The sequence below is a fragment of the Phyllostomus hastatus genome, unplaced genomic scaffold (assembly GCF_019186645.2).
Source record: "Phyllostomus hastatus isolate PE091 unplaced genomic scaffold, TTU_PhHast_1.1 phas_scaffold_78, whole genome shotgun sequence".
NCBI lineage: Eukaryota > Metazoa > Chordata > Mammalia > Chiroptera > Phyllostomidae > Phyllostomus > Phyllostomus hastatus.
Window position 1 is genome coordinate 29,267,844 of NW_025334041.1, and position 72,089 is coordinate 29,339,932.

The 72,089-nt window shown below is 40.3% G+C and overlaps 1 protein-coding gene across 1 annotated transcript; it reads right to left on the minus strand.

Moving 5' to 3' along the window:
- Positions 1 to 1,703: 1,703 nt before the first annotated feature.
- COL1A2 (collagen type I alpha 2 chain) lies at positions 1,704 to 37,458 on the minus strand. Its single transcript, XM_045827533.1, has 52 exons — positions 37,059 to 37,458; positions 34,571 to 34,581; positions 33,967 to 33,981; positions 33,293 to 33,328; positions 32,032 to 32,124; positions 30,435 to 30,488; positions 27,343 to 27,387; positions 27,203 to 27,256; positions 27,058 to 27,111; positions 26,689 to 26,742; positions 26,226 to 26,279; positions 25,651 to 25,704; positions 23,949 to 23,993; positions 23,594 to 23,647; positions 23,447 to 23,491; positions 23,051 to 23,104; positions 22,458 to 22,556; positions 22,294 to 22,338; positions 22,050 to 22,148; positions 21,556 to 21,609; positions 21,248 to 21,355; positions 20,822 to 20,875; positions 20,623 to 20,721; positions 19,639 to 19,692; positions 19,081 to 19,179; positions 18,647 to 18,700; positions 18,145 to 18,198; positions 17,940 to 17,993; positions 17,619 to 17,672; positions 16,623 to 16,667; positions 15,319 to 15,417; positions 14,000 to 14,107; positions 13,288 to 13,341; positions 12,304 to 12,357; positions 11,546 to 11,599; positions 11,396 to 11,449; positions 11,191 to 11,298; positions 10,750 to 10,803; positions 9,829 to 9,882; positions 8,703 to 8,864; positions 7,869 to 7,976; positions 7,100 to 7,207; positions 6,659 to 6,712; positions 6,464 to 6,571; positions 6,269 to 6,322; positions 5,775 to 5,882; positions 5,248 to 5,301; positions 5,025 to 5,132; positions 4,430 to 4,688; positions 3,803 to 3,987; positions 2,908 to 3,150; positions 1,704 to 2,160 (listed from the first exon to the last, which is right to left on the minus strand). Exons 1-52 carry the CDS (start codon positions 37,126 to 37,128, stop codon positions 2,014 to 2,016), a joined length of 4,101 nt encoding a protein of 1,366 aa, XP_045683489.1. The 5' UTR covers positions 37,129 to 37,458; the 3' UTR covers positions 1,704 to 2,013.
- Between the last annotated feature and the right edge of the window lie 34,631 nt (positions 37,459 to 72,089).

Below are 72,089 nucleotides of genomic sequence, written 5' to 3' on the forward strand. Positions count from 1 at the left end.
TTATTATGGTCTTCTAGCGCAGTGTTTAATGTTTAATCCTGAGATTTCTAACTGGTTATCATGTAAGTTCACCTTGGCTATTGTCAATGACTAATATATGGGGAGTTACTAGTACTCTGATCTCAGAGGCTTAATTTTCTTTATATTGTTTGGTCAGGTATATTGATTCAGTCTTACCAGACATAGAGTATGACAGCTATAAGATTGTGGAAATTACCTTAACCAAAGGTTTTCCAATTACTGCACATCAGAATTTTGCAAGGTGCTCTTAGAACACCGATTCCTTGCAGGACTGACTTTGGCGGATGAGGACTGAGGTTCTGCATTTTACTCAACATCACAGTATTTGGTTCAGGTAGCAGAAGTACCATCATTTGAAGTTATAATTTGGTTTGTAGACCTTGCTAACTTCTTAGAGTTAATGTTAGATTTCCATCATGTTCAGTCTTTTGCCTTTAAAACTAATTGAATCTTGAGATGACTTATAACAGGAGGCAAATATTACAATCACAATTATGTTCTGCAACAGGAAATAAGCTCTAAATGAATCTTAACATTTTGCTTGACACATCACTATATTTAAGTGTATTGAAGATGTCACGGAAAGGTACAGGGAAGGAAAAGGAAATTGATTTGGCAGGTAGGTGTTCATGGTACTATTCCCCACAACTGTCTATGCTGATTGACAGCACACACATTACCTCTTTACAGGCATTGCACTCATTTGCATCAGATTTAAGTGTATGGCATTTTTACTGAATATTTGAAACTGTTTTAGTTAATAGGATTAATTGTGCATAGACCAAGTTTCAGCCACTGTTTCAAAGTGCTTAATGGAGAATAAACTAAAAGATTCTATGGCTCTCTGCTTGGAACTTCGGTCAACAATGCCATGTTGCTTAGGAATTATGCATTTTGAGTCAGAGAAGGCATCTCCCCCATGTTATAGATACAGAAACTGAAACTCAGAAAGGCAGCATGCTCAAGGTCAGTCGAAAGGAACAGACCCAGCATTGGCACTCCGGTCTCCTGGGTCCTTGTTCTCTGTTCTTTCTACCAGACCAAGTTTCCCATTTTGCACAGTCTCTCTAATGGGAAACACTTGGCCTAATGGCTGGTAGAGATGGTATAATCTATATTCATACTGCAAAGGGCATCAAAACAAGGAATTTTACTCAATATTTTCTTTTGGAAAACCAAACATGCTTTATTTCATTTTTTCACAATTTATTTAAACATCTCACATATACAAAATAGGTACAATTTAATTTTCCTGCTTGTCTGAGAAACAAGGCTTCTTTGGAACCATGGGAGAGGATGAAAATGAGACTGGCAGAGAACAAATGCTGAATTTAAAGAAGACGGCAATGTTGGGCAAAGGATCTGCATACTTTATTCAGGGATAAGATGTAAAATACTGATGCAAAATCAAATGAAAAAAAAACAATACAACTCAATACAGAGGAGGATCTCTCTTCAAATTCTTCTAGCACCATCAACATTCTTCAAGTATCTGAAATACTATTAATTAGCACCTTTGTATTTTGAACAAAACAAAATAAGTACCTCAGCTCATCTCTGTCTGGTTCAGCACCTAATGGAATGGGTCACACTCACAGGAAAGTGTTTTGAGGTAGTTTAAACCATTGGAAGTTTGGGTTTTAAACTTCCCTCTGTGGAAGATATTCAAAAGCCACAAGTGGTGCAAATGTTCATGGTTTTTATTTTTCAATTTTTATTTTGGTTTTCTTACAGAGGTTGACATTTTCCACAACAGGTGTAAGAGTGTTGGAAAAAATTCCAAATCTTTTGGGGAGGGGAAAAGGGAGAGGGAATTAATTAAACCGTATTGCACAATGCTCTGATCACCCTTCTCTTTTGCCCAAAATTTAAGCAAGTAGATGTGCAGAAGAAATGGAAGGATTCAGCTTTTAGTTAAAAAGAAGAAAAAGAAATGGCAAAGAGAGAAAGTTTTTTTTAGATTTCCTTTCTTTTAATTTAGGTTGAGTTCATTTATTTGAAACAGACCGGGCCAATGTCCAAACTGAATTCTTGGTCAGCGCCACCGATGTCCAAAATTGCAATATCAAGGAAAGGCAGGCGAGATGGCTTGTTTGTTTTGTACTCAATGATTGTCTTTCCCCATTCATTTGTCTTTTTCTGTTTAAAAAAGAGAAGAAGAAATATACATAAAGCATCACTATTTTGGAATCTAACATCATCTGAACCTTAGATATTGTAAGAACTGCTCTTTGGCTTATGTCATTCTAAAGACATGTGTCCTGGATCCGCAAGTTCATTTTTGAAAGCGCAGCATCAAGGGTATCTTTAGGGGGAGAGGCTTCCTACCAGTATCATTAAAAAGAACATTGCAATACATGTTCCAAGTGATTTATAGCTATATTATCATTTTCAGAATGTGTACATATGTGTGTCTGATGGGGAGGGGGAGAGTTGGAGGGTATGCTGGATTGCTACCAGTGCGTTGAAATTTTCCTTCCATTTATAGCATGTGGTAGAGAAAGCATGAAGAAAAATTAAAGGTAGCCCATACTAATAAGTAAAATAAAATACATGTAATCACAAACTACAGCTTGGGTCCTTTTAACCTCAAGTAATTTTAAGTTATGGCCACCTATTACCATTTAAGAAGAGAAATGAAACTAATATAAAAGAAAAAGGGCTGTTAAACGAAAAACAACTAATATATGGACAGTATACATTTCAGTATTTTAGAAGGCAAGATCTGATAAGAATACTCTGAATTTACTCTCTGAATTTAAATAAATCCATTCATGAAACAAGATTGGATAAGTTAGGTCACTCATTTATCTGTTCATTAACTGGTCTAAACTAGGACATGCCACCCCCAAGTAAGTGCTATTTCCATATTTCACCATTACTTACAGAGCAGCCGTCTACAAGAACACTGTAAGTGAACCTGCTGTTGCCCTCGGAAACAAGTTCAACATCATTGGAACCTTGCAGGATGACAGACTTTTTCAGGTTGCCAGTTTCATCATCCATGTATGCAATGCTGTTCTTGCAGTGGTAGGTGATGTTTTGAGATGCATGGTTGGCCAGCAGGCGCATGAAGGCAAGCTGGGTAGCCATTTCCTTTGTAGTTACTCCTTCAACATTATATTCAAACTACAGAGAATAAGATAGGCATTGCAGTTAAGTGGAGAAGAACTCAGATACTGAGTCAAATGAAAAGAAAAAATCTGGTATAGGGCAAAATGATGGAGTCAGATCTGAACCTTAAGAAGAGGGCACTTTTAAAAGAAACAAAATTCACTTGTCTTTGAAGTATTAGTTACCTAGAAGGGACATAGGAATGACCAGGCTGAGGCAAGGTCATCTCAAAAAGATACCTTTTCCAGGTAAGCCTTTTTGTGTGTGTTTCTTATTTAGAATAAGAGAGCAAGGAGATAGAAATTTGGACCTATTTCTTTTCTTGTAATTCCCACCAGTAGGCATTCAATAAAGTTGGTGAGAAGGTTGACTAAAAATTTAGAAAAGCTCATGTTCTGAAAATACATATGTGTGGCAATACTCCTTCATACTGATGACATTAGTCAGCTTCTCCAGTGATTATCAGTTAAGTCAAATTTGAATAATAACTTTGAGTTATATGGATATGTCCAATCAACCCATCTTTAAAGTATAATCTAGTATAGAACCAGAACCCATTAAAAGAGCAGGTTCTTTTAATAAGCCTATTTTGGTAAAGGATTAAAAACCCAACAATCCTAACAAAATATTGCCTATTAAAAGAGGGAATGTTTGTAGGATTCCTCACCTGGGTACCACCATTGATAGTTTCTCCCAACCAGACATGCTTCTTGGTCTTGGAACTTCTGTACCAGTTCTTGGCTGGGATGTTTTCAGGTTGAGCCCGGATGCAGGTTTCACCAGTAGAGAAATCACAGTATACTTTGATAGCATCCATAGTGCATCCTTGGTTAGGGTCAATCCAGTAGTAACCTTTTATGAAAACAAGATCCCAACCATAAAAACCTCTCATTGGGTAGACTGTAAGTTCTAATAATTCCTAGTCAATGATTTTGATTCTTGTAAGTATCATTTTTGATTGTAGTGTTGTATTATCTACCCCACATTTAACAGGCAGAAGGAGAGGATTACACGGAATTTTAAAGATTACACAATTCCTCCTTCCCTCTTCTCCATGAAAAATCAAATCAGAGTATATATTAACATGAAAAGGGAAATATATATATGCATATACATATTAAGAGAAGTTTGAAAATGGATGATGGCTGAGAGAAAAAAATGCTTCATTAATTGTGTATGCTTCACATAGTGAAGATTTTACCCAAATACTTTTCACTCCAATTGTCAGGGGGAACTGATTTTGAAAAGCCCAACTTATGAGACAGGTCAGACCAGCCTGGACATCTTGACCTACCACTGCTCCACTCTGGGTGGCTGAGTCTCAAGTCACGGCATGTGCGAGCTGGGTTCTTCCTAGAGCCTTCAGGAGTAAGAAGGGTCTCAATCTGGTTGTTGAGAGATTTCAGAGTAGCATCAACTTCATAATCCTTGGGTCTGAGAGAAGGTGGTGAACGAGGCTGGTCAGCTCGGTAGAAGTCTCCATCAAAACCGAAGTCATAACCACCACCACTTATGCCGGGAGGCCCAGGGGGGCCAGGGGGACCAGGAGGGCCCTGCAAAGGTGAAAGTGAGAAAGAGGAAGCTTTGTATTTGGTGACACTGGGAGACATCAGTGACAGCAGGTCTTCAGATGGGCATCACACAAAAGCATGTTTTAATAAGTAAAAAAGGATCAAGCTTCTATAAATAAAAAGCTTGCTCCCAGGCATACTTGCAGGGATGGGCTTAAGCAACTCATTATATAGAGAGAAGCCATGTTTACATATTGTAGAAAGCATGAGGAAGCGGGGGACCACTTTAATGCATTGGCATGATTCTCTTGGTTTAGTCTGAAGAAAACATTCCTTAGGTCAGTGATGCTCTTTATTCATTCCCCAAATAATACTTACAGCAGGGCCTTGGCTACCCTGAGAGCCACGAAGGCCAGCAGGTCCAACTGTTCCAGGATGTCCGCTGCGACCATCTTTGCCGGGAGGGCCACTAGGACCAGCAGGGCCCTAGGGAAGAAGGACTGTGTGAACCAGAGAAAGTCTCATAAGGGAGCAGAGGCTGGGGGCTCACCGCCTGCTATAGGCTCTATCTCAGAGACAAGCATCTCTGGGGCCCACCTACCCTAGGGCCAGCAGGACCCACGGGGCCAGAAGCACCTTGGTCGCCATGATGACCCTTCAAAGAGAAAACAGGAAAATCACATTTTCAGAACATGTGTCAAAAAGTAGATTTTTAAAAATTGAATGGAAAACTTTATTTTCAATAACTCTGGATTGAGAAAATTGGAACTGTAAAATGGGGCTCTTTTGTCCCATTATGTCTATTATATTCAATTATGTTTTTTCCTGCAAGCTACTTCAGCAATGCAGTATTAGTCATTCCTCTAATTATATTTATTTTAAATGGGGTTGAAGGACATTGTTACCAGGAGATTTTAATATATGTATATTTTTTATCTCCCTTAACCCTCACCTTTTCTTGTTGAGATGAAATAGCATTATCTCCAAGAAATGAAGTTAGTCAGAAAATGGGAAATGAATAAGATACAGGACATTGTAGAACAATAGCAGTGAAAATCTGAGGAAGATCATTTTGAGCTGAAGGCCTTTAAGATTTGCATATATGCTGGGTGTCCACATTTTACTTACAGCAAGACCAGGAAGACCTTGCAATCCATTATGTCCCTTTAAGCCAGGAAGACCTCTGGGACCCTTATCACCAGGCTCTCCCTTATCACCTCGAGTGCCTTGTGGGCCCTGCAAAGAAAGAGAAGGACATATAGGATGTTTACCTTTTTAGACAAGTGATATTCTCTTTTCAACAAATATTGTGTAACCTGTTTACAAAGGTAACCCAAGACATGCAAAGGTCTAAAAGTCACGTGCAGGCTACTCTCCTCTTGATCTGCTTTAGCTGAGCTGTCTGTAATGTTGGCTAGATCTTCTTGATTATATGATACAAACAGGCAGAAGAGATTTGACATAGAGGAGATTTAAAAGCTATTTTTAGCAGTTCTCAATGTGGACTAAATTTTTAAAAATATATCTATGTAGTCTAGCCTATGTAATATTTATTTTTCTTAATGGGCAGTGTAGACTACTCCTAAATGTTAATTTGTAAAAAAAAATCATCATATACATACACTAGGACCTCTTGGACCAACAGGACCGGTGGGACCCACAGAACCAGCAGGACCCTGTGTATTGGAAGAGAAGAACATAAGTGATCAGCACAGCCAATCTCTTCCTCGCAGGTGCCCACAAGTTCTCAAGTGTGGGAAGTCAGAAGTGAAGCCTATAGGGATGACAACATTAAGGGACTTGTATTTATGACTTACAGGTTCACCACGGTTTCCATGTTTGCCAGTGGGACCCACGGGGCCATGAGGACCAGGAGCACCCACAGCGCCAACGGGACCAGCGTTGCCAGGGTAACCACGCTCTCCCTACCAAAGGCAAAATGAAGTTTAGCATTAATCTGGCCTGTAGTTTAGTCACTTTTAAATTAGAGGAAGATGAAGAGGTATACCAACCTTGTGTCCAGGTTGACCATCGCGGCCTGGGGGACCATCATTCCCAGGGTTCCCCTGTGAAGACACCATGCCGGTAAAGACACTGTGAGGCTCCGTAGCCCACAGCCCCCATAGTTCAGCTGCTCTGCCTTCATCACTCCCAGAGCTCAATAATGAATCCCCTTTCAGACTGTTAAAAATAGGAACTTGCCAACCTAGATAATTTTAGAGGTGTTTTTAATATTTTGGCCAACTTTGGGGTATGCTTTTAAAGACCTATCCCCCATTCCAAGTTAATTTCTTCTTATTTTTAATACTAGGTGTGGTTAGGATTTGTAGATATTATAGAGAAACAGATACCACCTTTAGAAACTTGGAATAAGTGAACCTCAACTCAGGGTATAAAGTTGCCCACAATGAACTATCACCAGGTGGGTTTTACAGACCAAGTGTTGGACTCACATCACGACCGGCTTCACCAGGGGCACCATTGACTCCGGGATTACCCACACCACCAGAAGGACCGCGGGCCCCGGGTGGACCTGAAATGCCGAGGGGACCAGGTTCACCCTAAAAAGACAGAGAAGACAGAACAAATTGCTGTCATTGGACAGAGTGCCAATCTTACCTTCCCAGAAAAAACCAAGTCAGGAGTTTTTGGTTTGAAGAAAAAATGAAATTGAATAGGCCACAAAACGGTTAAGTACTGTCATTGGTGTCATCCCCACCCTCCCCTTACACACTTAGGGTGGTCAGCTTTACACAGTTTTGGAATGTTCTCTGTATCAGGTGAGCCTAGTTTTATCCGATAGCCCAAGGAAATAAATTCCTAAAGTTGAGAGAGTTTTTGGAGCTGAGATGGTTTCAGGTTGCTGTCACATATGAGGTTTAATGGAATGATTCAGAACCTGCAGAGTTTCATTCTTCCTACAGGATAAATGATGCCAGCATTTCATATTGTAGAAGAGTAAATGCAATTAGAGCTTTATCATTCTTAAGCATGCAAAAGGACAAAAATCATTCTGCATAATGTTAACTGTGCCTGTTGCGTGTGTCTAAGTAAGGTGCCATTAAAGCTTCTCAAATAAGTGACATGTGATCTGTACAAAGACAATGCCATGAATAAAAAAATCTTAAGTGGAGTTATTCAGTGATCAATCTGTCACATTTGAAATGGCAGCTTTCTAAATTCTTTATTGTGTTAAAGAGAAGAATGGTGTCAGACACTCACCACTGCTCCAGAAGCACCTGGTAGACCACGTTCGCCTCGAGAGCCTGGGAGACCCAGGATACCAGGAGCACCAAGAATACCCTGAGGACCTGGGGTGCCAGGAGGTCCCTGAACAAGATGAAAAATACTGAGTGTTACTGGTAAAGACCATGGGTGATAACACAGGTTGGCTTGAGGATTGTGAAAATGAGCCGTGCTCAGTTTAAACAGAAGCCCTCCTATTGGCAGGTCATATCTTTGGGTGTCTTTTCTCTGGTGATGGCGGTGAATTTCCATCTTGGCGTGTATATGTGTGTGCCTAGTTCCCTCTTGAGACCAATGGAGCAACATTTAAAAATATGTGGTTGAAATGAATGAAGCCATCTGGGATTATGGAATAGAATTTATACAGAATCTATGCCAGGAAGCAAATTTTGACTGTGGTGTCTAACTGAACCAGGCCTAACAAAGGCACGTTTCAGAGTAGCAATAATACTGGACAACGGAGGTGTAAAGAACTGGTAGCTCACTGAGATCAGTTAATGTATAGTGGGATGACCACTGCCACGTGATTCTGTTCACATCCCCATACCAGCAAGGTGCTCTCAACTGCTTAAAGGGCTGTTTTGGTAAAATGGTGAGTTTTCTCACTTATTGCCATGCCCATCTAGTGCCTTAGAAGCATCTGCTGAAGCTATGACACCCCAATCCGTTAGACAGATTTCCTGGCTCAACTGAGCTCTGCTTGAGAGCCTGTAGCACTGGTCAACAAACACACACTCTTTAATGATTTATGCAAGGGCTTGCCTTTCACTCAACACAAGGTATTAAGAAAGAGGAGTTAAGATCACTTACAGCAGCACCAGTCTCTCCAGAAGGACCCTTTTCACCAGTAAATCCAGGGGGGCCACCTGCACCTGTTTCTCCAGTTCGGCCAACTGGACCTTGGTCACCACGAGGCCCACGAATTCCTTCTTTACCAGCAGCACCAGTGGGACCAGGAGGGCCAGTGATACCCTGTGGGCAAATGTACAAGGTCACTCAATTTCTGTTCATCATCATGGGTCTGGAAGAGAGCAGCTGAGGTTCTTGATGTTAAGATGCAGGGTGAAGCAACAAAATAGTATCCCTGCCATGTGGGGGAAAGGTTTAGACTTTTTAATATTCTTTCTTATAGAAAGAAGCAACTCGCATCTTCCTTCTCCTGCGGCTGTAACAGTGAACAGAGGCAGAAGCTGAGGCAAATGTCTGTGAGGGAAGCACAGTTGTAGCACCAGCAGCCTGGCTGATGGGAACTGTGTGAAGTTTCGAAAGTTCGCTGTAAATGAACGGGACTTCGGAGGACTCCAGCCATTTTTTTCTGAAGAAAACCGATACTGGCATTTTGTTCATAAATGAGGAATCACATATGCTCTCAACTAGCTTTAATTAAATGCCTACAGGGAATGAAGGTTTTTCTGTTATGAACCTATAAAAGGATTCCAAGAAATCAACATCTTCACTATTCCCCCCCCCCCCCCCCGAAACCTTAACCGGAAGACTTAAGCCTTGGTAATTAATTAAATTCTCTTGAGTCCTGACAGAAGAGCCTGAATCTGAATTAAATTAGAGGCCAAACCACCTTTAAATTCAGGAACAATTATACCTTAACTATGAAGGCAGAATGTTGGCCATAAAGGGTAATTAGATAAAGAACTCCCTGATATGTGAGTAAAACTGTTCTGTTTTTTTTTTTTAATTTTTAACAAAAAACCCCCATGCCCCTAAAAGAAGACTTGTGTTCATATGAATAAAATCCTCCTAAACCATTATTATAAAATATAACTGTGAAGATTTTGCTTTAATGGCTCAGAAAAACTGATTTCAGACAGGGAAGGTAGTAGCTAAACCTCTGTAGCATATTTTTACGGAGTTTCTCACCGTCCCCCGGCAGAGGCCAGGCGAGAGCACGTGGAGACTCCCTGGGAAGTGATTTACTTACGGCGGGTCCAGGAGGGCCAGTGCGTCCAGCAGCACCAGGGAAACCAGTCATGCCCTGAGGACCAAGGAGATTAAAATTGCATATTAAAAGTCTACAATCAACACCAACTTCAGAGATTTCAGTAAAAATGGAAATTTCTCCTCTGACAAATCTCTAAAACACATGACAAGGGATGGACGAAGGGGGAGGCGGTGGCAGTGTCACATGGAGTGTTATTTCATCAGGACCCCAAGACCCTCCATCTCTTCCATCTTCCTCACTGGCGTGCCCCCAGTTGCATTAAAGTTCTGAGGATCCTTTTCAAAATGTTAACATATCTGATGATTGTAAGAGCAAGAAGTTGAGACAGTATGCCACATTGCCTGTCAATGGTCACACATTGATGTGTATATATTAATAACAATCTTAACCATTTGGCCGAGTGCTTGGGGAATGGACACTGAATAAGTAATTTTGTTTACAGAGTAAGATACTACAAAAGACTGAGTATTAATTGTTGTCTGGTGAAAGAAGGAAGGTGTCAATGGAGGTCGTTCTTGGGGAGCTCTGGGTCTCTGGGGAGGGGGTGGGCTAGCACTGGGTGCCAAGGGAAAGGACCTGGTCAGGAAAAGGAAGGGAGGCATCAACTGGGAGATAAAGGGTATCAAACATGTTTTATCCATTTCACAACTCAACTACCAGGGCTTAATATTGGTCATTACTTCAAGTGAGGTGGTAGCAATATACAGGACACTGGGATTAAGTTCACATCCCATGAACGTGACCTTAACTTCAATATCAGAATTTCTCTGAATGAGCTGACTCAAATCTCAAGCATCTCCTTATTTTAGTCCGAATGTACCAAAAAATCCCAAACTTTCAAGTTGTCCCTATTGGATTTTGAAGAAATAAAAGTTATTAGAGCCCATTTTAAATACTCACAGGGGGGCCACCATCACCTCGACCTCCAGCAGGACCAGGGGCACCATTTGGACCCTACATGGAAACAGACAAACAAAAAGATAGGGTTAAATCACAAAACAATTCTTACAAATGTCATTCTTTTCTTCAAAGGGATCATTCCCACATCTACTAGAAGCAAATCCAGGAATTAAAAATAATTATCTGCATCAAATAAAATAATCTAAATGTTCTTGCCTCAATATTACCACCCTATGGGATTATTGAAAAAGTAAGATAATACAATGAGATTTTTACAAGTTATAAAGCTAGTATGCAAACGTTAATTCTTATTTTTAGAATCATCTTCTATCTGGCATATTCCCTGGTGTGTACAGTAGGCACTTGATTGATGTATGTGGAATTAGAATATTTCAGGGGCAGCTACACAGCCCATATTGACCACCAGGGAATCCAACTTACAGATGGTCCAGCAGCTCCAGCGGGGCCTGTGGGGCCGACAGGACCGTTTTCACCTTTGGGCCCTCTGGTTCCTCTCTCTCCTTTAGCACCAGGTTGACCAGCAGCGCCCTGTTGGAAAGGAACAGTTTTATCATTCAGGTATTCCAACTCACTCACTTGCCAACTTGGGATCTTTTCAGATTAACCTTCATTATATGATACTTACAGCAGGGCCAGCAAATCCATTGGGACCGGCGGGACCAACCTCTCCACGTTCACCCTAGGTGGGAGGAGGGATTTAAAAATGTCTTAACAATCTTAGGTTCATCAATTCTACAAGTTATGAGTATCCAAAATGACCCAGGTTTCTACTTACAGGGCTACCACGAGGACCGGCAGGACCAGCAGGACCAGCAGCGCCAGCCTCTCCCTGTGATGGGACAGAAGAGGAATTAGTTAATGTGCCTCCCACAAGTGCTCACGGAGATGGAAGGAGAGTAGCAGTGGTACAGCTGTTCCCCCTCAGAGCCTGCAGTTGCATCGGGAGAGATAACTAATGTATCCCTCTCTCACAGAGTAAAATGAAGTGGATTCTTACTCTGCTTAATGTTTGTATTCGTTTGGGGGGTTGGAGTGGATTCGGTCATACACTTGCAAAAACCCTACCGATCAGTGTCTACAATACTAGGAGGGGGACTTCATAATTTTTAGATCAACACAGGGCCGATCCATTTGCTGCAGTCTGCGCAATACAATAAATAAGGTTTGTTTTCAGAGTTTGATATGAAATGAGCACACTATGTATTTTATTGATTTTTAAAAAACAATTGAAGGCTTTGAGAAGGCTCAGTGCATTAGAATATTTTTAATGGGCACAGAGTGAGACTTTAAAACAAATCCTAGCAATTAAATATAGATTGCATAGCTGGCCTATCCATAGGAAAGGAAAGAAAACTTTAAACATAGTGTTTGTTTCTGGCTGTCCCATCACAACATGTAAGTTTTTAAATAAGTGGGTTTAAAACCAAGCTGTAAAAAAGAATTACTGGGACTTTGGAGACTAAGGCAGGCAGGGAATTTTAGATATTACTATTGGCTCAGAGAGTTGCAGCTTAGTGGAAAATGCATGCTTACCCGGTCACCAGTGGCTCCAGAAGGACCGGGGGCACCCACAGCACCAGGAGCACCCTAGTACCAAAAAGGAAACAAGTCTTAGTAATAGCATTCCCATACCATCAAAAGTGACCCTTGCTCTTCCCTCTCGTTGTGCTTAAACAGTGACTGAGCACTTTCACTGCACACTCTGGGGGCATATCACCAAAGCCTTTGATGCATTTCAGTTCTAATCACCAAGACTATGAGAAGCCACTCTCAGGAGGAGAGTACTGCAGTGGTAAAGGTTATGGAAGAGTGTAAGGCATGGGCAGATTAGGAATTGGGGAAATCTGAACTCTCTGCTGTTGTTGAATCCCCTGGAGAGCAGTGGGTAGCCTTGTTTGGAACTGTTAGCACTGTGTGATTCAGAGAAAGGACTATTATGGACATGCCACAGCGAGTTACCAGCTCTGAGAGAGAGCAAAGAAGGGACCAAGGTAGCTTATGGCCTGGAAGAGCCGGGATGCCGACACTGTGGGTGTGGTTGTTACCCCTCTCTGGGATTATCTTTGGTAGCTCCATGGTACTGACAGCTAATCTTTGGCGCTGCTCTTTGAGCGATAACTTTTTAAGACAAACATGTAAATAAACAAGATCTTGTTAGGGATTCTGGCTTCTTAAGATGTATTTTTCCCCCCTAAAGCACTATAATAACTTCAGAAATCCTGTAAAGTTCCATTAACCCCAGAGTTTTGGGGTTGTAGTTTTTACTTGGCGCAGTTAACAATGAAGAAGATAGAAAATTCAGGCTATGATTTTTAAAGGAGAAAGTCCTGTTGAATTTTTCTTCTGGAACATGTAAAATATCATTAATCATAGATCCAGGAAGGCATCAATACTCTTTTACTAGACTTGAATCCTTTTGTCAGTTCTATTTTGGAAAGCTTCCCCACTGAGTGAGAGGTCAAGAGGTAGAAAAGAGATAATCTAAGTACAAACAGACACAAACAAAAGTTTACTCACACGAGCACCGTCTCTGCCTGCGCTCCCAATTTCACCTCTGAGGCCAGTTTCACCCTGAAAATAAGAAGCAGGAGCAACTTTTTGTTTTCTGACCAAAGTTTTTAGTCGGAAGTGTTTTCACAGAACATGCTACAATACTTCAGTCATTTAAAGTCTTCAGTAACGCCTTGATTCTCTACCATTCTACAGGATGTTGAATGAGGAATTTCAAAAAAAGAAAAAATAATCGAGGACTTTTCTAGATTATCATTAGATATCCTTTTTATGTAATTTTTATAACCCCACTGAAGCATAATCAAGCAAAGTCCAAATGCATGTGGAGAGCATTTTAAGGCAATGCCACAATGGCTCTGGTGCCCAATCACTCCTGTGGCATAACTAATGCGGCAGCACGGTTGACAGCTGTTCAATATAGCTTCTTGCCATTAATTAGGGCAGGATGAGGCATTATTGTTAGTGGCATTAAAATGAGCCTCATGTATTACTCAACACCATCTGTTTGTGTGAAATTCCATGGTAGCAAGGAATTTTGCCAGATCAGTGAGTTTAGAAATGCACGGGTGCTCGGTGGCAGAGGGGGACGCACAGACATAGGTTTCAGAGCGCTACCAAACCACCGGCCAAGGATTGTAAAAACTGGACAGCCCCGTGCAGTCTTCTTGCCAGAGTTCCTCAGCAACATGCATTAAAGTTCAACACGGAAAGGGGATACCTTTTCTCCTTTGCCCCCAGGCATGCCAGCAGCGCCCCTCTCTCCAGGGAGTCCACCAGGACCAGGTGCACCAGCGGTGCCCGGAGCACCGACGGCACCAGGTTCACCCTTGGATCAAACACATGTGAAATCAGTTATTTCAGTGGCAAGAGAAGAAAATGAGAATGCAAACTCTTGAAGGATTCCAATGTATTAGACATTTATTAGAACATTTCTTAGAAAACATTTCTTAGAAAGCATCATTGCCTCCTCAGGGACACAAGGAGGACTCTGAAAGGAGAGAGAAGGTCACAGAGGAAGGCGCTGTTAAGACACGGTGACTGAGAGAAGAAGGTAGTGAGAGTGGCGCTGGGATTTTTCTGTCACCTGCTCCTCATCCTCTTAAAGGAGGCAGGCAGGGGAAGGGAAGGGACAGGATAATGGAAGGCAGACAGGGAAAAATACTTGCCCACCAATTTTTGAGAATGTCCCTTAGCCCAGGCAGGAAATATGGAAAGAGACCTTAGGAACTGAGGAGATGTTGACATTTTAATCTCCTTAAGAGTGGGCACTATAGCTTCCATTTTTAACAGAAAGCTTTACAGTTCCACAGACTTGAAGCCTGTTGACTAGCTTCTGAGATGAAACTCTCTGAAGTACTACCTCACAGAACCAAGTTTACTTCCTGTTTTCTACTCTCTTTCTTAGCTGGTGTTTATTTTTTTTCCAAAGTCCTTTCACATACCAAACTAGATTTTGCAGTAAATCTTTACATTTTTTCCCTTAGAGGTAAGAATCAAAAGTGATATCAGTTACTTTCTCTTCATTGTGGTTGAAGTGATCTGTTTTTCGGAAATGTATCATTTCACGTATTTTAAAATTTGAACCAGATTCTATTTTGAAACACAAATTTTCAGGTTTATGTTTTTGAGGTGAGTATACTGTCCAATTAATTTTCATCATTATAAATTCTCATTAAAATTTAGACTACTTTTTGAAATTTCACTTTATGAGCAGGATAGTGAGAAGGTAAGAGTTGGTTCTCTAAAAATAGTGTCTAAATGTATCTGATTTTTCTAGATTAAAACAGAAGCATAAACAGTGTGATGAAAAAAGAGTGAAAACCCATAGTAATTCATTTGTGTGCGTAGACCACTGGGATTCCGTGTTTTAGAATAATTCAGGTCCCCTGGAATTGGGTTGTCAGACACTGAGATGGACATCATCATAGGACTGGAAATAAGTAAGTACTCTGAAAGAACAGTTAGTTTACTTCTTAAAGGATCTACTTATTCTGGAGAATAGTGGGCCAAACCAGCAACATGTAACACAAAATTTACCTTGTTTCCCTCAGGCCCTGGGGGTCCAGAAGCACCTCGGCTTCCAATAGGACCGGTGGGACCGACAGCACCACTTTCACCTGGAGGACCGCGCTCTCCCTGTGAAAGGGATCAGAAGAGGAGTTGCATTGTTTGTGCTTTTCAGAGACACTATTTTACATACCAGAGTTCATACTTGCTCAGCTTTTGCATCCTGCTTCTGCCACTGATAAGCAAATTAGAACGATTGTTCTCTAATTTCTCCACTAGTAAAATGAAGGGATGGGATTACATAATCTTGAAAGTCTCATTCAGCTCTAACATTCTGTGACTACAACTCCAAAACTTGTTGCTCCTAGAGTATAGCATTCAACCTTTGGAATTAATTTCCTTTTTCTGTTTGTTCCCTTTTTTTTTTTCCTTCCTGGTGATGGATCCATAGGCAAAAAGAGATGCCAGGTACGCATAGTATTCAAAGGGAAATATTGTGTCATTTTAGGTGAATAACAATGGGGGGTGTAAAGAAGATTACATATTATCATATCTATGCTCCCTTTTTGCAATTGCATGCAATAAGGTGTGGCAGTTACAGTATTTAACAGAGGAGACACACATATGTACATGCATATGTATTTGTGTATATATCTATCTATTTAAATATCTCTCAGTTTGCATGTAAATATCATTATGAAATAATATTCCATGGTCCAGAATATTTAACAGATAAGTCCACACTGCAATTGTTTCAAAGCCCCTTATTCTAACTTGGTCCTATGCTACTTTGGTTCTATGATATTAAATTTGTTTGGGCATCCTACATATGCAGCAACTAGTCATATAACAGGTCACTTTAGGGGCAAGCTAATCATTCCAGATATTCTAATGATCACAGACAAACTAAATGCACTTGTTTATTCCTTTATTTGTAAGAGTAAACTCATGATTTCAGCTTTAGACTTTGAACATCAGTGCACACTGCAAAAATTGACTTTAAATCTTAGTAAGATATTACTTTCCCTTGGCTAAGTGTGAGCCACTGTCATAAATACATCATGTTTGTCTATATAAATTACTGAATATAATACATATATTAGTTCATTTATATTTCTTATAACTGTGTGTTTTTTCAGTAGGAAATATGATCAATCAAATTTAAAAAATCTATTGTCAATTTCCAAATCCAATGCTGTCTACAGATTATGTTTGACGACAGAAGAGTGTCCAGAACTTGTTGCAAGGCCATCAGTATTTTGCAGGAGAAAACAGTACTTGTTTTAAAGAAGCACACCCAGATGTTTATGAAAGGTTTGTCATGTAATACTTACTCTCGGGCCAGCAGGTCCAGGGAGACCAAATTCACCAGGGAGACCCTAGTGAAACCGGAAAATAAATAAAGCATGAGATTTATGTATGTTCTCTAAATCTACTTATGAATATGATATTTAAACATGTCTTAAAAGAGTAGAATAAAACCAGATAGACTCTACCGACATGAGTATGTAAGTACATGGGCTGTTAGAAAAAGTGAAACTCTCGCTGATCAAAGCTTTATTTATCCTAGAACTTGGTATCCGGAAATTTAAGTTTCTCATTATTTAGTTCATTGCTTTTAAAAAAGTGACCAAACAGACTCTCTGCTTTGGTAACATGATACATAATGATGAACAGTATCAGATATTGCCTACTTTTAGCTATATAACAGACTGTTTTTCTTAATTGAAATGACCGTATTATACACATTACCTAGTTAAATTGCATACCCAAGTGTATCTCCTTTATTATTGGCCAGCTGTCTCCTTAATGTGCCCCACTGTTGACAGAGGAGACCAGGCCACATAATGTAGCTGAATTGAGAAACATCCATCACAATCACAGAGAAAATGACTCAGAGCTCATGCTCTGACTGTGGATCACAGCATCATGTGCGAATGCCAAGAAAAACATTAAATGTGATTTTTCAGGGTCTACTTTGATGAAAAATCAATGCATTTACCTTTTCACTACAGAGAAGGACATAATTTATATTTTAACATTACCAAGAGCAACACAAAAAATAAGGCTATTAAGTGGAATGTTCATTGATTCATTTTATTTCCGTAGTGTGATGTTTCACTCAACCCTTAAAACAAAGTAATTTGATCAAAATTGGGTAACTTGGCTCATTCTCTTTATCAGTATTGACATATGCAGAACACTATCATTAACGTATGAAATATGAAGCTTCCTTTTGCATATTGCATATTATAATTATCCTGCAGTAGGGTACTAAACAGGGGGAAAGTCCCAAGTTTAAGTGAATTTACTCTAGCTTGTTTACTCACCCTTTCTCCTGGCTTGCCAAGCTCACCAGCTGTACCTGCAGGGCCAGGCAGTCCCTAGAGGAAAGAAATACCACTCTCAATCTCATGGCTATCTTCAGGGGATGTGCTGATAATTAGGTTTCGGGGGAAACTATCTAATATCAATACGGTCACTAACTATTGTGTGTTATTAAAGCATTACACAAAAGTTGGCCTTGAAAAAATGCAGCTTCTTCGAGTTGGTTCTGAAATCACGTGGTTTATGTTGGTGAAGAGCAGTGTGGAGATCTATGCTGGGGGGTCTGACCCAAGGCAGTGTTCTGCAGGCCTTAGATGACTTACCTGGAAGCCTGGAGGACCAGCTGGGCCTTGATCACCTTTTCCACCTTGGACACCCTGAAGTGATAGGAAAGACAGCATGAATAACGGTATGTGCCACCATGACTATCTAGTGACATCGCTTTTGGACTGGAAAAAGAAGATGGTTATTTTGCAGGACTAGATTTATTTTAGGGAAGAAAAGAACAAGAGTGGGGGAAATACTCACTTGTGGTCCAGGAGGCCCCTGAGCACCATTGTTTCCATCAGGACCTGGAGCGCCCTAAAATGTTTAACAGAAGAGCTCAGCGTTACCCTGGAGCTGGGCACTTTAGGATGCCTCAAAGCTTCCTGCATCACTTGCTCAAAATAAAGCTTGTCATTTGGGCATGAACTAAACTCACTGCAGGTCCCCTGCCAAGGCCCAAATACCAGCTACTAACTTTTGATGTGGTTCATGGGAAGTCCACAGATGGAGGGCAATTAATGACGGCCAGGGAATGCATTAAATAAAATCTGAGTGCATCATCTTTTAGACTTAATATATTCTGTTTTGTTATAGCTCACTTCCTTCTGAGTGTGGTTTGAAAAGAAAAACATTCTTTTTAATGGTAACTTCAGCCTAGGGGCTGTCACCTTGGAAAGAAAGTGACGGCTTCCTAGGGAGTACTATGTGACGGTTTCCTGGGTGAATACTATGTGGGTAGATCCGCTCGGAAGTTAGCACCTACCCGAGCACCGGGAAGACCAGCGTGTCCTCTTTCGCCAACTTTGCCAGGTTCACCCTATAATAAATATTAAAAAAATTATACATTTACTGTCAAATTAATCATGATAATTTTGAAATGTTAGTTTCTCGCTTTTTTTTTTCAGATGCTTAGGGTGTGAATTTTGCTATCTAACGTAGGAGCCATCATTCTGCAGCTCCAAATACAACAAGGTGCAGCTGTGTCTGCAAAGCGTGACTCAGGAGATGGGTTTTCGGCAGCGTATAGTGCTACACCAGAGTTCAGCTTTTAATTTGGTCAGTGGCCTGCAATTTTCCCATGTTGGGAGGAACCCCTCTGAAGTGGGGCAAACTGAGACAAGGGAGAAATATTAGAGTTTTGGTGAAATGTGGCCAAAACAAAAATGCCAAGGGAGAAGAGATTGTGGTGATTCTTACACTGGGGCCTTTGGGTCCAGGGAACCCAATGTTGCCAGGCTCTCCTCGTGCTCCAGCTGGGCCGATGGGTCCGGGCCTGCCGTCGATGCCAGGGAGGCCCTGAAACCAGAGTTTATTTAAATGTTACTCAGCATCAACAGGGTCTCATTACCTCAAGCTTGTGATGCTGCTATGGGATGAAGCAATCGATTTCTGAATGAATAGAACTTCCTGTATAAAGTGTCGATGAATTATGAATCCCTTTTCCTTTGCTAAATAGGAAGCCAGTACACACACAGCTAGTCAATTTCATATATACACAGTTCCCTCTCTCTTCTCTTTTCGAACCCTTGTCACCTGCTTCAATTTTCTCTGCCATGTTTTTCTTTTTCCTTTTCCCCTTTCAGCACTGCATTCATTTGGATTCAGTAATTATAATCCATTACTCTGTGTTCCCAGATGATGTATGTGGCTGATATTTATTTCTGACGTGTTCATGTATAAACAAGCCACAGAACAGACTTGATGAGAGTACAATGAGTGTCCTTGAAAATATAATGGCAAATGAACAACACTTACCACGGGACCTTCTTTACCAGCTGGGCCAACACTTCCAGGGGCACCAGGAAAACCCTATGAAGCAAATGGAGATGTTTTCATATTGACAATTTTATGCACACACTCCAATTAGTATGTGCATGAGGCTCCAATTAATTGTAATCTCACAAAAGCACTTCCCCCCACTTTTTGTTTGTTGTCTAGGGTAAATCATTAGGAGTATTAGCCACTAGCTGGGAAATATGTAAAGAGCCCTGAATTCATTTTCTCTCTATTTATTTGTGCCTTTCCTTTTACTGAATTTTAGTACAACTGATCTGTTTGTAGATCTCTCAAGAAATTGTTAAGAACATATTATATGGGCAAATTATATCGTGTTATTTGCCCATACTAGGAAAACAAACACTTTTAGTAAGCCATTTTCAAGATGAATTTTTATTGCTGTACTTGGTGTCTTTATTACTTGTTTATGGAATAATTACAGTTGATATTTATCCATATGAGATAATGGAGGCAAAAAATTACTCTATTGCTATGGATTAGCGTGTCTACAGATCTAAAGGTCATTTCTTCACAGCAAGTGTGATGCTGAATACATTATAGCACTTTGTGATTGCTGGAAGAATGATTTCACTATGAATCACATAAAATGATAATGTATAGTCCTAATACGTTTCATGAACACCTTATATAAAACTCACAAATTGAGATAAAAGATTCATGCTGATAGAAGAACCAACCTAATTTGGATATATTAAAATAAATCTATTCTTCCCCAAACCTTATAGCCATTGTATCAAGTAATAAATAGGAAATTTTTAAACTAACCAAATTTGTAAAAATATTTAGTAGGCTTTGATGAAGTTAAATTTAAAAAAGGCAACCATCAGCAAGCCTACTAATGAATTTACTTTTGTTTTTTTTATTGTCTCCTGCAAATATTCATCTCTTTAAAAAAGGAAATAATGCCATGTGTGATTTGCTTGGAATCAATGTGACACTTACTCGGGGTCCCATGAGGCCAGGCTCTCCAGGGCGACCAGAATCTCCATTGGGACCTCGGGCACCAGCAGGACCAGATGGACCACGACTACCAGCAGGGCCCTATTAAAAAGAAGGGGGAGGGGCAGGGCTAAAGTGAATAACACACCTACCACCAGAAGCTTCAAGTTCTTTCCCAGGAAACGAGTAATAGACTACCTACCATGACACCAGCTCTGCCATCCGCTCCAGGAAGACCACGACTACCGGGATTACCCTGTAAGAAAGTACATGAAACAGAAGAGAATTGGAGAAAATCCTTTAATAAGGTAGGACTTATTAAAACATGGCATGATGCTAAAAAGCTAGATTCCCTTAAGGAGGGGATATGAACACAAACCATGTCAAAACCTTTACCCAAACCCCAAAGGAATGCATGGAGGAAGCATTTTGCAAAAGTAGGTCAACATTGTTTCCAGACCAATTTTATAACATACCAAAATGAGGGTCACTGATTTAATAAAGCATATGGAAAGCAGATGCTTCCTTCGTCTGGAAAATGCACTCAATAATTCTGACCAATTCCCAATGAAAGGATGTCATCATCTGCCTCTGGTGTGTTTGGGTGTCAAGAGCATTTGGAACCTACTCTCAGCCCAGCAGGTCCTGGGGGGCCAGCGGGACCAGCTTCGCCATTGGTGCCTCTCTTTCCTTCTTCACCACTGGGACCAGGAGGACCTTGGGCCCCAGCAGAGCCCTGTTTAATGAAAAAACAAACAAACAAAACACAGAGGAGGGGGGAATAGAAAAAAAAACAAAGGAGGGGGAATAGGAAAAATAATTTTTATGTTATATCCAGGTAGGGAAAAAGTGGTAACTTTTTAAAAAAGTCCAAGTATGACTTTTTGTTTTGAAAAAGTAATAATTTCATAAAATTGTGATCATAGAACTACTTACGGGCTCACCCTTGTTACCACTGTCTCCTTTGGAACCAGGGGGACCGGGCTCACCCTAGGGTGGAATACAAGACAGTGATCAAAAGACAAGCATTTGTCACAACCCTCTTGCAGATAGATGCTTTGGAATGCTTTTGAATTAAGGTAAAGAGAAACTCAGGTTCTCTAAGAAATGTGTCCGGTTCATATTTAAATGGCTCACAGGAGAATATAGTTGGAAGGGCAAGACTGCTCACATAGAAATGTGGTTCGCTGACCTTTAGGTAGCAATCTGGGAGAGCAGGGGAGGCGTGTCTGTGTGTGTTTGTGAGAGAGAGAGAGAGAGAGGGAGACACTGAGCACACATGCATATGTACTTAGAAAAGAAATACAAACTAAAGATTCTAAGGCAGAGAATATAAGAATCATAACACTATAAGAGGAAGTTCAGATGGTGGTGAGATGATGGTAGAGATACTATTTCAGGAGGATGAAAGCTGCAGCCCGACCACTTACAACGAGTCCTCTAGCACCAGTAGCACCAACGGCACCAGGAGGGCCAGGAAGACCACGGGGTCCGGGGAGGCCAGGAGCCCCAGCAACACCGGGCAGGCCCTGTGAAGGAAAATGCAGAGTGGTCAATCACGAGGCCACTGACAGGAGAGGCAGCTCTCACTAAAATGCCTTGGAAACCACAGCAGTGAACCTCTGCCATCCTCCCCTCCCTCCCCTCCTCCGCCCACCCCTACCAAATACTCACAGCAGCACCCTTAGCACCGGTCAGGCCATTGGCTCCAGGGTTACCCTACAAGAAAAGGGAAGGGAGAAAGACATCAGTTAATAGGAATATTTCTCTTCTGTTTTGACCCCACCTTCACCCTTTTTTCCTTCCACTCAGTGAAGTTAATGACAACGGCTACTTACAGGAGGTCCAACGGGGCCAGAAAGACCTGGGAGACCCACTTCACCACGGGGACCCGCAGGACCAGAAGGACCAGGGTTACCGACAGGTCCAATTTCACCCTAAAAGAGAGAATGACACTGGGGCATTAGCCAGCAAAAACTGAAACAGCATGTCTCTATTTTTAGGACACCAATTTTATGAATTTTCTTCAGAATTGCAATCGTTTTCCTTATCTGGTCTGGTACCACAAAATTTGGGGTTGGGTTCTTATTTTCCTGGCCTGGGTCTGCCATCCTGGCTACCACTGTTGCCTTCACCTACCTCTGTCTCCTCATGGTGGAGACTCTGGATCTCTGCTAGTCAATCCCGACTGGTTGGGAGGGTATCTCAGAGGGCCCCATGGAATCCCTTTCCTTGTTGCTATCTCTGTCTATGCTCATAGTGCTCAAGGGCAGAGAGATGATGTACTTCCAAGTTGGAGTGAGAAAACTGGTCATTCCACATCTTGTCAAGGTATTTGTTCTGGAATTATCTATCTGCAAGCACAGCGTCTATCTTGCTCATCACAATAAAGAGTTTATTGAGGTAATGATAGTGGTCACCCGGTTTTTACCTTGGGGCCAGGAGCACCTGGGAAGCCTGGAGGGCCAGCAGACCCAAGGGGACCCTGAAATCAAAGCAGAGGGTGGTAAGAAATTTCCTTTCAGTAAATTAGCAGCACAACAACAGAATATGGAAGAGTTTAGAGAGGCTCAACCTTATTTAATATTGGCAAAGAAAAAACTGACAGCTAGTCTGCTGTCATTGGTATCTTAGCAAAAAAGACATTGAAGGTATCCAAGGTCGAGTAGATTTTGCTTTATATATCATTCAAAAGTCCCAGGGAGAGTATGTATGACTGGAACCTCCAAAAGACCCACTGAACACCTGGCGAGCTACCTAACATAGTTCATAGGGGATCAAGCAAGAAGACACCTCCCACCACACACTCTTCAATGTCAAGACTTACAGCAGGACCCACAGGACCCACACTTCCATCACTTCCACGGGCACCCTAGGAAGAAAAAAAGAGAGAAAAAGTCAAGTGGAAAGTTAAATAGCAGTTACTGGAAGATCTTTTAAAAGGATAAACATGAGGAAAAAGGGAAGCACTCACAACTGGGCCAGGGGCACCAACTCGTCCTCGCTCGCCGGGCAGCCCACGGGCTCCCTAAAAGCAGAAACATTTTCAGTGAAATCCAGAATGCTAACTCGAAAAAAGCCACGAGCATCATTTGCTCTGTCCAATTTCCAACATGCGCAAGAATCCACTAGAAATAAATAGGTCTTATTCTAATTCCAACTACAAGGTAATAGATTTCAATTAAGTAGGCAGAAGGCTATTACAGCTATTAGAAAACTACCAAAGAATACAATGCCGAGGGAAATAGTCATTAGCAAAAACATTAAGGAAGTTCCAGCTTGCAAGGGGTATACAGATTTATATTTACAACCAAGTAGTTATTACTTACTGCTTGGCCTGGTGTTCCATTTTCACCAGGGGCACCAGGTTCACCCTACACGAAAAATGATTGAGGTTTTGTTTTATAATTTATATACATTGAAAGTTACACATATAAAAATTACATCTATAGACATATATTAAGTTATACATATGAATATGTATACATATGAATATATAAAAATTATATCTATAAACACATATTAAGTTATACATTTGAATATATTAAATTTTATATGCATTTCCATAAATATGCTAATTTTTTACCCTATTATTGAACCACTCACATATTCTGCAACATTTCTTACACATATATAGACTTTCTTAATTATGATGAACACATCAATTTTAAATATTTCTAAAATATGGGGTTTTATTTGGATGATACCAAATATCATAGTACTAGGGAGATGTGCTTGAGTGTTACTTCCCCCTCCGCAGTTTCCCCCTTGGATCTTGGATATCATTTACACTGGGCTTCTATATTTGGAATTATGTCATAAAAAGAGATAGCAGCAGATAAACTGGCTTTGAATATTACCATATTTACCCTCTCTAAAGTTATTTTAACACTCAATATTTTTATTTTTGTGAAATACACATGAAAATTTGAATTTCATGTATTTCTTTGGAGCTGTCTTATTTATTTCCAATCTATATCCTTATCTAGAGTAAAATCTTGGTGGTGATGGTAGTGGTGGTTTAATTTGATACCATGGTACACGCAAAAAGAAATTCCCTTCAAGATAATCTGACTTAGATATGGAAGAAACAGGGTTGGAGAGATTAGTTAAGGACCCTTCATTTCTAGGATTCTACGTGCTGTCACATTCTTTGGAAATAGGCACTAGAGCGGGAGTCAGGAATTCTAGCCTGTGTGCTTCTAACCATTAGATGTGACTCTGGGCAAGTCATTCATTCCCTTTCAGCCTCAGTTTCCCTCATCTGCAGAATGAGGAAGTCTCCAGAGCTCCTTGCAAGCTTTAACATTTTATGATGCTGTGATTAGTAGTTTGAGCTATTATATTAGGCTCCAGGGAGAATGAGCTTGACCTTATCCATTTGTGTGGCAGCTGGAAAGTTAGAACAGATTCTCCATATTCATGTTCATTTCTGGTCCCGCTAGTGTTCGTTACTCATTAATTTGTAATTACGTTGGTATTCACTTTAATATCACATTATCTCTTTAATAGGAGAGAGAACATTTTATAGTTGAAAATGCTGTCAGAGAGGACCCTAGCCAAGAGATAACACACTTCTGAGACTTTAATTACCTAATTAAAACATTTTTGAGTGTGCACAGATAAATCACAGGAAAGAGGTTGAAAAGTGTATTGTGACATGAATGTACCTACCTAATTAGTGCATGACAAAGGAGATTCACAGTTTAAAGTAATGTATAGTGTCCTAATATCTGACTATGTGTTTATTTACTTTTATTTTGGCTGCAGAGATTGACTGAAAGGAAATGGAGGAAAAATTATTGACATTTTTATATCAACTGTGTAACAGATATTTAATTAAATGTTATTAATAATTGGACTCTTGTCACAGAATCCCATAGTCTGCACCATTGAGGGATTTAAAGTATAAGAGAGGGAATAAGGTACTCTTTGCATTATGAGTAGACCTCAGTCAAAATACACTTTCTGGTGGTGATGGGAAATTACAATCCATTGCTTTAAAAACAACTTTTCTGATCTGGTATTTACCTTAATACCTGGAGCACCGGGCTGTCCCTTCAATCCATCCAGACCATTGTGTCCCTGTAAAGCAAATGCACATTATTAAAATGTCGTCCCATCACAGTGCTTAGTCAGGTCCAACATCTGCTGTCTCTGCAGTTACTGTCTCCGAGGGGAGCCCCGTGACGGCCTCCATGGAATGCAGTCCCGGGGCTCCAGGTCCCCGGCAAACTCCCTCCACGGCCCCAGGAAAGCTCCCTGTCTTGGAAAGGGAAGGATATAGCACTAGATGCTCTCTTTTATCCTTTCCATCTTTAATAATTTTACTGTCTTCAGATTGTTGTAAATACCTCTTAAGCCATTTTATACAATTTTCTCTGCAGGGATCCTTGTTTCTTGGAAGCTATGAACAGACTGAAAAAAAAACCCCTCCACACTACATTACTTTCCAAAGATCCTTAACTCTTTGACTCTCTCTTCACTCTGGAAAATTCTAGGGCTTTGGATGCAAATATATGTCACTGAAGAGTTTACATACAGTTGAGGTTTTTCCTAAAAAGAAAAATCAACATTTTCTCTCCTGGGGGAAATAAAGTGCTCACCCTAATGCCCTTGAAGCCAGGAAGTCCAGGAGTTCCAGGGAAACCACGAGCACCCTTGGAAAAAAACACACAGAAGATAAATAACATTTTCACTTCAAGTTAAAAGACAATTATTTCTTCCCTCCAAAATATTTCTTCTTATCAAAATCCAAGCTTGGAATAAAAAACTAATATATATTTTAAGCACAGAACAGTAAATTAACTTATGCTGTTTGAGTAACTGATACTGTGGTGTTTGTAGAAAATACCATTTAATTGTTTATAGTATGCTTGCTATCATTGATATTACATTATTTGCATTAATAAAAACTCTATACATTCTTATTTGCCAGATGCCTTCAATAAGTGTGACAAGTATGCAGCCACTTAAGTTGTCGTGTGGACTGCTTTTAGTTTTAGCATCTGTCTTATCTGTGAACTGCCTCTGGTGCTTGGACTGCATAACCGCTGTAAAAAGTCTTACCTGTGGGCCAACGACTCCTCTCTCGCCAGGCCGGCCGGGTTTGCCAGGGTGACCCTAAAACATGAGAGCATCACAGGGTTAATCTTTGTTGGCAAACTGTCAGATACAAGTGGGGCATCTTGGTTTTTGCAATAGCAGTAAAAGCCATCACATAAAAATGTGGATCCAAATATATATTTAATTAATAATTATATGTCCTTAAATAAGATCCAATTAATTACTATTTCATTAAAATACTCTTTTCCATATGGGAACAGTTATGTTGGGCATATCTGGCTCTTGGCAGAATACTTAATTTGAATCTAGAAACCCTCATTGAGGCAGGAGGATTTAAATGCCATTTGAAAATGCTTAAGAGTAAATACTTACATCCTCACCAGCTTTACCGGGAGGGCCAGGTGGACCACGAGCACCTGCAGGACCCTAGAGAATGGGAGATCCATCATTTTGTTAAGGACACATGAGTACATTTTTTGAAAGACATACTTATCACAAATGGGGAGAAGGTACTCACAGTCTGACCAGGTTCACCAGGCTCACCAGCAGGTCCTTGGAACCCTTGAGGGCCCTAAAAGCAACCAATATGTCATACTCCAAGCCTTTATTTAATTTGATCTTTTTACATAAGAGCAATTACAAGCTTTTGGTACTTACAGGGGCTCCAGCTGCACCAGGAGGGCCTCTGGGGCCCATCAGACCCTGTGAAGAGGACAGATAGAATCAGCACCGGCAAGGTGTCATGGCCTTGGTTCGGGTTAGAGGGAACTAGCTTAGCAGTGCCATAGACATCTTGTGATGGACAGTTGAACAGAATTGTCTTGGTTTTATTTCACAGGTTTCGTCCTTCCCAGAGGAAGCATTTAAGGACCTAACTGTCCTCCACTATTATTCTGTCTTTGCCTTTTGTTTTCTACCAACCCAAATCAGTAGGACTCAATGAGAATTAGATGGCATGGCCACAAGGCCCCTGAGGTTGTGCTTCAGCGGACATCCTGAGATGGTTCGAATGCAGTGGAGTGGATCAGTCCCTGCACAGTTGGGATACACAGCTGCCTTTCCTGCAGTTGACCAAACATTTCCCTTTGGATTCCCTTGATCATATGGCATCTCCCCATGTGATCCTTAGCTAGGAAGTTGGTATTTTTATTGCCACGGGGACATAAATTGAAAAGGATAAAAAAAACACCTCCTTAATGATTAGAAGGAGGTTTATTATAACCTTATGAGAGTATAGCTCCTTTAAGGGCTTTGGGTGATGGATGAAAATGTCAAACAAAAGTGGATGTAATGAGGGGTAAAGGAAAAGTAAAATATGACTGAAACATCCTACTATTATTGAAAATATGGCCCAAATGACAGCCAATTGTTCTCCCCTTTGTTCTTTACTCCGTAGCACATAGAGTAAAGCAGAGTGTTCCTAGTCTGCAAGCTGACTCTCCGCTCCTGACTCCCCTTTGTAGTAATCAGTGCCTGTGCGAGCTCTCCTGCCGGGCCGCTCCTCTGCCGCTGAGAACATCACAGACACGTTCCGGGCAATTTGCTCCTGACACAGGGCACTCTGCTGTCAGTCTGCCCCATTGTATTAGTGCCTCGAGTGAAATAATACGAATTTGATTAAAAAGCACATCATCTTAATTATAAGAATTATTTATTTGGTTTTGGAAATCACATCGACATTAAAAGAAACTGTCACTTTTCAATCCAAATAATTTTTAGGTATACATTAAAAAATAATTTTCTCTGACAGCATGCATTTTTAATTATATTTATTCATTTTTCCTTGTATTTGCAACAATTTCATTTACATAAAAAGTAGTTTATTTGGTAGAGGCTGTAAGGCAGACAATGCTTACTCATTAATTCAGAGGAGAGCCCTGTGGGGTTTTACAGTTATTGATTTTCCAAGATGGAAAATTATTTTAATACTTTATTGCTGCCTATATTTCCTATTTGTGAAACACGTAACTGCTGATTACATGTGTCTGCGAATGTGAGTGGATGTGCAAGCCTAAATTATATTTTATTGATATTTAAAAGTAAAACAATCTGCTTTATGCCCCCCAGCAAGGGGTTCCAAAGTCAGGGGAACTGAAATCCATATTAATTTTCTAGGCTTATTTAGCCTTTTTTAAGTGAGTGCTTTATTTTTCCCTTTTAGCTTCTTGAAATGTAGGTACTGATTTAAAACTGACTAATGTCCAGCCTTAACTGAAATGGCTAATTTCAAATATCCAACATAAACAAAGCCAAAGAAAATCTCTAATTCTTCATTTCCTATATGAATGTTTTAAATTACCAGGAAAAGCCAGGAAATTGCAAGTCATCAATTAAAGGCACATTACTTTCAAGTGAGAGTTTTAATTTACAGAAAATATTATCTTGCCCTTATAGTATATTAGTTTATTATGGTCCATTACTTCCAGCGAAACATCTTCTTTCGAAGATAGAGCACCGAACACATTGTCCAGTAAGATTTATTTTTCAAAGACCATGTTAACTTCGGGCAGATAAATACCTTTGTTTGGAAACAATTAATTAAAATCACTAAGCTGTATGTGTGTCTTAAGCTACAGTGTTAATCAACTTAATGTTTTTACGTCAACGTATTTCCCTTCAATTTTATACATACTAGTATAAATTTTGCATGCTCATGTCAGTTTTTTTCTTTAACCCCTCTCCCTGATGCTGGTTATATGGCTCACGTGTTTAAGATAGACCATTGTTTCCATAATCATATAGGACATTTTCTAAGTGTTACTCAAATTATAGGATATATTAAATATTTGTGCTGAGTGATGTGCTAAATTTTACTCACTTTGTCTCCTATACTGATTTGTAATTAATAGACTTAAAAAGGAATTTTTATCAAGATGAATAAAAGGAAAGATCCCCTACATTTCCATCTCCCTGAGGGAGGGTAAGAACCTATCACATTCACTTTTCTATCCCCAGTGCATGATACAGTTTGGGGTTCATTGAAAGCAGCTGATAACCATTTGTTGAATGAATTAACATTTTATTCAAGTACTAGATGCATGATACTGTCCAATACAAGACGTTTGTCTGGAGGTGATTCCTAGTCTGTCACAACCACTTGCATGACCTTGGGAAAGGGCTTACATTCTTTAGTTATAAAACTTAATAGTTCTATGTCTCTAAGTGTTGCTTAAAATTCTAAATGATGTTCAAGTATGTAAAAAATGATTACTCAGAGTGATCACTCTCTTGAATTAAATTGATTTACCTGAGTTATGATTACTGTGTCCAGAGATTATTTCTTAGGTATAAATATCTGATCTATTCTGTGGAGGCAAGTTTGTAGAGAAAATTGAACCCCCTTAAACTAGGCTTAAATTTTTAAAAAATTTTCTTAAAGATTTTATTTATTTAATCTTAGAGAGAGGAGGAAGGAGTGAGAAAGAGAGGGAGAGAAACATCAGTGTGTGGTTGCCTCTCACATGGCCCCCACTGGAGACCTGGCCCGCAATTCAGGCATGTGTCCTGACTGGGAATCAAACTGGCAACCTCTTGGTTCGCAGGTGGGCATTCAATCCACTGAGCTACACCAGCCAGGGATACTAGGCTTAAATTTTTATAGTTTTGAATACAAAAAAGTTGCTTCTTTTATCTGATTTAAGAATTGACTGCTAACCTAAGTAGCTAAATAAATGGCAATGTGAACTTTAATATGAAAGAAATTCTCTGTTCAGTAGTTTTTTGGCTAAAATAAAAAGAAAGAAGCATACCATTGGTCCAGGGCCACCTCCAACTCCTTTCCCATCAAACTGAGCAGCAAAGTTCTAGAGGGAAGGAAAACATATATATATAACATTAAACATAAGCATATAAATAACATAATTACTAGCCATGTAGTTCATTTTCTTATTTTACTGGTGAAGGTTTTTCTGTTGTTGTTTAAAAGAGAGCAATATTTTTGTTACAGTTAGTTTAGAACATTTTAATGCTTTAAGAAACTTTCAGAAAATATTCCATTCACTTATTTTTAACTTTTTAAGTTAAATGGGAGGATAGGTTCAAATTATCTAGTCCATCATTATGAGGGAGAAAGTCTAGGATTTTGTTGGCAATATATTAAATTAGTAGGTTATTTTGTGAGAATTAGTTTATTTATTATGCTGGGCTCTCATCCATGAACATAAGACCTGTATTTATTTAACATTGTTTAATAAAATTTTCTGGTTATCCAAAAAAAAAAAAAAGAATTCCATATTAAGCTAAACTCCTACGAAATCAGGGAAATACATGTTAAAAATTTAGTCTGCACTTAGTTTGAAATGGGAGCTTCTTTACCTTATTTTTCAAATCTTTTCCTAACCTGTTAACCCTCTCTCTCCAGCCCCAACCTCTACACTGAGGAAGGGGGGCTTTTGAAGTTTTAAAAGTCACTGAAGGACCCTGATCAAATAAGCAGAGACCAACTCTGCATTTTCCACTTGTTGCCCCACTTCCTCAGAACTATACCATATGACAAAGAGAACTTTTTCTTGCTTGACTTTCAAGAAAGATACAGAGTTCTCAAGTCGAGAGGAAAATGAAATTAAAATGCCCCTTAAAGATTAAACTTTAAAAAAATAGGTCACAGTAATAACTTTACCATTAAAGATCTCTCTTATAGTGGTAGATCTATTAAAGAAGGTGCTCTTTAATACACTCAATAGATAAGCAATCATAATAAGATCTTTGGGGGAGAAAGGTCTTATTTTACTGGCATACAGTTGAGTATTGGAATCAGGCTTCTGATTCATATTGCTAACCAATTAAGCAAATATGTTTTCCTTCCTCCAGTGTGGCCATTTGGCACTCATTCCATTGTTAAAGACATAAAGCTAAAAGAAGATATTAATGAAAAAGAAAAATGTACTTTTCTCAAATTAGTTTCAAGCAAATTAAACCTAAAAATGCTTGAATATTGGTTCAGTAGACTTCAAGCCAAGGAGAATAAAAAGAGTAGGATGTTTGCGAAATTGCTTAAGAGCAAGAATTTCAGTTATAATTCAATCTAATCAAACTCTTTAATAATGCAACGCCTCTTACTTGTGCCCTACTGATAAAAGATATTAAATTCTCAAATTAAGTAATGGTTTTGAGGGCTGCAGCTACCTTCAGTGCACACAAAGACCAGCCCTGTAATTGGCATGAGCTCACAAAGGGAACAGGCACAGCTGAATCTCGAGTGCAGAAACTGAAGAAATGCAGTGAAATATACTCATAGCTACAGAGCAAATTTAACAGCTAAAAATAAATTCCACAATGAGCCTTCTTCCAATAGAGGTATAAGCAATCAAAGTTAGTTAAAAGTTAATAATACTTAAGACACCTTACCCCGCCAAGCCCAGGGGGGCCAGGAGGACCAGGGGGACCAGGAGGGCCTGGGATACCATCATCACCATCTTTGCCTGGTGGGCCTGGTGGACCCTGTTATGTACAAAGTGAATTAGGCTGGGATTAGATAGGGCCTATAAGAACTTATACATAGAAAAGGATACCTAAGAACACATGTGGTAAAATCAGCTGTTCAGATCTTTCAATGTGCAAGTGGTATGGAAATTTAATATGCCATATTTGCCACTGATTGAAATTGACTTATAAGGAAAAAAAAGAAATTAACTTATAAGATGGGTCTATTTTAGAAGGAGGTTTAGTAACATATATGAAGGAGAGACAACACAGGGCAGTTTCTCCATGAGGAGGAACTCGGCCACTGAATATTAATTCACAGTGGAGCTCTAGTATTCAAATAAAGATAGAAATTGTAGCTAACATTTATGATTCTATAAATTTCACGTGGGTAACAGTGTGCAGCGATGAGCTGTGTATATTGATTGTCAGTTTCTGACTGTGATGAACTTATTCATTTGTTTTGGTATGTTATGTGTGAATAGTAGATTAGTTAATATGGTAATTAATAAAATAATTTTATCACAGGGTAGAAAATCCTGCAGATTTCCTACCATTAACACTAGTTATGTCATTAAAGTAATATACTGACATAATGCTACCTCTAATAAATTGTCTGAGTGGAATGCATTTAAGTCTGCACTTATAACAGATATAAGATACAGGTACTTATATTGGCAAAAGTGTCATATAATGCAAAGCCGTGCATGCCAAATAAGCATAGCAGGGAGATCTAAGCAAACCATGAATACAGTGTAAGCCTAATTTGCACATTTATGACAGGCTGACTGCTATTTCACTAGTATTCCCAGGCTACATAATATATCTTACTTGAAAAGCAAACAAATGCATTAAAAAGATAAGGACTATACAGTGGTAGGGAGATACATTTCCATTACGTCTGCATTGAGCAGGTCAACTAAAAACAAAGAAAGATAGACCATGCAAAAAATATGGCTGTCTGTAATAGTTTTTGCTTTTCTGAGGGATAGTCTTGACCTGAAAAGAGTATTGATTAGATATAATAATGCTCATTCGCCTCTTTTTCTGTAGGGCATTATCTGTTTAAAAGGTGGTACAATTATCTGGATATATAATACTTTTATAAATTGTTAGTATCCTGTAGTTCTAAAATGTAATTATTCAATTACAGACAAAGCCCTTTAATAATTCAAAAATTGCATACCCTTTCTCCGCGTGGTCCTCTATCTCCAGTTGGACCCTATGAGGAAGACACGAATAGCACCATTCTAAATGTCTAAGCAATTTCCAGTGAACAAGCAAAGTGGTCTTGATAAAAATTACTTGGTTAGACTGATCTAACCACAGTGTTACTGGATAGTAGCTATAAAAATAGCACAATGCAGTAGATAAGAGTATATTGTTTTTATTATAATTACATGTAATTTTTTCAAAATGGGACATTGGAGGCTATAGTCTCCAGTCATTAGGCCAATATAATAACTACTGTTTTTAGAAAGATGATGTCTGTGGATAAAATTACCATTTTGTTCCATCATTAACAGGATATTTTTATAGTTAAAGCCTTTTACAATAAACTTTCATCTATTACCCATAATTAACATAATAGTCATTTCATCTCCAGAATAAAAACAAGTCTTTTTTCCTTTAGTATGAAGATTACCAGTTTGTATAATGTAAATGTAATTAGAAATGATTCTGGAAGATCAGACTTTATTTTAAACATCAAAGCTACTTTATTCTATGGTTTAGCTACTGCATATTTATGTGGATAAATCTTGACAAAGTATTTTTCTTTTATAGTCTACTATAAATTTGGTAAAATTAAAAGTTATCACTGATCATTTCAGATATTATGGAGAAGTCCTGGACCCTTACCTTTCTTGCAGTTCCCTAGAAAAGAATAAGTACAAGATCATTATGCAGAAAATTGCACACATGTATTTTAAAATGGATCTCATTTTCATGTAGTATACAAATATAGTTATGGAGTATATATATTGTGCATTACTATTATCTTAATATCTCAAAGTACAACTATACATTTTACAAATAAATAAAATATATAAAGAACCAAAATATATACTTATCTAAAATGAGGCCTCAAATTCAATTCATGAACTAAGAATTTATTCATAATTTTCTTGCAAATGATTCCAGGGGAATGCCAAGATTCTCTAGCTATGAAATCTTCTGCTTTGTAGTAGATGATGCTAAAACCCAAACTTCCACTGGATTATTTCTTCTCTGTTTCTTATAGGTGTTCTTATGAGATTGGTCTTATTCAGTAGTCCCGCCCATTTTAGAAATTGGGGTGGGTACTTTCTAAGGCTGCCAGAAAGGTTTGACCACATGTAACTCCTGATGATTTTCTTGGGAATCCAGGTTAGTCAATGTAGCCTCCCCTTCCTTCCCCACAGAGGACATTACTGTGGCTAAGGCAAAGTAGAAAAAAACAGATTTTCAAAATAATTTTACGTACCTCTTGTAAAGCTGTAGAGAAAAGGGAAAAGTAGGAAACAATTATTAGTATTATTTCATTGACCAGTAGCAGTTATTACCAACCAGATATATTAGTCTATAAAATTCACTTACCTAACTAAAGCCCCAAGTGTATTTTTTATTAAGCATATTCTAATGACTTGGAAATTATGTGGGTCAAAAGTATGGTAGGGACTAGCAGGGTGATTTGCATGCAATATTAACATGTAACTATTTTGAATTAAATAGTTAATTATTTACTGATTTATAAATCTGTATAATGTCTGAAGGATATTTATAATGTTTAGTAATTAAGGTGGTAAATTGCACATGTAGCAAGACCAGTAGGTTGATGAGGAAATAATTTATGGTTTAGATAATTTTTGATACAAAAAAATATTTCAAAGAAAGAAAAATTTAGGAAAGTGTGTTACCTAAGCAGAGTCTGGTTCTTATAAAACACTAAAGTTACTTAGTGCTTCACTGAGTTTATACCATTCTTAATGTCCTTTTTCAAAAGGTCTAACTTGCAAACTAGTCACTATGAAAATGGATTCATTTAGACATCTGGAATTTTGCTTTAACTTGGTTCACTTAAATTAGCTAAGTTCATTTTACCAATATCTGTCACTTGTTTCCCCTTGGAAGGAACTGTTCTGTATAAATGGAAAAAGTGTGGATTAAAAATCTTAAAAAATAATGGGGAAAATACACTAAACTAATATCCCCTCCTTAACCATAATTGCTATAAATTATTAAGACTGAATCCCTTCCCTACAGTATAAAAATTATAGGTTAATGCAGGATATAAGTGTGGCCAAGCTGGCAATAAGATGAATCACCCCTAAAAATTGCTTTAATTAGGTGGCCAAGAAGTGTGTCATTTGGAGTGAGAACATCTGTTGCAATAGTCACAATTCAGGAGGGTGGATCACATCCACCACTGACATTTAAGGGCAATTTATGAAAATTACGTTTAAATTAGATAAACGATATGTTTATTAGGTCCATCAGCAGGAAGAATAATTATGTCTGGACTTGATTAACGGAAGCCCTTATGATTTTGGAAATTTGACTTTTAATTACTCAGAATAAGCCATTTTAAAGCATGTGTGTTTGGTAACATTTATCTAGACTGCAGTTGGCTGTGGATCAGAAGGTGAGTGGCCTTTTGTATCTTCAAACTTCCCCAGGTCTGTTTTCATCTTTTCTGTAGGATCAAACTCCCCCTTTCCTCCTGGCAAGATCTCATAATAAAAATTGGCAATGTGAATTTTGTTGAGTGCAATGACTCCTTAGTATCCACAGTATGTATACTAAAAGTGGATGGAGGGAGAGAACACAGAAAAGATGTGTCAGTAGTGATGCGGTTACAGACATGGTGGCAGATGGATGGACAAATGTTTTGGAGTGCTGGGTTTGAGCAGAACCCCTCAAATCCCATCAAGTCAGTATCTTTGGTAATTGGGCAGCCATTTTCGAGACAGAAACGGACTGATTTTCTTCATTCCGTCTTGACATGGCAGTCAGGTCATAAAACCTACAGCTGGAAAGTGGCCTTAGGGTCCATCTAATCTCTCTCCTGCATTTTAGAAAAGCTTGATTTGCCCAAGGTCACATGGTAACTAGGGGCAGAGTCATGGGAAAATCCCCAGTCTCTTGAACCTCAGATCAACGTTGGTATTTCCCAACTTTCTGTGCCCAGAATGTCTGCTTGTTACTGGAAATACGTTGAAGAGGTAACTCTCAGGCTCAACAAAAGACAGAGCAGATTCTGGTTAAATAATGTTACCATTTCCATGACCAGATAATGAATGGAGAAGCTAATACTACTTTTCAGAATGTATCCATTCCAAGCAGCATCCATGTTCCTTCCCAGAATCCACTGACTGGCGGTACTGGGAATGGCTTCAAATCAGAAAGGCAGATAACCTCTCTGGGTTAGCCTAAGGCCTGGTCCCATGCACTTTCATGGTTCTACCTCCAGAGGGCGCCTCTTTCCCTGCCTCCTCCTCCTCAACATCCAGACAAATCTTAAAAAACCGGAAGAGAAAAACCCGTGGAGGGTTAGTTTTATATTACTAAATCGTAGGGCTTTCTAAAGCAGGCCTCAAGTTTTACAAAGAGGGCATAAGGCAGTAATGGGCCTATTAGGGCCTCGACTTCCTTAATCACACCAGTTGTTCATACCCCATCCTCAGGGAGAAGACCTGTTGCCTTTGAACTTCCCTAACCTGATGATTCAGATCAATTTAACAGTCTCACTCTGAGTTCAGAGAGAAGTTCCCTAACTTTTGGTGAGTCGGGCCTTGTACGTTTTCATTTCTAAGATAAGTTAAATGTTTCTTATCAACGCCGACGTTTCTCCAAATGCCAGAGGGCCTTGCCTGCAAGCTGCACCTCAAACTTAGCTCGGGTTTTCCTTTTCCTTGTTGCCCAGCCGGCTAACCTCTCTCCACCCCTGCCCCAAACAAGCTGAAGTCACTTACATTGGCATGTTGCTAGGCACGAAGTTACTGCAAGCAGCAACAAAGTCCGCGTATCCACAAAGCTGAGCATGTCTACCACTTAGACATGCAGACTCCTTGTGTCGCAGAGCCCCTGGGTCACCGGCGGAGGTATCACCTGGCGGGCGCAGGCATGCAGTCGTGGCCAGTACCTCCAACTTAGCAGAAACCTCCTGCCGCCTTGGTGCTAAAATAATAAAGCCCGGATCTGCTCTATTTATACGGCCAAAGTTTCCCTGGCCCGAGGGTGCCTCCAAAAGCGCTTCCACCAATGGGAAGGCTGGGGCTGGGGGCCCGGGCAGCCACAGCTGGGAGGAGACTGCGGGGGCGCAGAGGAGGGAGCAAAGGGGGGAGGGACGTGGCCACGGGGTTGGCTTCTTAAATTGGTTCCATTCTTTTTGAGGACGTGGACACTTTTGAGGCTTTCAAGGGGAAACTCTGACTCGCAGTCTGCATACCTCCGCCCTCCCCATCCCCCCGCCCTCCCCCGCCCTTTCCAAGTTTGGAAACACTTTTGGACACGTCGGAGCGCTCTGCAGACACAGACGTGGGCAGACTTTGCCGATCTCCGGGCACTGGGGCAGCAGTAGAGGGGACGGGAGGCGGTAGATCAAAGCAGGAGCTGTCCAGCCGACCTCACCTTGTGCCCAGCAGGGCACCGGCAGTGTGGAGAAAGCCCGGAGGACGCGTAGCGGGCAGGGGAGGAGGAAGTCAGGACCCCGCAACGTGGCACAGCCGGGGGGCCGCCCTTCTCCACCCCCTCCAGTCGTCCCTCGCCCCTCCCCAGCCCCCGCCCAGGTTTTCTCCCGCTTTGGGGAGTGTGTAAACCCACTTTTTCAGCAGTAACTCTCTGTCTCTCCCTCTCCCTCTCTCTCTCTGTTCTGGCCCCAAGAGGGTGAGAGGGGGATTCTGTTACTGGAGGATTGGGCTGGAGCCGGAGGACGCCTACCGCTGGGGGTGGGGTGGGGAGCAGGCTGGAGCGGCGTGGCACCCAGCACTGGGGAGATATGCTTTGCACACAAGCGTTGAACACACCAGACTAGACCAAGCTGTCGGGAAGTCCTTACACTTCGCACCCTCTGCTGAAGCTAATTTTAAAACTAGACTTTGGGGATCATCTGGCCCTGAGAAATGACTGCAGCAGTTGGACCAGGACACCTCTCTTATCGGTCTCCTTTCTGAGGTTGTGTTGGAGAATCCATGCCCTCCCGTTCAGGTTTCCATTATGCCCTCCCGTTCAGGTTTCCATTCTCCCCCTCCTCTTTTTCGCAGACTCCTTGTCTACATTTACTAGCTCCATTCTGAGTCTGGACTCAGATAACCTTCTGGTGAGACCCTCCCAATCCCTCTTGGCCTCGCTGTCTGTTCACTGACCCCACTCTTACAGGCAATCAACGCCCATGCACGTACCTTCCGCCCAGCTCCTTCCACAGCCTGGAGGAACTGCCTAGCCCATCTTCAAGGGCTTCTAATTCGAATTTGGGGTCTTGACCTTGAGACACTTACTGGGGTTGGAGACCGTAACTCCTGAGAATTATGAAATACTGAATGCAGTCAACTTCAGTAGGTGGCCCCTTCCCCATCCCTCTTGGATGTCATTCCAGGCCCGGAGGACACGCCAGGGGTGTGGGGTTGTGCCTCTGCCTGCCCAGCACCCCAAGGAGGCAACCGGGGATTACTGAGGGTGCCATCCTCTTGCAGAAGTCAGCATCATCACACATGGGGCATCTTTAGGCCGATTCCATCTCCACCGAAGACAAATGGAGTGGGCTATAGCTCCTTTCTAATCTTTTTTTCCTTTCTTCCCCTTTTGTCTGCCCTCTCTCCCTTTTTGGGCTGTCCTTTAAGGAAGAATTTCTACCTAATTCATCAGCCGCCGCTTATAAAGCAGAGGATCGAATGTTTTTAAACGTTTTGCTTCCTTAAATGGTTAATGGAAATAAAAGTGAACAACCAAAAAAACTACATTAAATGCTTCTTTTATTCTAAGTAAGTACATTGACTTGGGAGATAAGTTTGGAAGACTTTTAAAATAACTCGGTGTGAAGGAATTTGAAGGGTGGCAGGTCTGTTCTAGGAAGATGTTTACAAAGAAGAATGAATGCACAGTCAATCTGATCATTTAAATTGTAGAACAGTTTCTGGAAGTTCATACAAGTGCTCAGCTAGTTTTTGAGAATTAGAGAACTACGAGTTCCAGCACACATGTATAAACTTAAAGGAAAAACTGCTCTGTACAGTGAACTGATAACTTGAAAAGCATTCCTGGAAACACTGATGCAAATACCAAATGCCCTCCCTGCTGATGTGGCAGGGTTTGAAGCAGGCAGTCCTCAGCGATTGGTGGGAGGCGGCGCTGGCTCGACAGGGAACAATGAAAATGGAGAAAACTGAAGGGGAATTTTTCTTTTTAAAGTGGGAGACAGATCGCAGTTCTAGCAGTTTTTACACATTATTTTTGACCCTTTCTTTCTCTTCCTCATCACCCTATGGGAAAGAGAGTAAATCAAGTGTTTGTGTTATAGGAGGAATTCTTTAATGCTTACATTAAGATCTCTTTAATATTCTGTGCTTCCAAACAGCCAGAGGCTTTTTGTGTGGATGGGGCTGGGGCTGGGAAGAGAGCTGACCCAGAGCCTAAAGGGAGTGTGCTGTGTGGCTGTGCATGTGTGTCAGTGTAGGGGAAGCCTGGAGACTGGGTGGGAGGAGCAGGCAGTAGGGAGGGAGTGGGGGGTCGAGGCTGCGAGTGGGGGATGGAAGTAGGGCAGCAGAGATCAAAGACTTCTACATTTTGCTGCTAGACAGTTGACACCTGAATTCCTATTTCTGTTACCAAAGTTCCTGAGTTCTGTTGCAAAAAAGATTTCTTCTACTCCCTGTGACTTACAGATGACAAACTGGGACACACTTTAACGTTTGGTAAAAGAGTAGCAGGGTACTTGACTGCTAAGGGAATTTGGAACAGACTGAGAAAGCCATATTTGCCTCATACTTTGATTTTTTTCTCTGATCAGAGTAAGCATCTGACTGATGTCTCCTTTCAAACACTTACTAAGGATCCACTCTGCAAAAAGCATTATTACTACACTCTCTCATTCTAGTTCTAGCCCTAGCTGAGTTGGTTGTCAGACAACTACTAAGTAGGTATACATTGACAATTAAGACAGTAGTTGCAAAGTTTTGATGGCTGACCTGACTTGTGTGATAGTTTTTTTGAAAACCACTGAAGTTTCTACCCTAGATTATATCAATTAGGTTATTCAGTTCTTGCTAATAATTTAAATGAGATCACATATTGTGAATTGCCCTCAGGGGGATAGAGAAGAATGTGGGGAATACTGAGATGGGGAGCACAGAGAGCTTTTGTGTTTATGGGACAATTCAAAGTGAACAACTAATCTAGATTTAGGTAGGTGGGATCAAGAAGGGCTTCCTGGAGGATGCATCAAGCTCAAGTCTTACATGTGAACAGGATTTAGAAGAGATGGGGACAGGCTGTGGCACAGAGGCGTGACAAGATTTGGCAGTTCTAAGGAATGGAAGTTGTTCAGCATGTGGCCTTGTGGAGGGATGGGGGAAAATAGAATAAGAAACTAGAGATGAGATTGGTGGGTTTAACAGGGGCCACATCAAACAGCACCTTTTAAGCTGTATCCTGGTGTTTGTGTTTTTTCTTAACTATTTCGTGGGGAGTGTCTGGATGATTTTAAGCACAGATGTTATGTAACGAGTGAGCGCTTTTTGAAAAGATGCCTTCGGCTTCAGTGTAAAGAAATGATCAGAAGGGGAACCCAGCAGAGACAGAAACCAGGTAAGAGACCACAGCAGTAATTCGAAAGGCAAATGATGGCGGCTTGGTGGTCTGAACTAGGGCAGTGCTGGCGGAGTTGGAGAGAGGTGGGTGGGCTTTAGAAATATTTTTGAAGTAGAAGAAAAAGACTCTGCAGTTTGGTTGTGGCAATTGATGGGAAAAGACTGGAGGAGCATCGCCAGGTTTCTGGCCATAGCGACTGGCTGCTTACAGGTATTAGTGTCCATCTAGTTGGGAGATGTTTGAGGAGGAGAAGTCTTGGGGTGAGGGAGGGGAGGAAAACAGATCCAATCTGGGTATGGTCAGTTTTGGGTGCTTGCAGACAATTAGGTGGATAGGTCTCGTAGATCATTAGGTATTTAAGCTTGAAGCCCCAAACTTATATTTGGCTTATATTTATGGATAAGGGAGTCATCAGATTACTGAAGTCATTTGAGTGGAAGAAAGCCTTCAGGTTTTACGTGTATATGGAAATAAACAATAATAAAACCTAGGACAAAACCCTGAAAAGCCCTATCATGTCAGCAATGAATAGTAGAAGAAAGTTTGTAAAGGTGATTAAGAAGCAGCAGCCACATGGGGTGGAAGAAAACCAATGTGTCACCATCACAGAGGGCAAGGAAAAGGTTGTTTGGGGGAGGAGAGCATAGCATTTTGTGTTTCTGAGAGGTCAAGTAAAGGCTAAAAAGATGACATAAATTATCAACTTGGAAGTCACTGGTGACCTTGGCAAGGATGGTTTCAATGGAATGGAATCCAGCTTAAAGAGGGTGGAAGAGGGAGGTAATAAACACATCTGAGAAATGCATTGTTAGGTGATTTCATTGCGTGTGAACATCATGGACAGTGCTTGCACAAACCTCGATGGCAGAGGCTAAACTGCCATTGCAATGGCAGGTGCTGGACTTTCATATGACAGGCAGCACGGTGTGCTTCCACCGGCATCCCCACAAACATATTCAGTGACACGTTGCACCACGTGTTGCAATAGCTACATCACTAGGTGATAGGAAATTTTTAGGTCCAGTATAACCTTTTTTCTTAAATTGAATTTATTCAGGTAACATTGGTTACTAATGTATGAATTTCAAGTATACAACAATGTAATTTAATATCTGTATACTCTGTTCTGTGCTCACCACCCAAAATCTAGTTTTGATTATACTCTTGTGGGACCATGTTGTGCATAGCATCAGTTGTGGATCAAACATTGTTATTTGGCACAAGGCCATATAGCGGAGGTCAACAGAGAGCTGGCATATAGTTTAAGGAGGATGTTAAGCTTAATGTGGAAGAGAATTTTGCATGTTAGAATTAAACATCCAAAGCAGATGTTTAATCTTACCTTATTTTAAAGACTTCCATTGCAATGTTCTCCTTCTTGAAGTTTCTTTCATTATACCCCTCCTCGTTTGCTTTCATGTGTTAAAGCAAGGAACACTTAACTGCTTGCAACTTTTTTTTGACTTGGTAATGAATGATCAGTTTTTTGGGAGGTCCTTTAAAATGTGTAGACAGAGTCAATTTATCTCCTAGTTTATGAATCCTAGTTTAATCTGGGGAATTAATCTGGGACTTAGTGCCCCATTTTTCAAGTTTAAAAATATGAAATAACCACTTGAGTATTCTTGTACTCATACTGATTGGATAGATATAGTTGCTTTGTGGCATCTTGTTATTGACCATTCCATTATCGATAGTCCATATTTCAGAGGGATCTATTAGAACAAACAAACTCCAGCTTTAAATTAAGTCCTCCAAAGTGATTTGTCTAATGGTTCCTAGATATCCTAGAATGGCTTAAGTCCACCTGTTGTATATTTTCAAAATGCTTAGCACTCCTAATATCTAGTATCCATCACAATGATAATTGATTAATTAATTAAAGGAGTCAATTGTTCATTGACTGACTTCACTTGAATGTAAGGTCTTTAATAGCAGAGATGACACCAATTTTATTCACACTTCCAACCCTTGATCTGGGCATAGTGCCTGCTGAACAACAGATACTTCACAAGAATTTACTCAACAAATGAAGACTGATTTGTCATGGCACAATTGGAGACTATGGAGATTAAATGTAAATTCTGGTTATTTTTTTCAATGATGGTTTACCATTTCACCCACATACTTTACATTTTCTTTTTATTGATAGGTAAGAGTGGCAATGAACACATGAAATTTACTTGAATGATATGTGAATGCATTTTAGCCAACTCACCCAATAGTAGAATAGTTGTTCCTTGATATATCACAAACATTTTGTAATTAAGTCAGATTTATGAAGAACAAAGTAATTGAAGAATAGGAAAAAGCCAATTTTATTAACTATAAAGTAACAAAATTTTAGAGTTGGAAGACAATGTAGACATCATCCAAATCATCATTGTAAGTGTGTGGAATTATAATTTGTTTTTCTATCATACTTTTTATGCCTGGCTAATGTCAGGTACACAGCAGATATTCAATAAACTTTAGTATATTAATTAATGTTGCATAATGAGTAAACATCCCTACAGAAATTATGTAATGAACTAACTTATGGTAGACCTGTAACCAGGGGATCTCCTGATTCCCAGTCTCTTGCTCTTTCCTTTAAATTAAAATAACATCTAACATTTGTTGGGAATACTTTGCAATATTTAACCTAAAGACTAATAATTAGTCTAAAGACTAATTATTCTTTTCCAGAGGAGAAAACTGAAGCTCAGAAAAGTTAAGAGTTTTCTGCAGATCAGTGGTTCTCAAAGTGTGGTCCCTGGACCTGTAACACTAGCATTATTTGGGGACTTGCTAAAAATACAAGCCATATGGCTCATCTCAGACCTACTAACTCAGATACTCTGTGGGTTAGCAGCAGTCTCTGTGTTAACAGCCCTCCAGGTGATTTAGATTGAGGAATGGTTAAACTTGAGATAGATCTAAATTTAACATCATGGAGAATAGATGTGAGCATGGTTAAATGAAAAAGCAGGAGAGTCCAGGTAAGAAAATAGTGACTCTCTTTTTTTATTCTTCATTCCAAAAAGCCCCCTTTAGATCCTTTTCTGCTCTCTCTCTAATGTATATGTTGACTTCTTTTCTTGATTCTCCTTGTTTCAAGGGGATAGGTAGCTAAATATTCTGAAGGACTATTAATTTTCATTATTTACAGTATTTGTAACAGCAAAGGAAGACTGTTAATCTCTTTTTGTTGATCCAAACTCTATTTAAGGTTATTTGGGTAACATAACATTTACAGTAGAAAAATGTGTTCCAAAGGATATACATTAACTTTTCAAGAAAGCTCAGTGTGATTGGCCCAATGGTTAGAAGTCAGTGCTAAGGAAGTCTGAACTGTAGCCTCAGTTCCTCTACAGACCAATTAACTTCTCCCTGTTACAGTACTTAGAAATTCACCACTCTGTGGACCTGGCACGTAATTCCCCAGTTTAGGCAAGACAGGAAAGATTCATGTTTACTGCAGATCCATTCATTACTCATTCTAGAAAATGCCCTCTGCCCCCAAGGCTCAGAGGATGCTTATTTATATATTGGCACCACAGACACACACTTCTACTCCCTGTAGTTCCCATGTCGTGTTCTGATACTTGAATAAAAATGGCCTCTGGAACCTTAAAAGATGGCCTTTCCTCCCAAAGCACCCAAGAGGCTAAATAAGAGAACAGATCTTCCTGTTTCAGAGTGTGCAAGATGCTGGACTAAAATAGTCAGAAAAGTCATTGCTTCTGCCACGAGTCCCTGCCTGGGTTTCTTACAGGGTCCTATTGTACCACTGTGCCTCCTAGGCACGCCTACATGCCCAGTCCTGCATGGACTCTGGAAATAGTCCTGTCTTTGTATACGGTTAATTTAAGAAGCTCCAATTGGAGCATTTCCTAGTTGCCATTCACTGGATTTCACTCTGTGGCACTGCTCTTTTTCTGGGCTTCATATATCTGAAACCCAATCTAAATATTGTGTCCATTCTTACAGTATACCTTCTATATTCTTATACCTGACTTCCTTTTTTGATAATGTGCCTCTTTCCTCTATGATTGGCTTTATTCACTTTATTCACTCATTTATTCGTTCATTCACTCAGCAAATCTACTACTGCCTATGCAAAGTACAATGTTGGAAACTAGGCCTGAAACCTGATCTCGTTGAGCTTCCGTTTACCACCCTTTGCAAACACCCTGGAGCCCAGAGCCCTGCCTCTAAACTTCAGCACCATGTCACTTTGTTCTTGTCGGTCACTGTCACAGACCTGCCTGCTTGGATCTGCAGTAGTGTTTCGCTGGGCCTCTGTATTCCAGCACCTGTTGTAACACCTGCATTCCTTCTTGCAGAACCTAACTGATGGTGGTCTTGGTTCAGCCCAACACACACTGGTGAGCTCCATGCTTTCTCTGCTTCTGTCTTCCAGCTATTGACTGAAGCTGCATCCATTTCTGTGGTACCTGCTCTCAGTCTCCCCTTTTCTCTCAGAATCTCAGAGGAAAGAGGATGGGTTTGCCAGTTCCTCTAGCCACATCTATATGCTCAATTGGATTGTATGCCCAGTAGGAAATGGTGTTTCTATTATGTGCCAGGTGCAGATGCGGGGGTAGATAGAGGGATAAGATATAGAATCCAAAGGCATCACGAATATAGTAGATCCTTCCCAATTGTGAGGGTAAGGAGGTATTTCAGTTTGAGGTACTTAAGATTTCAGGGGGAAAATAAGGTGATAGAGGGACTAAATGCACACCCTTATAAACCTCTGTATAATCTCTAAAGCAGAACTGTCAAGATGACATGCTAAATAAGGAGAGCATCATGACATTCTTCATGTCTTAAATTACTAATAATGGTTATGGTTCAATTGCTTTCCATTTACCATCTTTTGCTCAGTAGACATATCTCAGGGCCTTTCTCCCCTGCCATTTCCACGAAGTGCCCATAAATTTGCTTTGCTGAAGATAATATACATATGAAAGGATTTCTGCCCCCATATCTGGTTCTCCATCCAGCTTCGCAATGCCTTTCTGACTTCATGACTTGGAATTGTTGATTCCTGCACACTGAGTCCTAGATATAACTCCCCAGAGTGCATGCCATCAGGCCCCTCTTACACGAGTGTCACTTCCGTCCTTCCTTGAAGCTGCAGGAGTGCCATTTTCAGGTCCTGGCTTATGTCTCTTCAAATTCCCTTATTGCCTAAAGCCTCAAGGCGAAAACCTCTGTTACTGTCATGCCATCTGCTTTACTTGACTTTTTTATTCCCAACACCCAATTTTTTCTTCTGATTATTCCCAACAGGAGTGACTCATAATTCTTATATACTGAAATTAAGATTCTCATGGTTGGAAAATAGGTATATAAAACTAAATTTGTCTATACTGGAATTTCTTGTTTACCAGAATTTGAAGTAGGGGCAATTCACTAATGGGGAAGGGTTACTTTTCCTCACAGGAGAAAATGGTGCATTGGCTCATTAAAACAAAGGCATTCTGATCTCTGTTTCTGTTGTTCATTTTGTGAGTTTTTTTTTCAGATTCACATGTAAGTGGAACCCAGAAGGCAAGGGTTGTAGAGATAAGTGAAAAGGAGAAGAAGAATACAGTCAATGATATTTTGATAAGATTACACGGTGACAGATGATTACTAGAATTTGTTAGGTGATCACATTGTAAGGTATAAAAATGTCAGATCACTATGTTGTACACTTGAAACTAATATAACCAATATAAGATTGTATACCAGTTGTACTTAAATTTAAAAAGGTAATACAATATTAATATAAAAACATATGATGCTTTCAAGATTATAGAAATAACTCCCTAGGGTTTTTGAGATACATATTACACACACGCTACAGGTCTCAGGTTAATGGACAAGTAAAGGGACAGAATAAAGATATTTGACCTCAAACCAAACCAAACCAAACCAAACCAAGATGTTGTGCATTTATCCAGTGAACAATGTATTAAGAAGGTCCAAGGGAGCCCACAGAGAGGATCAATGAGCAAGAACTGCATGATTCTTCTTGGGAAGATTCAGTAGGGGAAGGGAACATTGCAACTGAATCTTGGAGGAATTCACCAGCCACATAGGAAAGGAAAACCTTTTCTCTGGAAATGGTATATAACATGTGAAGAGGCAGGTGACATTAATAATAATTTCTAATTAAAAATAATTTTGGTCTAAAATAGTCATTCTCAACCCAGGATGATTTTGCCTCTGGAGGACATTTGGTAATATCTGGAGACACTTTTTTTTTTTTCTGTCACAACTGGAGCAGGCGTGGTATGCTACTGGATTGATAGAGGTCAGAGATGCTGCTAAATATCCTACATACACAGGATACATAATTACCCACCTCAAATGTCAACATTGTCACTGCTCTATCAGGTATGTCTCATGAAGACCTGGACCTCACCAGTCCTGTTTACCTCTGTGTCAGCAGGACCTAGCATGGTTGGAGGCAGGGTTGGCACTCATTCAACATTTGTGGAGTGAATAAAGATATGAAAAACAGTGGGAAATGTTTGAGGAGGAGAAATACAGCATCCTCAAATAATGTCTTTTCATTCAATGTCATTTTATTATAATGTTAACAAGAGAAAGATGGATTCCTGACCATTGCATCTGTCTATGTGGAGTTTGCCATTCTCCCCATGTCTACATGGGTTGTTTCTGGGCACTCTGGTTTCCACCCACATTCCAAAGATGTGCACATGAGATGAACTGGTGAGTCTCAATTGCCCCAGTCTGTGTGTGTGTGTGTGTGTGTGTGTGTGTGTATGTGTGTGAGTGTGTGTGTGTGAGTGTGCCCTACAATGGAAGAATGTGCTGTCCAGAGTGGGTTCCCACCTGGCACCCTGAGCTGATGCAACAGGGTCTGGCCACCCTTGACCCTGAAACGAGAATAAGCAGGTTGGAAAAGAACTCACTTATGTGCTTGTTTTTTTAATTCATCTTTTTAAAATGTGTGTATAGCTCACATTTATTTCAATGTTTAATATTAGTAGTTTTTGTTTTATTTGTTTGTGGTTTTTTGGAGACTTTATTTAGAAATTTGGTGTTTTTGTGACCAGAAATATGCCCTAGAAACTTAATTCTAAGTTATATCAATCAGCCTATGGTAATATTGGTTTTATTTTACATCTTTTCACTTAAAAGTCACAATTTCCAAAAACCTATCAAAGAGTTTAAGTGAGAACTTACAATACATGTTCAGAGTTAGAAGTTAGGGTATAATTAAAAAGCAGTGGGGAAATAAGGCTATTGGCAAGATAAAGAGAAGTTATAAAGGGTATCTTGTGCTATATTAAGGAGTCTTCCTTTAATATATAGTCCATGGATAGAACTACTAGATGGTTTCAAGCAGGAGAATGATCCCATCTGAATTATGTTTTAGTAAGAGCAGTGTTGCCAAGACCTGGAGGTTGAGCAGTCATGTAGAAAGTATCGTAATAGTACAGGGATGATGAGGGCCTAATGTTGGGCTAAAGCAGTAAAGATAAAGAGAAGAGGGCTGATCTGAGAGCTGTTTAAGACTTAGAATGGATAGAACTTGGTGATCAATTAAATATGAGAAATGGAGAAGTTTCTGCCTTGGAGTACTAAGTGGATGTTGATGTCATTGTTTGAGATGAGAAAGATAGGAGAAGCAAGATGTTAGTGTGCGTGTGAGCTAGTTTTTTTATATTCATTAAAACCTAACATATATCATTATATTCAACAGACTTTTCATAAGCCAGTTATATAGGCACTGAGGATATCAAGATGCATAACTCTGGTCCTTAAGAAGCTGATATATTGGACTTCTGCTCAAGATGGAGGCATAGGTGGACACACTTTGCCTCCTCACACAACCAAGATAGGGACAACAACAATTTAGAAATAGAATAATATCCAGAACTGACAGAAAATTGATCTGAATGGAAGTCAGACAACCAAGAAGTTGAAATTGACTCGTTCATCCAGACCGGTAGGAGGGGTGGAGTTGGGCAGCCAGGCGTGGGTCTCGGTGCAGAGGGTAGAAAGCGTTGGGACCGGCTTGTAAGGCATCCAGGGGTGCGTAAGGCATCCGAAGCGCACAAGACTGCAGCGGGTGAACCCTGAGTGCGAAACTGGCAGCTGGCAGACCCCAGCTGAGGGGTGGCAACTGGCAGACTCAGTGAGGTGGTGATTGTGAAGCAAGGCACTGCAGACAACCCAGGATCTCTTGGGAGGTAGGGCCTCGGGACACTGACTGGAGACACCTGTGGGAGTTGAGGCGCACAGAGAGACACCCAGCCTCACAGGAGAGGTCCTTGGAGGGTCTCACGGTGTGCACAGGCCCACCCACATGGGAGTTGGCACCAGGGGGGACCAGTTTGCTCGGGGGAAGCAGCAGAAGGGACTGAGGTCCCACGGAGAACAGAACAAGTGCCATTGTTCCCTCTCGACCCTGACCCCACATACAACGTCACAACCCAGTGACTGTGGTGCCCAGCCCTGGTGAACACCTAAGGCTCCGCCCCTCATGGTAACAGGCACGACCAGACCAAAAAAGAGAGAGAGAGAGAGAGAGAGAGAGAGAGAGAGAGAGAGAGATGGCTCAAACAGAAGAACAAATCAAAGCCCCAGAACCCATCCTTTTAAGTGACCAAGAGATAGCCAACCTATCAGATGCACAGTTCAAAACACTGGTGATCAGGAAGCTCACAGAACTGGTTGATTTTGGTCACAAATTAGATGAACAAATGCAGGCTACAGTAAGTGAAGTGAAGAAAAATACACAGGGAACCAATAGTGATGGAAAGAAAGCTGGGTCTCACATCAATGGAGTGGACCAGAAGGAAGAAAGACAACCACACAGAAAAGAATGAACAAATAAGAATTCAAAAAAATGAGGAGAGGCTTAGGAATCTTTGGGACATCTTTGAATGTTCCAACATCTGAATTATAGGGGTACCAGAAGGGGAAGAGGAAGAGAAACAAGTGGGAAAGTTATTTGAACAAATAATAAAGGAGAACTTCCCCATTCTGGCAAAGGAAATCCAGGAAGTCCAGGATGCTCAGAAAGTCCCAAAGAAGTTGGACCCAAGAGGAACACACCAAGGCACATCATAATTACATTAGCCAAGGTAAAAATGAAGGAGAGAATCCTAGAAGCAGCAAGAGATAAGGAGACAGTAACCTACAAAGGAGTTCCCATCAACCTGTCAGCTGATTTCTCAACAGAGACTTTACAGGCAAGAAGGGGCTGGAAAGAAGTATTCCAAGTCATGAAAGGAAAGGACCTACATCCAAGATTGCTCTATCCAGTAAAGCTTTCATTTAGAATGGAAGGGCAGATAAAGTGCTTCTCAGATAAGGTCAAGTTAAAGGAGTTCATCATCACCAAGCCCTTATTTTATGAAATGTTAAAGGCACTTATCTAAGAAAAAGAAGATAAAAAACATGTATAGTAAAATGACAGCAAACTCACAATTATTAACAACCACACCTAAAACAAAAATAAAAACAAACAACCAGTACAGGAACAGAACCACAGAAATGCAGATCACATGGAGGGTTAGCAACAAGGGAGTGGGAGAAGGACAGAGGGGGAAAAAGGTACAGAGAATAAGTAGCATAGATGGTAGGTAGAAAATAGAGGGGGGAGGGCAAGAATAGTATGGGAAATGTAGAAGCTAAAGAGCTTATGACACATGGACATGAACTAAAGGGGGAAATGTGGGTGGGAGAGGGTGTGCAGGATGGAGGGGAGTGAAGGGGGGGAATGGGATAACTGTAATAGCATAATCAATAAGATATTTTTTTTTAAAAAAAGAAGCTGACCCTGGCTGACATAGCTCAGTGGATTGAGCGCGGGCTGCAAACCAAAGCATCGCAGGTTCGATTCCCAGTCACAGCATATTCCTGGGTTGCAGGCCACGGCCCCCAGCAACCACACATTGATGTTTTTCTCTCTCTCTTTCTCCCTCCCTTCCCTCTCTAAAAATAAATAAATAAAGTCTTAAAAAATAAACAAAGTTCAACCAAATAAATGCAAAGATCAAATTGGCTTTATATAAAAAAGGAAAAGAAGCTGATATATTCAAAGCAGCACTATTCCTCACAGCCAAAAGGTAGAAACAATTCAAATGAGTGAATGGATAAATGCAATGCAGTGTATCTATATAATGAAATTTTATTTAGTGATTGAAAGAAATTAAATACTGATACATATTTCAACATAGATGAACCTCGACAGTATTATGTTAAGTGAAGGAAGACAGACAAAAAAGGTCACATAATATATTATTCCATTTATTTGAAATACTCAGAATAGATCAATCCAGAGAGGCAGAAAACATATTAGTGGTGACCAAAGTGCTGGGGTGGGGGAAGGGGCAATAGAGAATGACTGCTTAATGGGCATGGGGTCTTTGATGATAATAAAAATGTTCTGAACTCTGTAGCAGGTAACGGTTGTACAACACCGTGGATGTACTAAATGACACAATATTATACCTTATAACTTTATATTAGGGAATTCATATATATTTGCTGAGAATATGTCCACACTAATTCAGTGGTTCCCTGTCTCAAGGACTGCTTTGTTAAAAACCTTTTTTTAAGAAATATTGTTTTGATTGTGCAGTTGTCCCAATTTTTATCCATTTGCTACCCCCAGTACCCCCTACTCCCCTCTGGCCATCCTCCTACCTTTGTTCAAGTCCATGGGTCATGCATATAAATTCTTTGGCTACTCCATTTCCTATGTTATGCTTTACATCCCTATGGCTATTCTGTAACTACCTATTTGTACTTCTTAATCCCCTCATCTCTTCACCCATTCTCCCACACCCTTTTCCCATATGGTAACCATCAAAATGCTCTCCGTATCCATGATTCTGTCTCTGTTCTTCTTGTTTGCTTGTGTTTTTTTAGATTCAATTGTTGATAAGTATCTGTTTACTGACATTTTATTATTCATAGTTTTGACCTCCTTCTTTTTCTTAAACAAATCCCTTTAACATTTCATATAATAATGGCTTGTTGATAATGAACTCCTTTAGTGTTTTTCTTGTCTGGAACACTCTTTATCTACCCTTTGATCTTTGCTGAGTAGAGCAATCTCAGTTATAGGTTCCTGCTTGTTATGGCTTTGAATATTTCTTGCTGATCTATTCTAGCCTGTAAAGTTTCTTTTGAGAAATCAGCTGACAGTACTACGGGAATGCCCCTGTAGGTAACTAACTGCATTTGTCTAGCTGCTTTAAAGATTCTCTCTTTATTTTTAACAGGCATTTTAATTATGATGTGCCTTGATGTGGACTTCTTTACATCCATCTTGTTTGGGACTCTCTGTGCTTCCTGGACTTGCATGTCTATTTCCTTCACCAACTCAGGGAAGTTTTCCTTCATTATTTTACCAAATAGAGTTGCAATTTATTGCTCTTTTTTTCTCCTTCTGCCACTGCTATGAAGTGAATAGTTCATTTGAAGTTGTCCCAGAGGCTTCTTAACCCTATCCTAATTTTGGAGGAATTTTTTCTCTTGTTCTTCTGCTTGGTTATTTTTTTGTTTCCTTATATTCCAAATCATTGATTTGATTCTTGACTTCTTCCCCTCTACTGTTGATCCCCTGTAATTTTTTCTTTATTTCACTTAGTGTATCTTTTGTTTCACTTCATTTGAGTCATTACAGAGACACAAAGTGGTTCCATCAATGTCTTGTAGACCAGTCAATGGCAAAGGTCTGAAATAGTACAGTTCACTGATTCTTAGATCTTTAATATTTTCCTTCTATAGACTTCATCCCCAAAGTATTTGTACAAAGTACAGTCAGAGGATGATAGTGATAATTCAAAGAATTACAAATGGAAAAATAACTGTTTAAGAAAGAATAGTGGAAATTTATGACACAACATTGTATGGCCTTTAATGTTTTACATGGATTTTCCAAAGAGCAATAAGAAATCTGCACTGTTTAAAAATTGTTTGTAAAAATAAAAAATGGGCTAAAATATGTACTGCAGTAAACAATAAGGAATTAGAAGAATGGTTTCATGCTTAACTGAAGATATTTTTCTAATGTAAAATGTAAAATGACTATATTTATACCTTTATTTTCTGTACCTCTTTAAAATAGAATATTGTTTCTGGTATGTTTATGATACTATTCAAACATGGTAATGAACAACTGAAATTATTGAACAGTTAGGATGCTCTATTTCTCAATATTGGAAGAAATATTACTTTAACCTCCCTCCTTTTCAAGTGAATCGTTTATCCACTTATTCAGCAAACATGTATTGAATCATGGCCATTGAATAGAAGAATGTTTTAGATGATAATTGCCTTCAAGTTGCTCATAATTTAGTGGGGAGGTATGTGAAAGAAGCAAAACAGTGTGATAAAGGTCTTTCTGTGGAAAACAAAACAGAGGTCTCTAACTTTGCCTGAGAATATTAAGGGGGGTCCCCAAGAGAAGATAATGAGTCTTGATGGTTGAGGATTTGTTAGATTGTCACTGCAAAAAATACACAAGAATGTGCAAAGGCATACCAGCATAGTGGAATAAAGTTATTCATTTATTAAACATTTATTTTGTGCCTAGTATGTCTCAGGCATGGTGATAGGCATTGATAGTCTAAGGCAAGGGTGTTCCTGCCCTCTTGATCTCAAAGTCTAACAGAAGAGACAGGTATGAAACAAGTCTGCACCATAAGCTGTGGTTCATCATCTGACAGGGAATCTGTGGGGTGCTACGGGAGTCCATGGCAGGGGCTGTAGCCATGGGACATAGGAAAGGACTCTGAGGAAATGACAAACCCAGAACTAGAATGGTATCTCAGCTTGAACTCCCATAACATAGTGCCATGGACTGGGTGGCTTAAACAACAGGCATTTAATTCTCACAGTTCTGGAGGCCAGGAAATCGAAGACCAAAGGAGCCCACAGATCTGGTTCCTAGTGACATCCCTCATCTTGGCTTACAGACCACTGCCTTCTTGTTGTGTCATCACATGGAAAAGAGAGAGAGAGACAGAGAGCCCTGGTCTCTCTTCCTCTTCCTAGAAAGACATGAATCCCGTCATGGAAGCCTCGCCCTCATGATGTCATCTAAACCTAATTATCTCCCCAAAACCCACAACTAATACTATCACATTTGAATTTGGAATATGGAGGGGGATGGAAACATTCAGTTCATAACAAATAGTGCCATTTAGGCAAAGGAAGGGAATTGGTGAGGTAGGGGTTGAATGCATGGAGGTATGTTTCAGGTAAACCAGAGGACAATTGGTGAGGGCCTTGAATGGCAATCCTAAGAAAGAGCAGCAATGAGTACCCACCAAAGAGTGTTAAACCCTAACCCAAACAGTAACCCAAACTTTTCAAATCTAACTCTAACTCTAACCATAATCAGGTTTTGTTTAGAAAGATAACTCTGTTTGTGGTATAGAGAATGAATTGAAGAGGGGTGAGTGGAACATGACCTTTTAAAAAATGTTTTAATCTTCACTTGAGAATATGTTTATTGATTTTGTTTAGAGAGAGAGGAAGGGAGAGAGAGAGAGAGAGAGGGAGAGAGAGAGATGAAATAGAGAGAGAGAAAGAGAGAAATTGATGTGAGAGAGAAACATTGATCCATTGCCTCTTTCATGCGCCCGGACCAGGGATCAAACCTGCAACATTTTGGCATACAGGATGACTCCCCAACCAACTGAGCCACCTGGCTAGGGTGGAACATTGGAACATGACTCTTTAAGAAACCTTTTCAGATGAGAGATGAAGTTAGTGGAACTTGGAGTGATAACATTGTGGTAACATTTCTGAGGTAGAGAATCCTAGCTGAAGAGTATATTTGAATTTGAAAAAAATACCTAATTCATTTTCAGGCATGTTGTGTTTGAAATAACTAATTCATTTTCAGGCATGTTGTGTTTGAAACACCAGCGTATAATTTCCCATGGCTGAAACATGGTGGATGCCAATGGTAAAGAATCAGAAGAGAAGTGGAGAAGTAGGCAGCATCCATGTCATGGAGGATAACAGTTTATCTGGTAAGGGATAGAAAATCATTGAGGGATTCCCAGTAGGGCATTTCTGTGCTTTAATTTGTGTTTTAGAACATTGATTGTGGCAGTGAGAAGGATGGATCACAAGGAGTTGGGTTTGGATGTAGACAGTTATAAAGCAGTTGCATCACATAACATAGTGGTGGTGGGCTGGACAGGAAAAGGAGGAGGGCACTTATATATTTCAAGAATAGGTTATAGAATTTGTTGAGTGAATATCAGGTTAAGGAAAAAAATGTGAATGATTCCTAAGTGTCCATTGGAATGCTGAGAAGATGGTGGTGTCATTAACAGAGATGGAAAAAGCAGAGGAAAGGCATACTTGTGAATTTGAACTCAGGTTTACACATTGTATGTTGGAGATGATGGAGGACATCCATTTGTTGTTGACTAGCCAGCAACTACTGCTGGCTTCTGTGATGTCACCATTGGTAGCCTTATTAATAATCACCTACTACAGTTTCCCTCTCTAACTGCTTTCTTTCTCTTGGTCCCTAAAGATGAGCCTCCTCTTCTCTCTGTACACTATTCCTCTGAAAATACCTTTAATCAAAGAGATAATGGAATTTCACTACCACTAAATGTTGACTCTTGTTCTATGAACTTGGTGTTAGCCTTATATAGGCAAGTAATTCTGGATGTTTCTATTTGAATGTTTTGCCATTTTCTCAATTCAACATACTCACATCTAGGCTTCCCCAAATTCCTTCATTATATTCAGAATCCTTGTGATTTTTCCTGAGTCTCTTTGTGTAATAATATTCTCTAGTCATACACATCTGAAACCTCAGGATTATCTGACTCTCCCAGAATCTTTGTTGTTTAAATTTAGTTAACATAAAGTCCTATTTTTTCCCATCAAGATGACACTTATTTCAATTCTTCTTACATAGCTATCCTTGATGTTCCAGTTGATAAAAAGAAATTAAAAACATTTATTAAGACCCTACTGTGTGTGCCAGGTAATCAAAGTTGCTCAGGATGTAGTACCAGCAAAAGTTTACAAGAGAAACAAAACCCTAGCTGCATCTTGAAAGATAATTGGGATGATATAGTAGATAAGAAGAGAGATACCTAGAAGAAGGGTCACAGCAAGAGCAAGACTGTTGGGGCTTAGAAAGGTATGGCATATTTCAGTCACTCTCTGTTGTTAGCAGAATATGGCTGAAATAAGGGTAGAGAGGAACCAAATCAATTATCCTAAGTAAGGGATGTGTTACACTCTACCCAGATTACTGTCCCAGCTTTCTAGGTATGTTTTAAAATTATTCTTATTGTATTTTTTTCCAGTTACCATTTGTCCCCCTTATGCTCCCTTACCCCACCACAATCACCACCCTATTGTCCATGTATTCTGGTGCCTCTGATCTAAATACTATATTTTATATGGTATTTACAAGCTTTTCAAAGTGCTGTCATATACGCGACCCATTTAGCCATCACAACAATCCCTTGAGTCAGCAGCAAGCTCAAGTTAATAACTTTTTCAATATTGACAAAGCCAAGGTCATCTATGTCAAATTGCCAAAAGCTTGGCATTTGTCTATGAATTTTGTGTATTTCTCCCAAACTATCTTTCATACAATGCTATGATTATAATTCCACTGCCCCAAAACTTTCATTAGTTCTCTATTATCATGTATTAGCAAGAAGAGCCTCTCTGCTTGATGTTTTCAAGGCTCTCCATAATTGGGAACCATCCATCACATTTAATCTTGTTTCCTACTCCACAACAAAATTTGCCTTTGTGCTTTGGTTATATGTTGCTGCCTAACAAACTAGCCCAAAACTTATTGGCTTAAAACAGCAAGTTTTTGATTTATGAATCAGGAGGAATTCAAATAGGTCTTAACTGGGTGATAATTCTATTCCCCTTTGTATTAACCAAGGTCACTCTGGGTTCAGCTGGCAGCTGGTCTTGTCCAACTGACCTAAGATGGCTTTGTTCATGTATTTCTTGCCTTAGCAGCAATGACTAAAAGGTGATTTCAGTCAGGACCGATGACAGAAGTGCCTCCATGTGGCATCTCTAGCACAGCAGTCGAATTTCCTATTTGGCTCCTGCAGTGTATTCTAAGAGACTAAAGCAGAAGCTGCAAGACTTCTGTTGTCTTAGCCATGGAAGTCATGCAGTGACACCCCCATGACATTCTATAATCATAGAGAGGGCTTCAGTGGTGACAGAGATTCGAGAGGATGGGATTACCCAAGGGTATGGTTACCTAGAAGCGTTGTTGATTAGGGAGTCACTCTTGGAGAATAATAAACACATTTGGCTTCAGTTAAATACATTCTTATTGCACACGCACAAGCCTTGCTTATTCCTGCATGTGGACCGCTCCCCTTGTTGCTCTTTCCATCCCATCTCTCCTTTGACTCACTCAAATTCTTCCTGTCTCTCAAGGATTGTTCAAGTCTCATCTTGAGTGTTTTGAATTTTTCTCTGAATACTCTTGTTGCCCCCCAAAAATCTTTCCTGTATTAAAAAAATGGCATTTTATAGTCTGGCAATAGGACCAGCAAGGAAGAGACCAAATTGGAAACATTTGGATGGAAGAATCAACATTGAGCTACTATTTACAGAATCACAGAGCACCCAATGAGCAGTGGGTTCGGGAGGAAAGATTAATTCCCCTCTGAACATATTGCTTTGGAGTGTAGTGGAAGAGCCAGATGGACTCTTGCAAACAATAAGGGAGAGGAATGGTGATTGGGAGAGGGATCTGGGAATCTCCTGGTGAGGAGGTGCTAGTGGAAGCTGTGGGGTTAAATAAGCTTGCCAGAGGAGAATCTGTGGAAATGAAGAATGAAAGAGCCAAGGGCAGATTTGGGGGGATTTTTTTGTAGCAGAAAGAACATGAAGATCCAGAGAAAGAGCAAGGAAATGGGAAAAGATCTGAGGGAGTGCAGAGCTCCTTAATCTAAAGGAGGAGGGGTATCGAGTAGGTAAAGATAGTCAAGTATTAAGGCTTGAAATATGTTTAAGAAGCAGGAGACTGAAGAAGACCATTGGATTTTATGATTAAGAGGTCATTGGCCACTGATCTAAGAATCATTAGGAGTAAAGCTAGATTATACTCAGTATAAGTGGGAGGCAGGGTTAGGAGGCAGAAGTACTGAGGGCAGACTGGCCACTTTTTCAAGAAGTTTAGCAATAGAGAAAAAATAGGATATCCTCTGCAGGAGAATAACAAATAGAACTCTTAATGAGGACACTCCTTCTCCGATGGAGTCAGTAAGTGGGAGTAATGTGTGCATCTGTGTGTGGGGGCAGGTGGGCATACACCGTGTAGCAGTGTTTTTCAAGCCAAGCTCGGCATTAAAATCACTGGTGGACTAATTATACTTTCTAAGGCCCCAAACCAGACTTACTGAATGGGAATTTTTAATGGTGGGCCTCAGGCATCTGTAGGATGGAAAAAGCTCACAGACACTGATGGAAGGGTTTTGGTACATCCAGGGACCTTGGGTTTCATGAAAGGGTTGATGTCTTCATGGAGTTAGGGCAAAAATGGAATGAAGTTGTTAAATCGGAAAATTGTAAAATAAAAACTACAGTAAGAATTCAAGATGTAACAAAGTAAACGTAGAAGATAAATATCTCCAAATGAAGACAAACATTTTAGCAGGTACCGAAGAAGTCATATACTTTAGATAGATTTTTTTTTTGCCTTAGCAAGCAACGTGGACAATTTTAAGCAAGTCTATCATCAGAACTCCAAGCTATTTTCCTTTTCCTCCTTTTTTTTTCTTTTTCTTTTTAAACTGGGCTGGGGGAGGAGGGTAAAAAGAATGTGGTTTGTGAGGCAAACTAAACCTCAGGAATTATTTCAAACCAAACACTCTTTCTAACTATTTGAAGTCTGGAAGTCTGGATATTGGGGGCAGGGGAGTGAGCCAAACTTTGTGGAACCATTTGTCATTTCCTGGGAGGTGCTCTGTACTTAACCCTTAAGGGCAGCACATCTGAATAGTCTTCTGAGATTTGACCAAGGGCAGGTCCAACCCTAGCCTTTTCCTTTATCTGTTTCAGATTGTTGTCTCCCTAACCTACACTTCAGGGGGAAAGAGATGATGCGCTGTGTGCATGTTTTCACAGCAAAATCTTTATCGAAATGCAAAGTCTGGCTTTTGTTTTGTGCTAGCAGGCCAGGAAAGGGTTACAGGAGCCTGTCTGTTCTTGATGTATAACAGCTGGTAAAAAGCACAGCCCTTCCCTCAGCAGTACTAACTCACAGCCATCACCATCCCCCACTGCCCTCCACTTAGCAAAACCTTTGCAAAGTTGAAATCCAGTGGTGAGCAAAGGAAGCTTTAGTTCTTCCATTTGGAGAGGACCAAAAATGAGATTGTTGTAGTTAAAAAGGAGATTTTAAGTGTAACAACTGGTATGCAGTCTTCAAGATGCATGGTTAGAGTGTTGTTTCTGAAAGGACTAGTTCGGGATAAAGAGCAGTCTTGGTTTTATTGAGAGCCTGAGCTAGAATTGGAAGCTACAAACCAAAATCACAATCAAGCCTGAAAGCTCAGCGTCTTCAATTATGTGAACTCTAGTTGGAGCTTTTTGCTGTATGCAACGTCCAGTAGATAACAGCTTCTATTGTCCCTCTAATCAGTGTCTTACAGAGCTGAGCTTGCTCGCTCCAAATAAACAGGGACACAAAGATGAAGTGTCCACAGAATGGCACACCCTTGGGTCAGCATAATAACCACTTAGGTTGTGGAGAAATCCACATGATTCATGAGGTCCTTAACTTAAACACATTAAGGAACTATCTATTACATTTTCTCCGAGTCAGAATAAGTGCTTTAAACAGCAATCAGGAGGGAACGGTGGAAATGTTGGTCTCAGAATGGCCTCTCTCTCCCTCTCTCTCTTTCTCTCGGTCTTTCTCTTGGTGTCTCGGTCTTGGTCTCTCTTGTTCTTGCTCTCTCTCTCTCTCATGAAGATAAAGTGTCAGGGTATAACCCTCATCTCTGGAGTAAAATTAAGTCCCCCAGGAAATAAAAGCAACTTATTTTTTCATTTAAATACAAGGATAGCCTGGGTGGACCCAATACATTAAATTGCTCACGTGATAGCCGCAAAACTGATTTAAAAGATAGGATTTGGGGAGGAGAGAGAGAGAGAGAGAAAAGGGGAGAAAGAGAGAGAAAAGGGGGGGGAGAGAGAGAAAAGGGGGGAGAGAAGGAGAGAGAGAGAGAGAGAGGACACAAACCACAGTTTTATAAATACATAAATTCCGCTCTAGCAGGGGATGGCTGGTTTCTCAGACGGAGGCTGTGCAAACGCTCTCTCAGGCCCCTCCGTTCGGCCACGCTGGCTTCTCTCTGGAGGGGAGGGCTGTGGGTGCAGCTGGGCTGGGCTCCAGCAGGTCAGCTATGTGGCACTGATGCTATTGTTGAACAAAATTCTTTCCTTATTACGCATCTCTTCTCAAGTCAATAGAAAGTACAGTTCTCTGGATTTTCTCTTCCTGAGCTTGAAGGAAACCAGAAAAATGAAGTTTATTTTCTTTTCATTTGCTGATTCTGTAGCTGGAAGCCACTTTATATAAAGTTAATTCTAAGAACACAGATAAAAGAAAGAGAAGTTTAACTAATTCTATAAGATGAATATTCAAGCAGAATCCATAATTTACCAATAGACAAGTAAGTTGGGCTGATTGGCTGTTTTTAATAGACTTCAATTATGTGGCGATTTGCTTTAAATTGTTTGTGTGAATTTAATGATCACTGTAATATTGTTCATATCATACGTGTTAAGGGAAACTTCTGGAGCTGGAACATTAATCTTTTTTTGAAAATTATTAAAATCTTGGTAGGAACAGAAATGAGACAAGAGTCTCTTCGAGGCTCTTTTTATCTGCACATTGAGGGTAATATTTTCTCAGCCCACAGAGACAGATTGATGAACAGAATCATTATTTGTGAATTCACCAATTGCTCTTGAAAATCAAGTGGAAAGGTTTTGCAAATTATAAATCAGTGATTCTCCACTGTGGTGGGGAAGCTGGAGGAAGAGGAGCGGTAGCCACCGAGGTTTTCAACTTAAAGACTGGTTTTAGGACAGCAATTCAGGATCCTTTCTCATAGTTTTTGGTTCTGAGGCTTCCAATTCCTGGTTAATGTGGCCTGAAAGAAGACAGAAGTTTACGTGATCAATTATCATTGATTTGGCACTCTTGTGTATTTAATAGCTTGACGATTTCAGGACAAAACACATTGACAAGCAAAGTTAGACCCTGTTTTTTTGCTAACAGCCAAACTTAAAAAAGAAAAGATTTTTTAAAAGTAGGACTGGTGGCCCAGATTCTTTAGAGCATGGCAGCTGTGACAGCCTAGCCCAGTATTCCCACAGTGTGGTCCCTAAATCAATAGAATCAGCCTCACTTAGGAAATTTGCTAGAAATAGAAATTCTGGTCCTCTTCCCCAGACCTTCTGAACCACAACAGAGTCCCGAGAGGTGGGGCCCGGCAAACTGTTTGTTTTGACAAGCCTTCCAAGCAGTTCTGGCACACACTCAAGGGTGAGAACCATTGACCTAGTCTAATTCTGTTGACTACTTGGGCACATTGCCTGTTCGAGCATTCAAATTGTTTGTCAGCCTTTACTTTTCTCTCTTCATCTCTTCTTCACATTTTCACTAATTACCTTTCTAAAGCATTGTTTTCATTATTCCATTCCTTCTGTCAAAGTGTCTCAGTGGATCCTGTTACCTACCACATATGTTTATATAGAAGCAGAAGGGGGTCCTCACTATCTAATGGGACCAGCTAGTTTTACAAAGGAAACTATTCTGGGCCAGGCAGGTAAGGTATGGAAGCCTCGGCAAATCAGATGCTAAATCCATAACATCAAATCAGTTTATTTCCATCTGGCTAAGATAAGCAATCCTGGGGAGTGATAGGATATGGGAGAAGAGGAAGAGGCCACAAGGAGAAATTCCAGTCTGGGGTGTGTGTTTAGAAAGGTCAAGAGCTCTAGGGTCTAAGCCTACTGCTTTTTGTTCTTTGGGATAATTAGACCCCCTTTTTATTTTCTTGGGACTAGGTAGGTTATAGGGTGTGTTAGTTCGCTAGGACTACTGTAATAAAGTATCACAAACTGCATGTCTTTTTAAAAAATATATCTTATTGATTATTCTATTACAGTTGTCCCATTTCCCTCCTTCATTCCCCTCCACCTTGCACACCCTCTCCCACCCACATTCCCCTCCTTTAGTTCATGTCCATGTGTCATAAGCTCTTTAGCTTCTACATTTCCCATACTATTCTTGCCCTCCCCCCTCTATTTTCTACCTACCATCTATGCTACTTATTCTCTGTACCTTTTCCCCCTCTGTCCTTCTCCCACTCCCTTGTTGCTAACCCTCCATGTGATCTGCATTTCTGTGGTTCTGTTCCTGTACTAGTTGTTTGTTTTTATTTTTGTTTTAGGTGTGGTTGTTAATAATTGTGAGTTTGCTGTCATTTTACTATACATGTTTTTTATCTTCTTTTTCTTAGATAAGTGCCTTTAACATTTCATAAAATAAGGGCTTGGTGATGATGAACTCCTTTAACTTGACCTTATCTGAGAAGCACTTTATCTGCCCTTCCATTCTAAATGAAAGCTTTACTGGATAGAGCAATCTTGGATGTAGGTCCTTTCCTTTCATGACTTGGAATACTTCTTTCCAGCCCCTTCTTGCCTGTAAAGTCTCTGTTGAGAAATCAGCTGACAGGTTGATGGGAACTCCTTTGTAGGTTACTGTCTCCTTATCTCTTGCTGCTTCTAGGATTCTCTCCTTCATTTTTACCTTGGCTAATGTAATTATGATGTGCCTTGGTGTGTTCCTCTTGGGTCCAACTTCTTTGGGACTCTCTGAGCTTCCTAGACTTCCTGGAAGTCTATTTCCTTTGCCAGATTGGGGAAGTTTTCCTTTATTATTTGTTCAAATAACTTTCCCACTTGTTTCTCTTCCTCTTCCCCTTTTGGTACCCCTATAATTCAGATGTTGGAACGTTTAAAGATGTCCTGGAGGTTCCTGAGCCCCTCCTCATTTTTTTTGAATTCTTGTTTCTTCATTCTTTTCTGTTTGGTTGTTTCTTTCTTCCTTCTGGTCCACTGCATTGATTTGAGTCCCACCTTTCTTCCCATCACTATTGGTTCCCTGCACATTTTCCTTCATTTCACTTAGCATAGCCTTCATTTTTTCATTTAATTTGTGACCACATTCAACCATTTCTGTGAGCATCCTGATCACCAGTGTTTTGAACTGTGCATCTGATAGGTTGGCTATCTCTTGGTCGCTTAGTTATACTTGCTGTGGAGCTTTGATCTGTTCTTCCATTTGGGTCTTTTTTGGGGAGGGGGGGTCTTGTTGCACCTGTTATGTTTGAGGGCAGAGCCTTAGGTGTTCACCAGGGTGGGACAACCCAGTCACTGGGTTGTGACACTGTATGTGGGGGCAGGGTCCGAGATGGAACAATGGTGCTTGGTCTGCTCTCTATTGAATTTAAGTCACTTCCCCTGCTTCCCCCAAGCAAACTGGGCCTTTCTGGTGCTGATTCATGTGTGGGTGGGCTTGTGCATGTTCTACGACCTGGTGGGTCTCTCCAACAAACCCTTTCTGAGGCTGGGACGCTCCTTGCATCTTAACCCCCACAGGTGTTTTCAATCAGTGTCCTCGGGCTCTATTTCCTGGCGCTGGGACCCTGGGCTGCGCAGTTTGTCTTGCTCCCCAATTTTGCCTGGATTATCTGTGCGTGAATGTGGGACCTCCTGGTCAGCCAGCCACCTTGTGTGCCACGCCCTGCTTCACAATCTCCGCTTTGTGGGGTCTGTCCGTTGCCACCCTGTGCCCCTGGGGTCTGCCAGCCGCCACCTGTGCACCCAGGGTCCACCCGCTGCTGTCTTGCTCCCAGGATCCCTTATATGCCCAGTGCCACTGCTTTTTGTGTCTCGACCCCTCTCCGCCTGACTGGCTGTCTCCACCCCACCTACCAGTCTGGATGAATGTGTCTATTTTAACTCCTTGGTTGTCTGACTTCCATACAGTTTATTTTCTGTCAGTTCTGGTTGTTATCTTGTTTCTAAATTGTTGTCCCTATCTTGGTTGTGGGAGGAGGCACAGTGTGTCTACCTACCCCTCTATCTTGGCTGGAAGTCCCACAAACTGCGTGTTTTAAACAACAGAAAAAGATCATCTCATTTCTGGAGGTTGGGAGTCTGAGTTCAAGGTTCTGGCAGGACTGATTCCTTCCGCGGGCTGTGTGAGGGAGGACCTGTTCCACACCTCTTTCCTGGCTTGTGGATGACTGTCTTCTTGTGCCTTTATATCCTCTCCTCTGTATGTAGCTCTGTGTCCAAATTTCCCCTTTTGATAAAAAGACACCAGTCATCTTGGGCTAGAACCCACCCTACTGACTTCATTTTCACTTGACTGACTCTTTGAAAACCCTATCATCAAATAAGGTCACATTCGGAAGTGCCGGGGGTTGGGATTCAACACTCAAATTGGGGCAGTACTACCTTCTCCTTTGCCTTGGGTGGTCTACTTTACTGACCTGAAAAGGTGTGGTATGGAGGAGAGTGGTGACTGGGACAGATCTATTTGGGTTTGGGACTGTTTTGTTTTGTTTTGTTTTAATTTTCCAGTTGGGAAACAACTCTGGTATTCCCTCTAATGCTAGAAATGAAGAATGCTAACACTGGAGTTTTTTAAAAGTTAAGTTTATTGGGGTGACATGGGTTAATAACATTACATAGGTTTCAAGAATACAGTTCCATAATACATCATCTGTACATTGCACTGTGTGCTCACCACCCAAAGTCTAGTCTCCCTCCATCACCATATATTTGGCGCTGTTTATCCTCCTCATCCTCCCTCTACCCCTGCCCCCTCTGGTAACTACCCTTCTACTGTGTGTCTGTAAGTTTGTTTGTCTTGTTTTTTCATTTGTTGCTTTCTGTTTTATGTCCCACATATAAGTGCAATCCTACAGTTGTCTCTTTCCATCTGACTTCTCTCACTTGGCATGATATTCTCAAGATCCATCCATGTTGTCACAAATGGCACTATTTCATCCTTTCCTGCGGTGTCCTTTTTGAGAACGTCTGGTTTGACCTCCCCATTTTGACAGAAGAGCCCATGTTGGAAGAACTCTGCCCACAGTCACAGGTCAAATCAGCCTTCTGATTTCAATTCCTGTGCTTTGGAGTATCCCACACTCATGAGATGGGAGGCGACTGGCCTGAGGCCAGGGCAGAGGTGGGTCCTTGGGGCCCTTTCTTCTCCCAGGCCTCCATGTCCTTTACGGCTAGTGCACCCTGCTGAGGGTGTCAGATGTGTTTCTGAGCACCACACACTATACAACATTTGCAAGCTTCACTTCCAAAGTCATCTCACCACCCAAGACAACTGTATTGTGAACTGTTGGAGGTTTCAACTTCTTTCCATTGAAGTGTGTTTTCTCCACAATTTTTGCTTTGCTTGACTTCATGTATTTCTCTTAACTTGTTGTTTGTTACAATTTTTATAAAATGTTACAGCAGAAAAAAAACTTACCTCAGCAGTCATTTCCAATCAAAAGTCATCTATTTCCTGCAAATTGTTATAGAAAAAGGGAATAGATCCATATAGATTTTAATCTGTTTATATTTTAACAAAACACAGATGCAGAAAAAGGTTTTGCTCTTGAAAAAAATCAGGAAAACGCTTTTTAATTTAGACTTAATTTTGAGTTTGTGATTATACAAAGACATGAAATAATAAAAATAAGGGCATAAGGGAAAAGCTTAATTAAAGTTTTTTGCCTCCAACTTTACAAAAAGCAAGCAGGTGAAGAAGTTAATTCTCTCCTATTCATCATCTATCCCTAGCATCTAGCATAGTTCTCAGCAAATAATATGTGCTCAATAAATTCATGTTGAAAGAATGAATGAATAAATGAGTAAGATAGTATTCTTACAATATAAGCAGACATTGGCAATACTTGGGCTGGCGGCTGGATATGATAATTTAATTGCAAATCTTGCTTCTTTATTTATTAAATTTGAATCTCAATGAAGCAATTTTCAGTCTAGTTTTAATTACCATAGATTCTTTAAAGCAATAAATCTGAATTTCATTAAAAGACTTATATTACCCAAACTTCATTAATTCATACTCTTCTTTTCCTTTATTTAGCCTGACATGGTGAAGCCTAATTTCATTGAAATGGCCCAGAGGGAAGTCAGCAATACCAAATAGGAGATAAGAAAACTGATTAAATGCAAAACTCCAATGTTTACTGGAATCCCTGTCTTTCTTTATGAAGGTCACCTTCACCTGTGTGTGTGTGTGTGTGTGTGTGTGTGTGTGTGTGAGAGAGAGAGAGAGAGAGAGAGAGAGAGAGAGAGAGAGAGAATGAGAGGAGAAACAAAGTATACTTTGAGAAATACAGATAGAGGAGTGTGGCTACCTTGGGGTGCCTAAGAAATAGTTTGGAAGTATAGGCAATAATCACTGCTTTAAAGATGAGAATCATAAACATCTCTTCTGGCAGAGTAAACACCATCACCCATATAGAAGAAGCAACCTTTAGATTCAGCTGGTTATGCAAATTCTATCAAAATAGTACAATCTATCTTACTGAACTTTGCTCGACTGCAGAAATGAAATAAACAACTAAAATGTCGGTGCTGTTCAAAATCTTGTTTAAATTATTCATTTTAAACTTCAGTCTTCTTTATGGTTATGATTGTGTGAGAAGAGTCTAGATAAGCCCCTGTGCATAATTTTACTGCTCACTGGCAACACTAAACTTGATATTCTGGTGCAATTCCACTGAGTCCTCTCAAATGGTCCACTAAGACTGGCATTGGCCTTACCTGGCTGGAGTCTTCCTTTTCCCTTAAGTTAAAAGCCAAAGCTAATTATAAATAAGAAAATGGAGGAGAGAGATGGAGAATGGTCCCCGCCCACCACCAACTGTGCCTGTTTTACTTAGGTCTACTCTCTGGATTTTTCAGTAGATAATCGCTGCTTTATGTTATTCCCGGCACCAGGACTTATTTTCATGCTTGTCAGTGTTGTGTTTTTCTCTGACAAGTTCAGCATGCTATTGCTTTTATAGCAACTTGTTTCTCTTTCCCAAACCGTGGCTCATTCTCTCTCATTAAGCAAATAACACTCCTATGCCTTGGTAAGCTTTTGCATCCTTTCATAGTAGCAAGGACACCCTATTGTGCCTAATGGAAAACCTCTACGTAATAGATTTTTATAAAGTTGTGTTTTTTTTGTAATTGCTGAGTGTGACCAGAATGTTGTATTTTGCTGCTGCAAAACATTAAGACCTACTCTTTATTGATATTTTACTTTTACCAGGTATTCAGCATGTATCTATAGTTAATCTTCACCAAAACCTAAAGTGTGTAGATTTTTTAAAAATCACATAAATACAGATGAGAAAACCTAACATTCAGGTCAGATAGCCAATGGTATCAAAGTGAACTCTGCCTGCCTCTGAATCCCATTGTCTCTCATTTAAGAGGTACCTCTCAATATGGTCTCTAGTTCAGTAGTAAAAATAAAATTTCTATGTATTTAAGTCACTCTAAAATGCCTGTTTAAAATGTCATTTTTCAGAATATTAATAGAAGCCTCTACTCACTTGTGATTACTCCCAATTAAGTGAAAAAGGGAGGGGGTGGGGGATCAACACAAAAAGGGCACTTGGGAAAAGGGAAAATATTCTTTTCGACCATGTGCCTCCGTGGCACTTAGAAACTTGCAGTTCTTTTTGAGTGCTGGCCAGAAAAGAATAGGGTAATAGACATGAAAGCAGAAACAGATGTGGGCAAGTCTAGGTGACCTGCCAAGTGGAAGATGATGTTCTATACAGATGCAGACACAAATATAGTGAATAAAAACCACCTCAAAAGACCAAGACATAGTTCTCTATATTCACCAGGTACCAAACAATGAGAAAAATATACATCTTCCAGGGGCGACTCCTTAAAGCTGAGCTTTGAAGTTTGGCATATGGAATTGTATTTCAAATAGTCTTCAGCTTCCTTTGCTAAGCATTATGGGACCGACATCTTAACTGATTGCAAATGTTTCTGCGGTAAAGTTTTCCATGGGAGTCACCAGCTGCACTGGGCAGGGCTTCTTCTTTTGCAGGAAAACGTGGAAAGTGGTAGCAGGTAGCAACAAAGTCTTCCTGTAAAACATCATTGTAAACATTTGTCAATAAATGTTTTCTGTGTTTGCTAAATTTTGCATGCAGGGTGCTCAAGACGAGCAGGTAAATTTAAGTCATAAGAAAGTACTTGGACTCTAATTCCTTCTCAGCCAGACTACTTCCAGTGGTTTAGGAGTGGAACCCAGAAGAAGTATGAGTGATTTCCAGAAAAAACAGTGTAAATGGCCAAACCAAGCAATCTACTTAAAGTGGGCAAAGCAGAGCTGGAAGGCATTATGAGTTCGAAGCAAGAGACACAATTCTCTTTCCTTCTCTCACTGGTGAACCTAAGAATTGAGTTTTAATAGGCAAGAGCTGGGCTTTTAGCAGTTAATCAGCTCTGTCATCTGTTGCAGGGAGTCCCGACCTCCTCCTGTCGGTCTGTGGATGCTTCTCACTTTACTGCCTGAGCTCCGCCTCCTGTGCTCCCCACCCTCCCACCCCAGTCTGTGAAAAACTGTCTTCCACGACACTGGCCCCTGCTGCCAAAAAGGCTGGGGGCCACTAGTCTGCTGTGTGATCTTTATTAAGAATTGAAATTCTTCAAAATAAGATTTCTCATCAGGATTCAAAGACAGAAAATCTATTATCACTTATTTCTGGATGTTCCTTTTTATATGTCCCAGGGGTCAATAGTCTTCATTAAAATATATTGTCCTTCTCAAATCAGACTTTCCTAAAAAGGGCTTTATTTTTTTAAGGCATCTTTAGTATTAAGACAGCAGGGTTTTTCTTGAGAGAGTCAAATGATAAACCTAGCAGGTGGTCAATTAGTATGTTAACCTGAAATAGTTATCTGCTTTTGTTTTTTGCTTTTACTTTAAGTCAATGGCAAAGAGTGAAGTTATTCCTGAGAGAAATCAGTTTTCTTTGTTCTCCAGATAGTGTCAGAGGAGGTCAGTTCCTATAGCTCCACCTCCAGGACTTCATGGGTGTGGAGGTCATTTTTCACCCTGTCATTAGGAAGGAGACCATGCTGCCTGAGGGCAGCGCTGTGTTCCGACCAGCACAGAGCAGGCCCTCCCACATCCCTGTGTGTGACATTCTGCAAAGGGCAGGGCAGGAATAGGCTCAGCCAACCGGATTTGTCTTTGGTTCTCCCAGAGACACATCCCTTGCTGACTGTTATAAGTGGAATCCCTCTCTTGGGAATTGTCTCCAGAGGCCCAAGCCCTTCTGGAGGCTGCCCTGTGGCAAGAATTCACCAACTGTCTCTCTTATCTTATCCTTTAGTTATGACTGGTACCGCTTTGTGTGTGAGGTCTGGGGCTTACCTCAGAGAAATAGATCTCTAAATCTGTTTATATAACATCTATGCTGAGCTAATCTGAGAATTAGAGGGGACTCCGAGGGTTGAGGAGAGGGCGTTTTCCCACTGCTTCTGAAAGGATACCAAGTGAAAGGCGACCAGGTGAACAGCATTCACTTGCTGAGCTTTGAATTCAGTCCCTGGTGTGACTTACACTCCTGGGAGAATCCGCCCCACAGGGGTGGTTTCTTGGGGACATGAAGGTTGGCAATACCAACCCATTGCACAGCTATGGACGTTCCAGATCTGCAGTTCATGTCGTTTATGTCTTTGTCTTACACATTTGAGTTCTAGATTGGAGGGAAACACACTTCAAAAGTTGAATACCAGTTTTCAAAAAAGGACAATTTTTGGAAAACTGAAGTTAGCACCCTCTTCAAATAGTCACCTTTAGAGTCTTCAGCTCAGGTTTCTATCTGAATCAAAGGTGTTGAATGCTCTCACAGCACCTTTACATTCAGGAAGTAAGAGCCTCATCGATTCCCGGAAAACCTCAGTTTCCCTTCAGGCCGGACTGAGTTTAACCTCTCATCTCTTACTCCCGGCAAGGTAAACTCTGTATTATATTGCTTGGTCAGGTCAGTCAAGTACCCTATCTGAGAACATTACCGTAAGGGTACCTTTCTCAGTCACAGCAAAAATACATTTTGCATGCTGACGAGTGTTTGCAGGATACCAGCGTGCTCTAAGTGGCTGAGGAGCTGTGCTCTGGAAGCCCTCACTTCCTGGCCCTCTCCAGCCTCAACTTAAAAGAACACAACAGGCACAGGCATCTGAGTGGTAAAAGCCTGTATCGCTGTGCATCTTTTCTTAGCTGATCCTTGCAAAGAGCTGTGAAGGGTTTGATATCTTACCTTGCTTGAAAACTTAGCAAGTAAGACAGCCAGATTCATGAATACTGGGAGAAGACAGAGATTCCTGGGTAAGAGACAAAGGACTGTTTTTTTGTCATAGTAATAGCAATGGTCAGAGTGTAAGTAATTTTTTAGGGGGTGGGGCAGTTCCCTGGACCCTATAGGGTGATGCAAAACAAAAGGGCCAAATGATACACCTACACACACAATAGGCTGCATCACAGGAGAGGAACCCTGGATTTAGGGAACCCAGATATTTCACATTGGGCCATGAGCATTCCTGTGTTTGCTCTCAGGGAGGCATTATCTGAATTTCACTGGATGATAGGCATGCAAAGCATCTCCCTTTGTTCTAGAGGGACAGACTGTCTTTTTTTCCAAGGCTGTTTGCTGTAGAAACATCCTTAAAAACCTAGTCCAGAATAAAAGAGCAATCAGTGCTTCTGTTGTAAAATGTGCAGAAATGTGACACCCACAGAGAACATCTCCCAACAATTTCGTACGTATATGGCAGAGCTGGTAATGCAGCACTTTTGGATGGAGGGTTGAATTATTTCCAGCCAGGACTCTAATTCCATGTTATCTTTCTGTAGGGTTGTTACACTGCTTTGGGAGATTAAAGATAAGAGAAATGTAAGAAGAGTTGTTCTCGCATGCTGAATGTACTCAAGGATTCGTAATTAGTCAGTTCTTAGTAAATGCTAAGAAGTGGGAATAAATGATTCTCCACTAAATGGTGACCTTTCTTTTCAGGTTATTGCTTCTAAGTTCACGCCTCAGTAAACTACCGGTGGGTAGTATACCTACGCGTCATTTTTCCAACATTCAAACGTTACTACTGTAAGATCATTAACATTTTAAAATCATCCCCCCTCACAAATTGAGACATTAACCTTACCACTGCAGGTAGATTCTAACTTCAAAAATCGGTCCTATCATTGCCACTGGAAAAAATCCATTTATAGACTGAAAAGCAATTCTTGTTCTATCAGTTCTGAAGTTTATAAAATTAACCTTTTAACTAATGAAAAAAGATCTAATGAGTTCTAAACTTTAGCAGACTGAAAATACAAAGGAGGAGATCTTTCATGAATTGAATTATTAATGGGGGGCTTCTTTGAGGACAGAAGACAGGAGGGTAATCGAAACACTGTGTCTGATGCAGAGGGGCTATAGGTCAGTTTCCTCTCTGGAAAAACAAAACAAAACAAAACAAAACAAAACAAAACAAAACAAAACAACAAACACAATTCCTCAGTGGGATCCTGGTCTGGTAAGCAATTAATTTTAAATGATAGTTTTATATGTTCTGGGAAATGTGAATATCAGTGCAAGTACTATCTCCCCTCCTTTTTCATTATGTTCTCGTCTCTCCAAGATGGATCAGATTGTAGGGTTAGAATTCAAACAGAGCTCTCTCTGCTAGCCAGGAAAGACCTGCCTGATGAATGAGCCAGGGGAGCAGAGCTCTGGCAGGCAGAAACAATGGCAGGGAAGAAATGACTGCATTGCCTCAGACTTAGATGATTTTTCCCCGAGGAAAAGGACAGCTTCAGCCTTCTCCTTTGTGAGCCCTCCGCCTGCCATTTCTCTTCTTCTGGGTCTCTACGACAAAGTAAATAATTTCCAGGTTGCTTTCATTTTGGAGAGCAGAAAACAGCCCGAGAGGATTTAGAGAAAATAGCCATGTTCATCAGAGATACCCAACTTCCCATTTCGCTCTGTGGGATTTCTAGGGATACGTTTTCTTTGCAGTCTTAACAACAGTGGATTTTCTTATGCTGTTTCTGTGGAACAGATACG

What these genes read in the sequence shown, in the direction of transcription:
- COL1A2 (XM_045827533.1), bottom strand. Translation starts at nt 37,128, where the DNA reads ATGCTCAGCTTTGTGGATACGCGGACTTTGTTGCTGCTTGCAGTAACT. An exon ending in CTGGTAAAGAAGGTCCCGTG is followed by an intron (nt 19,180 to 19,638) that starts GTAAGTGTTGTT and finishes CTCTGGTTTCAG; the next exon opens with GGCCTCCCTGGCATCGACGG. An exon ending in CAGGGCCTGAGGGAAACAAG is followed by an intron (nt 14,108 to 15,318) that starts GTAAATTTTGTG and finishes GTTTGATCCAAG; the next exon opens with GGTGAACCTGGTGCCGTCGG.